We start from the raw sequence: 72,089 nt of genomic DNA on the forward strand, positions 1-72,089 counted from the left end.
TTTTCTGAAATGTCCTTGAATTTGATAAGTACAAGCAAAGAGGGAGATAGCCAGGAGTTTCTGAGAGGAGAATCTCTATCTTTTTAACTTTCTTCACTCACAAACCTAATTACTTTCTTTTAAAAGTGGAGATAGTTGTTCAATAATAATATCTGTTTCCATGTTTTAAATGTTATACTACTACATGAAAATGCCAACAACATGAAAATGACCGACTTAAACAACACAAGACGGTCACTACAAGTAAGTTACATAGCCGAGAATGATTCCATATTTCTTTTCAAAACAGCTGCTGCATTGTACTTTAATTATTGCACATTAAGTGCAGGTCATATTTCACTGTGAAAGTCACATGGGTATCAAAAATAACTACTCAGTTCTTTAAGTAAATTTTAAAAGACTTATTTTTTACTTTTACTAGAGTAGATTTATAGACCAGTACTTTTACTTCTACTCAAGTAAACAACAAGAGTAACTGTACTTTTACTTGTGTTCAATAGTCTGCTACTTCTTCCACCTCTGCCTCCACATTCAAAATAAAAGTGCTAGATGTCCATTTTTTTCCAAGTGGAACCTGAAATTCACAGGGTTAGAGAATGAAATATTTATCAGATGCTGTGTGAACAGAGCATGTGATACTGGGCCATAAAATCAATATCTGACAATTGCTGTCAGGACACAGTGTGATTCAAATGTCAAAAGTAATTGTTTTTGTTTTGTTTTGTTTTTTTTGTTTTTTTCTATTTTTGAATTATAACACAGATAGCATTGTTAAAACATGCTCTTCCTGATGAGTTCAGTTGTTAATAAAATGAACAGTGGTTAATAACCCTGGTGTGTTCTGTTCCTTCACAAACTAATTCAGACAACAACAATGAAGAGTGCAGGATCCTTTATAGTAATGTTATTTATCAGCTGGTTCATTCCAATATGAGATGTACAATTTTGGAAATATGAGTCTTTGTCAGAAATAAAAGTCATTTGGTTAAATCATTTAACATAGTATTTTAGCTACAGTATATCTGCCAAAACACTTACATTTATTGACCCTCTTGCAAAGTACGTGCATGCTCTCCAAGGCAGGGTCACTTTTTCTTGTCAATAGTTCTGGCAGCACACTGGAGATAAAGAAAGTTTGTGCTTTTAGCAAAGCATCCTGCAGAAACTCCTTATTTCTTGGGATACGCTGCACAGTGAACTCCTCCTTTGACCACAACACAAAGTAACAGAAGCTAATATCACATACAAACATAAGGAGCTGAGTTGGATAGTAGTATGGGTGTGAGTGCTTTAAGGTGAATGATTTGTCCAGACAAAACTGCTTGTCTTCTGTACATCCTTGAAGGCTTTCACAATATTTATAGGGACATTTCATCTCCAGTGCCCCTTTTCCACAGCAGCTACATGTCACGATTCCGTCAGGTGAAGCTCCAAAGTGTGGCTCAGAAGGCCGCACCACTAAGCCACAGGAACTGACCCTGAAGTCTTGATGACCTTGGACCATGAATGAAGTGTAGGCTTGTCTTGCCGTTTCTTCCATATTTTCACCCCAGAGCACAGGCGGGACATTTAACTGTGTTTTGTTATACTGCATTAAATCCATTAGCTGTGTTTTGCTGATTTTGTCAGCTGTAGTCGCATGGTGAAATCTGGTGCTCGTTATCCGACCAGCTCTATGAGCGTGCCACTCCTTTGACTTTGATTGTTGTTGTGTCACAAATTCTAGTTTCTCGCATTGCTGAGGTTGTAGTTTAGTTTTTAGTCTGTGAAATGTTTCTTTCCTCTTCACCTGAATTTCCTGAGGGGAGAGTTCCCTCAGTGTTTGGTTGAATAAGGCTGTCAAGGGCTCAGGTAAGTCCAGAGGATCCTCTGCGTCCGTCTCAGATGATGCAGTGTCCGTATCACTATTATCCAGACTCGTTAGCACAGCAGCACCTGGTTCCAAAACCTCCAGTTCCCAGATATCTTCATCTGTTAACTCTGATGACAAAGCAACATAAACACAATTATTTAATTGTATGTATAACATATACCTTTTAGGAATCTGAGGCAAATTCTGCAGAAGATGTTTCCAGAAAACATTAACCTATGCCTAATACTACAGTCCTGTGTCATTACCCCATTACTTTAACTTAAATAGGCAGAGTCAGGTGGAAGTTTCTTTGTTCATAAAACAGCTAAACAGTGTTACAGGATTCTAATACCTAGATTACTGAAGCAGATGAGAACCATCTTTAAGAAGTCACAGATAAAAAAAATGCTCCACACTGATCATCTTGCCTGATCAAATTCTGCACAGATTCAAAAATATAGGTCAAAAAGGAAGTTATTTAAACCCTTTTAATTGAGGTCTTTATGTAGATGCAAAAATAGTAGCATTCTTATCTATCAGAAATAATTTGACCTTAAAGAGGGTTTAATGTCTTCTCAATGCAATTTGTGGCAGCTTCTGCACAGACCGATTTGCAGAAATATTAGCTGGGAATCTTTATACGTGTCAGGAAAAATCTGCATCACTGTTTCACCCAAAAGCTCCAGAAAAGTTTTTCTGACTTTCTAAAGAATGAACTGTTCCTTTAAGCTGATTTAATTCTGGTGTACAATGATAAAGAAATCTTCAATCCTTGTGAAAATCCTGTGAAAGCAGCTGCACATGAATGACAATGCATGTACTGTGTTAATATATCTTTCTGAATTCATTACCATGAATTTGTTTCTTTTTTTCTGAAACAAAAATCTAAGTTATCAAGGAGAAATATTAAAAAAGAACGGTGCCAAAAGTTAACTTATCTACACTGTCAACTATTACATGCCTCTGGGAGTACCACTCTTGCTCGTAGCAGTTGTGGAAGCTGCCTGCCTAGCCTCTTTGGTTTGAGGAAGCTGATTTCCCTCAGTGGAGCTGGCTTAACACAGAGCTCAACTTTGAATAATATAGCAGCTGCATGGCTGCAGCATGACCCAAGCCTGAAATTTCAGAAAAAGAGGCACTATAACATACTTGCTAGTGTAGGCTTTTAATGCCATTACCAGGGCTTGGAATTAACCTGCTTTAGACATATCATGGCTGCAGTTACATCACTTTCACTTAGGATATTGTAAGAAAAGTCTATTTACATTTTATTATGAAGGTCTACGCTGCCACCGCCTTTGTTTATCCGGTCTGGTCCAGTGTCAGAGGCAAGAGAAATGTGCACTGAGACTTAATTAAAAGTTATAACAATACCAACTTTATTGAGATCACAAATTCAGTAAAAATATGGCCAAAAGACTCTGCATCAGACTTCACTGAGCATCAGCGCACTTGCAAAAGGGACAGCCCGTGCCCCTGGGAACACTACAAGTGAAAACACCCCACACAGGATACACTGCACACTAATACACAGCAATCAATGCACAGCACAATAATAAAAGTCAGTGAACTACATGCATCTCACACACGAAGGACCCCTACACACTAAGCAGGTCAGGACCACTACAACACTATAAACACCAAGGGGGGCAGGGAGCTACCCTAAAACATAGCGCCACCCCTCAGTGAAACCCGGACAGAGTGATAGCTCATATAGAATAATAAAATAGGCCTAAATAACTACACACACCACGGAAGTAACAAACATTGGCTAAATGTAGATAATTAACAATTCATCAAGCAACGGATAATCTTTTAAAATAACTTATCTCGCCCGGCTGGCGACAAAACACTCTAAACAGTCTGCTACAATATGTTTACATATCCAACCTCAGCTCCATCAGCTTTTCACTGTATATTTACATCGGAACTTCTTCAACTGGTTTCACTGTGTTATTAACAAACCGTTACTTTCAAACCCTGCTTATGACTAGTTGCAGGGACTAGACAATACTGACTTCACAGGGAGAGAAAAGTCATGTATGAAAGTAGAAAGTAAAGTCAAAGATACTCCATTTAAGAACTATCTGACGAAAAATTCATTTGCCAGCTAGCAAACCAATCACACAACATAATACTTACCCTGCAGTACAGGTGCAGTTCGTTGTCAGGACGTAGTTTTCTGTCTTGTTTATAAGTACCCAGGCCTCATACATCGTGGTCTTATGTCCTTGTCTCTGGCTTGGGAGGGCTTCAGACTTCAAACACAAAAATCATGGTCTACAACGTAGTCATATGCATCCAGTGACTTGTATGCTCCTAGTTTTTCTGGAGTGTAGACGCTAGGCTTCTCGATCAAATACGTGTATATATCAGGCCACTGTATATTTGGCCACTTGCCGATATCCTCCGTCCACTCACTGATCTTGTACGGATCTGGGATCCTTTTCTCATCCGTCAGTATAAGTTTTTGCAGATAAAACTGGCGATCTTTTGTAGGTAACCCCCTCACGTAGCTTGATAAACAAATGTACTCCGCCATATTGCCGTTGCCAAAATGCGCGCGCACCCATACATACGTCACCACTGTTTCCAAACTCTAAATGGGTATGATGAAAGCATCACAAATAATTAATTCTATCTTAAAACGACTCGCCAGTTCCCGCAGCATGCGAGCAAAAAAAAAAAAAAAAAAACGATAAAGCCCCCCTGATTTCCAGTATGTGTAGGCAGAGTGAGCATAGTGTAGTGGTGTCGGCGCTCGTCTTTGAAGTCGAAGGTTGGCAGTTCGCGTCCCGGTGGTGGCAGATGGGATCCCCATTCCAGGTTGAATGGGGAGCTGGGGCGTGATTTAAAACTCACTGAAAAGAGGGTCTTCTCTGTAAAGAAAGTCTCTCTGTCATAAACTCTCTCTCAAAAAAAAACCGTCTCTCGAGACAACCCCTGTTGATCTGGAATTTCTCTGGCTTGCCTGGTGCCCTGTGCTGTGCGCCACATCACTCTGCCTATTTTAACATTTACATTTGGTAGAAATTAATGTTTTGGAGTAATAATTTCTCATTATGTTGGGTAGTTTTCATAAAGCTGTGTTCTACATCAACTTCAATCATCCCCTTTTTCCATCACATACTTTAATCTTGAATATTACTGCCTCCTAATATAGTCTGATTTATTGGACTTCAAACCTCAATGAGTAAAAAGCGTGCTTTGAAAAATGACAAAATCTTTTATTGCCGTCACTTTACCATTCACCATAGAACCTCAAAAGGCTCTACACGCACATTATATATAGACTGTCACTACATTAGCGTCCTCACTCATGGTGCAAATGTGTCTAATGCCCAAAGGCATTCTGGGACAAAAAAAGAATTACAATGGCTGAGTACTGTTAACCTAAAACTTCAAATATGTTCAACAGCTCAGAAAAATAGAGCTTAAATAGCTATTTTGGATTTTTAGTTTTGAACAATCGATTTTTTTAACAACCTCCAGCTGGTCGGCCTTACAGCGTGCTTAGTTGTTGCTTCTGTAACTGCTGCTTTCTCTCGTTGTTTTATAACTGTGGCGGTGGTTGTTTTTATTTGGTCATCTACCCCCTCGTAAGCCTCCATGAGGATTTCTGCCTCTGACGGGGAAAGGACGCCGCTCTCGTTGCCATGGTTAATCGGTGAATCTGTGATCGATGGCGGGGTCTAGTTGAGGAAGCCGCATGAGCAAACTAATCCAGGATTGGTTTCACCTGGCTCGTGTCTGCTCATCTTGGCTTGGTCTTTGTGCAACCAATTAAGCCTGGACGCTCTTGTTTTGGATTCATTGAACCCAGCTCAGTCATTTCTCCTGGATGTCTGAATCCTAGTTTTGTGCAATGGGCCCCGGGTAGCGTCACAGCCAGATCATACGTTCTTTCACCACTCACAACCATGCACACAACTGTAACTTAATTCCAGCCATGATTTCATCCTGAGTCTTTCCCTTGTATTCTGATTTTTGCTTCACCTGTAACGCATGCCAGGACAGCCTGTTGATGAGAGACAGCAAGACGGTATCGACAGACATCCGTGTTTTTTTTTTCTGAAGTCACGTGATCACGCGAGCTCGTAGGCAGGTCGGCAGGTGTGTGGTCTTCAGTGACCTGACAGTCTAGCTGAGTCGTCTAGTGTGTTTGTTCAGAGGATTAAAGATGAAAAATCTTTGGAAATTGTCCTGAAGTCTGTGGTCTTCCACAGTTTAAAAATCAGATTAAAATAATCGTCTAGTGTGTGGCCAGCCTTAGTCAGATTACACACTACATGATATATCAAGGGAAATATTGTGGTCAAGTGTTTGGCATTCATATTCAAAATAGCTTATTTTGGTGTTGCTTTGTAAAGTAACCTTTTAACAGTGTTTGGATCATTTTTGTTTCTGTAAAGAAATTATTTTAATTTTTGAGGTGATTGAGCAGTCCTTTACTGGTGCAGAGCAGTTAAGCAGTAAGTTCAGGTTTGTGACATTGTGTGTCATATGGTACGTGCACTGCACATAAATTCCAGTTTGAGTACAAGTAGTCACTGTTGCTTTTTTATTAAAAAAAAAAAAAAAAAGGAGAAGAAGGGGTTAAGTCCTGAATATCAAAATTAATTTTGATGTGTGTGTGATTACTAAAAAATATAGAAATAATACATCAGCTTCTGGTTTGTCTGTAATTTCTGATGTATTCAGGACTATGCTTAAAATAATCACTTAGACCAGGGGTCATCAACTACATTTGAACAAGGGCCAGCTTCTTCTGTACAGGCACTTTGGGGGACGATCACTTAAAAAAAAAAACTTAAAGAAATTTAAAAAAGGTCTCATTAACATAATTATGTTTAAATATTTTGATTTTCTTTCAAATGTATGTAATATGTAGGCTCCAGGTCCATAAGCCAAAAGTTGACATAGAAAATGACAGTTTTTATCAGGATTGGACCAAAAATGTTGTGTTCAACACGCATCATATTTGCTAGTAATGGCTAACGGCTAAAAATGGCTGGTTTTCTGAAAAATGATGAAACTTTCAGTCTCAAGTGTTTTGGGACTTGTTTTAATAGCTGTTAGGAGCTTATTTAAAAAAATAACACAACCTATCATTTCCTCTGTACATAATCTGAATTTGGTGATGCCTGTAGTTTTGATCAGGACTGAAGTTGATGAAAAAAAATACAAAAAATTGAGAAAAATGGTTTTACATAATTTTGTAATTTAGGTGTTTTCACAGAGGAGCCTGAATGGCTTATTAGGGTGCAAAATTTGAATGATACTGGAGGGTTAAAAATACTTTTGTCCAAACCGAAGCAATCAAATCAGGCAATTTTCACTACTGCTATTACTGTTACTACTTTACTTTGCTCAGCAGCAGATGAATCTAGCTCCTTTTTTGCTTGTCATTTCTTAGTCCTCTCCCTGATTATGTAAGCTACAACTGAAGCATTAGCAATCAAAGACATAATTAAAAACAAAGTTCAGTGGTGCTGCAGACAGAAAATGTGAGATATTTGACTCATAGAGAGTATTTGTAATCGTATGCATTTTTTCTAGCCAATGAGCCTTGTGAATTCCTCTTCTCCTCCTCTTCCTCCCTCCTCCTCCTCCTCTTCTCTATCCTTCAAAGCATCTATAAGTCTGACCCAGAAGGCATCCCGCTCTTGTGGCTCCTCGGGCCACAGCAGGTAGGTCTTCTTCCGTACAATCTTGCGTAAGCGCGTGTAGGGAGACAGACAGTGCTCTGGGATCTCCTCCAGAAACACCAGCAGCAGGACGTCACTGCCGTCAAATAAAAGCCTCAGACTGGCCAGCTGAAACTCAATGGAGCACCACTCGCTCCGCAGGAAGTGTCGTGTCACCACGCAGATTGTGTGGCGAGAGCTGTAAATGGCAGCTTCGATGTTCTCGAGCACAGCGGCACCAGGACGGAAGTCTCTGTGGTGGAGGCACAGTCGGAGCCTCTTTTCCCCCATAGCTGGCCTCTCTAGATTGGGCACCAGCTGTCCCATCACCCAGGCCTCATCCTTGGAGCTGTAGGAGATGAAGGCATCATACTGGAATTTGGCCCCTGCTGCTCCCCTTCATCCACCAAGTTTTGCCCTGATGATGAGCAACAGGTAGCGCAGCGTAGGACCCTGTGTGTGCCAGGCCAGACACACAACCACAAACAACACATCAAAGACAGAGCAGAGGATGAAGAGAATGAAGGACACCTGGTTGTAGGAGCAGGCTTTATCATCAAACTGCCACAGGTAGGGAGATCTCCTGTTGTCATCGCATTGCATGTTGTACAGCTCGGACACCTGAAGAGATCATGAGAAATTTCAGTCTGATGCAGTTCATTTAATTCACAGTTGTTTGAACCTTCTATCCTTACTAGGAATGGGCAGTAATAGTGTATCCCAGGGTATTGAAAAATAGCCATGATATTGCTTTAATTACTGTTATGAAGATGGTACTGTGTGATGAGTGAATACCTATGATAAATTACACAGGTGTGTGACTGTTTCCATCAGCAGTACTACTGCCTGTCTGTGGGGATGCTTTAAATGTTTTCCAAAGAAAAACATTTTCATGAAGTTTTCAAACAGTTATCAACAACGGTCAGTCCTCTGCATCAGTCTTCTGGTATGGCTGCTAATCATCTTAATCATAATGCACAGCTAAAACTATTTTACTAATAAGGCAGCAAGAAGACTGGACACTGGAAGACTGGAAGAAGGTGTTGTGCATGGATGAGTCCAAGTTTGAGATCTTTGGATCAAACAAAAGAACATTTATGAGACACAGAACAAATGAGAAGAGGCAAGAACAGAGCATTAAACCATTAGTCAAGTGGCCAAAGGCATGCGACAAGAAACTGTGGAAGGAGGCCAACACTGATCTCTGCAACATCTTGGAAGGAATCAGAGGCACCACCATGAAGAAGTTGGAAATAATGGCTGATCTAATCTATGCCTGTGGAGTGGAATGGTCCGGAGTGGTTGAAGGCAAACAAGCTACCCCGTTAATCCCAGCTAAATCCAGAAGGAAGACAGAAATAGACTGCCTTGTCAAGGAGAGGAGGCAGCTGAAGAAGCAATGGAGGAAGGCCACAGAGGAGAAGGAGGGGATAAACCTGCTTCAGGAAGAGATTCAGAGCAGGCTTGCAACACTGAGGAGAGCTGAAAACCTTCTAAGGAAGTGCAGAAGGAAGGAGCAAACAAGATCATGCTTCAAATTCATGAAGGGTCTCTCCACCAAGGAGAAGAGTGGAAGTCTCTCAGGGTCAAAGGCCAACCTGGAAGAACACCTGAAAGAATCCTGCACGGATGACCGACGCCAGGAAGAAGTCACGCTTCCATCTGACATGCCACCAGTCAATCCACCAGAGCATGAAGTAGATATCAGTCCACCCAGGTGGAGTGAAGTAGACAAAACTGTGCGTAGAGCAAGGGCGGAATGAACCCTCTGGAGGTGTGGTGGGCCTATCAGCGAAACACCCAAGAAGGAGGGCGCCCACTTGACAACCCAAAGGATGCCATCACCCAATTGACCATCCCACAGAGTCTCATCCGTGCCTCAAGTATTCATCGAGGGATAGCAACATCTAGTCCTAAACAAAAGATCTGACAATGTCAGCATGTCCAGTTCATTTGCTGTATTTCCTATTCAGACTAATTTCATGAGTTTTTCCATGGAAAACAGGAAAAATGTTAAGTGATCCCAAACTTTTAAGCGGTACTGTATATGAAAAGTTTTATTCTGTGTTTACAAAAATTGAACAATTTTATGTATCATTATTATTAAACGCTAATTTAGATCAGACAACTGATGAATTTTATGTTCTAACTCTACTAAGTTTGCTTTACTAAATGCTACTAGGCTAAACAATGCACACTTGGCCTATGAAACGCCTGCAGAGGTGTGTGCTGTGCTTGTGCAGGCAAGTGCTTGTATAACATGTTTTTTTTTTACACCTGCTGTAATACATTAGACCGCCGTAAAATTTGCTGGAGGTTTGACAGTATTTAAAATAGATACCACCCAGGGGTGGGTAATAACGCATTACATTTACTCCTTTGCATGTACTTGAGTAGTTTTTTTTTTTAAATCCTACTTTGGAGAGTAGTTTTAGAGCAGAGTACTTTTTACTCCTACTCCGTTGCATTTGTGGTTAAAAAACGATACTTTTACTCCGTTACATTGGGCATGCACTGGTCGCTACTTGTACTTGTCTATAATTTATTTTCATGAAGTATTTTTACACTCAGCTGAGCTCTCACAGCAGCGTGAGGTGAAATCCTCAGCACCACAGAATAAACGGAGGAGTGACCCCTCCCCCTTAACTATCAACAGTTGGAGATAATGGCTGAAGCTGTAGTACCTGCGCCTCCTTCAGAGGAGCGTGTTTATCCTTGGACCAACATCAAGACTCTTTGCCTTTCAAACTACGAGGAACAACAGACACATAATGCGCTGCTTACTGTGTCTACCTAAAACGGTGGAAATGTCAAGCTTCAAAAATAGCACATCAAATCTAAGAAAGCACGTTATGGTAAGTAAGATAAACAAGCTAACGACTGCGCTGCTAGTTAGCTAAACATATAAGTTCAAATCTCTGTTTTAACCTACAGACTGCAAATACACAGTTGTGTCAGTGATAAATGACGTCACGTGTCCGACCACCTCTGCAACTCTGCCACAAATGTGATTTTACACGCCATTATTTAACATTACGTCGTAGGTGATACTATTATCACGTGTGTGGCATATCTCTGATTATACCTAACATGGTTATAACGTGGGGCCAGTGGGCCAAAGTTGGTTTTAGTTTTAATAAGTTTCAGTTTGGCTTTGAGTGATAATCAGGATAAAAATTCATAAATTGGAGCTTAACAATTAAATAAAAAGGGCAAAAAGTCAGTATTGAGGCCAGTTCATAAGATTAATTTCATAAATATGAGCCAAAAAATTATTAACACATGATAAAATGAACATAATGTGATTAAAAAGTAAGAACTGCAATGTATAAATTCATGTATGAGATTAAAATCATCATGTAGAAATAAGATAACTATAAGGAGAGAAAGAATCTGTTTTTTTCTCATTATATTGAATTTTTCATCCCATAATTTTGATTAACAAACATAATTTGACTGCTGCTTTATGTTAAATTTTTTATTTCTTTTACTTTGGGCAAGTTATGCTATTTTATTTATGACAAGTTTACATTACTACCCCTGAATAATATGTTGTAGAGCAATATGTGTTAATAAATTGCACAAAATGAAGTTACTCATAAAGTTACTCACTACTTGAGTAGTCTTTTAACAAGGTACTTATTTACTCTTACTCAAGTACTTATTTTTATGAGTACTTTTACTTCTACTTGAGTAATTATTATTGTTAAGTAACAGTACTTTTACTTGAGTACTGTAACTGTGTACTCTACCCACCACTGATACCACCCAATCCTAATCCTTACCTGTGTGTATTTGTTGTTGACAGCCCAAGTCTTGAACCAGGCGTTGCCACAGGTACAGGTAAGAGGGTTTTCTGTAACATCCAATAGACGCAATCTAGGAACAGGAAAAATATACAGAAGGGTGGTAAATGACCCATTACTTATTTATAAATGCTTCTTTTATTTTGAAGCTGATATTCTTTGTTTTTTATCATTTCCTTTTATTACGTTGGTAACGTGATGCTTTTATTCTGAAAAGTGACAAACGGGAAGTAAGGGGAAGAGACAATCTGAAAACGTGGAGAATGCTGCTTAAAATATGAGTCATTAAGACATAAATAATGGTGATTTATCTCTGGTAAAGTACCCTGCTGTTTGGGGAACAAGGTTAGTACTTTATTTGTTCTACATGTTCAACATTATAGAGATAGCCTACTTTTAAGTGCTGAATTGTAGTTTTGTTCACCTTTGGCATGTGTGTGGGCTAGGGAGTTTCTGCATTTCTCATCGCCATAGTCTAATGTGGTCCGGTTAAAAAGTGTGTGTATTGTAGGCTATTTGCAAAATACGAATGACAATGTGCATCAGTAAGGTTAAAGGTGCAGTGTGTAATATTTAGCCTAGTAGCATTTAGCTGAACAAACTTGAAAAATAAAGTAAAACATTTCTAAGATGGTCTATCTAAATAAGTGTTTAGTCATCTAAATTCAAAAGTAGCTATTTTGAAAAAAACAACTCAGAATAAACCTTTAATTCATACATAGGGAGGGTCCCCTCCATGGATGCCGCCATCTTGGATTTTTACATGTTTCCATGGAAACATAGAGGAAAAAGGAAAAAAGGATAAATAAAGTTATTGTATCGTATTGTATTCACATTTCAAATACACATTAAATTCAACTGGTTTCCACAGTTTCCAGCAGAGAAATGCAATCTAGAACCCACCTCTAGATGTTGATATTCAGTTTTATACATTGCACCTTTAATATGCATCACATAGTGATTTAGACTTGAAAGTGTCTAATATTTTATTTGAAGTTGTTTATGTTTACCCGGTGCATTCTAATGTGAAATTGTCATGTACAAAAAGGGAAAGGTAAAATTCATGTTGGAATAATAAGTTAATAACGTATTCGCTGTCAAGATTTACACATGTTAAATATTTACAGCTGCTAAAACGATATACTTTTCTATGGAAGCCCATTTCCGCCACTTAAAAGAAAAAAAAATGTGGAAGTTAGGCAATAAAAAAAACAAAACAATCCTAAGTCATATTTATGAGACAAAAAGTCGAAATTATGAGATAAAAAGTCACCATTATGAGATAAAAAGTCAAAATTATGAAATAAATGTCATCGTAATGAGAAAAAAAGTCACCATAATGAGATAAAAAGCTATCATTATGAGATAAAAAGTCAAAATTATGAAATACAAAGTCATCATTATGAGATAAAAAGTCATCATTATGAAATAAAAAGTCCAAGTTATGAAATAAAAAGTCATCACTATGAGATAAAAAGTCATCATAATGAGATAAAAAGCCATCATTATGAGATAAAAGTCAAAATTATGAAATGCAAAGTCATCATTATGAGATAAAAAGCCATCACTATGAGATAAAAAGTCCAAATTATGAAATACAAAATCATCATTATGAGATAAAAAGTCAGCATTATGAGATAAAAAATCGAAATTATGAAATAAATGTCATCGTAATGAGATAAGAAGTCATTATTTTGAGATAAAAAGCTATCATTATGAGATAAAAAGCCATCATTATGAGATAAAAAATCATCGTTATGAGATAAAAAGTCAAAATTATGAAATACAAAGTCATCATTATGAGATAAAAAGTCATTACTATGAGATAAAAAGTCATCATCATGAGATAAAAAGCCATCATCATGAGATAAAAAGCTATCATTATAAGATAAAAGGTCCAAATTATGAAATACAAAGTCATCATTATGAGATAAAAAGTCAGCATTATGAGATAAAAAATCGAAATTATGAAATAAATGTCATCGTAATGAGATAAGAAGTCATTATTTTGAGATAAAAAGCTATCATTATGAAATAAAAAGTCATCATTATGAGATAAAAAATCATCGTTATGAGATAAAAAGTCAAAATTATGAAATACAAAGTCATCATTATGAGATAAAAAGTCATTACTATGAGATAAAAAGTCATCATCATGAGATAAAAAGCCATCATCATGAGATAAAAAGCTATCATTATGAGATAAAAGGTCCAAATTATGAAATACAAAGTCATCATTATGAGATAAAAATCATCATTATGAGATAAAAAGTCATCATTATGACATATTAGTCATCATTATGAGATAGAAAGCCATCATTATGAGATAAAAAGTCTAAATTTTGAAATAAAAAGTCATCATTATGAGAAAAATGTCAGCATTATGAGATAGAAAGCCTTCACTATGAGATAAAAAGTCCAAATTATGAAATAAAAAGTCATCATTATGAGCCAAAAAGTCCAAATTATGAAATAAAAAGTCATTATTATGAGATAAAAAGTCCAAATTATCCAATTAAAAGTCATCATTATGAAATAAAAAGCCATCATTATGAGATACAAAGACAAAATTATTAGATAAAAAGTAGGCTAGGCTAATGATTATGAGCTAAGAAGTCATGATTATGAGATAAAAAGTCGAAATCTAAAAAAAAGTTAAAAGTTAAAAGTTAACAGGTTAAAAGGTTAAAAAAAGTCTAAAAGTTAAGGTTAAAAGTAAACAAGAATACAGGAAATAAAGGCTGTGACAAAGTTTTCTTGTGGAGATTAGTTTTAGTTAAAATCAGAGAAAAAAAAATCTTCATCATCAGGTCAGACAAGGAAAAAAAATGAAACTGTAATCAGCCACTCAAATTATAATCAGTACACTTCTGATTATATATTAATGATATTAATTCCTTCTTAACAGACTGATTGTAATTGTTATGAAGACAATATTATTTTACTTTGCTCTACCGTTTCGGCACAGCTGGCTGTAGAAAAAAATTCAACTTGCTTTTAACAGTTTTCAACATGCTTTATTGCCTTAATATTGTTCTTGATGAAGGCAACATTAAATTTCTGATCTCTTCTCAGGTTTTTGTACAGAAATAGATCTAATTTTCCACTGAACTGTAGAAAAATTTTCATTGAGGCTGTTATTCTGTCTGCGCTGTTGCATCCACGCTCAAATCTGTAGACTGTTTTTCTCTCTACGTTTATAACCGGGGATCCTTAACACTCATCACTCTGATCTGTATAACAAAGTTGGTTGATCTTCTCTGACACAGTGGTGTGTTAGACACTTGTATGTTTCTATCTTAAAGTCCCTGAGTGGACATTCAGCGTCTTTTATAACATCTGTGTTAAATTAGACAAGTGGACATTTCCAGACCCGCTCTACAGGCCGTCTAATGCTGCAGGTCCCGAGCGTTTTCTCTGAATTGGGGAAATCTATGTTTGATATGTTGTGATTTCAGCCTGTCTTTAGCATCATTAGTGTATTCTAAACCAAAAATCCTAGAATATTAGAAATTACCTTATTTGCTCCTCTTGATTTGTGCAGTTGTGCTTTCTCTCTGGAGTATTTTCAGCTTTTCTGATTTTGCGTCTTTTTCACTGAGCCATTTGAGGAAGAATGTCATAAATAGTTGTTCCTCTATGCGCAGACTTGCTTTTTTTTTTTCTCACTCCTCTTAAATCAGGAATTGACATTCTAAGGAACTTTTCTATTCGTGCCTTTGTAGTTTTTTTTTTTTTTTTTTTGCTTTTTGGTGCACTATGCAGTATATATATATATATCATATAACAAAATGTATTTCCATCTGAAAGCAGGACTTTGGACCACTGATCAGCGGTCTTGATCTTTTCCATTTCACTCAGCTGAGAATCTTATAACGTTGTCTGTGGTTCAGGAGAGACTCAACACTAGGAACACAAGTCTCGTAGCCCATTTCCTCAACCCATCTGTGTGTGGTGGCTCTTGATCCACTGCCTCCAGTCTCAGTCTACTCCTTGTGAAGCTCCCCTGAGTTCTTGAATCTGCGTTGTTCGACAATCCTGAAGGCTGAGCTCATCCCTGCTGCTTGTGCTCCTTCTCATATCACACTTTGCTCTCTTAGTCAATCTCATAAACATGCTTTGACACAGCCTCTGAGAACAGCCTGCCCTTTCAGCAGTGACCTTCTGTGGCTTTCCCTCCTTGAGGAGTGTGTCAGTGGTTGTCTCCTGGACATTTGTCAGGTCAGCAGTCTTTCCCATGATTGTGGTTGTGTGTGCTGAACTACAGTGAGATGAATAATGGACAAGAAATTAGACTATTGAACAATATTCTAATAGTTTGAGAGAGTGGATTTTTGACTTCCATGAAGCCATAATCATCAAGATTAAAACAAAAAGTCTTGAAATATCTCACAATGTTTAAGATGAATGTAGAATATATGGAAGTTTCAGTGTTAAATAAAATCACAGCAAAAAAAAAAGAACTTTTCATGATATTCTAAATTTTAAAGATGCACCTGTGAAGTTTTGACAGTCAGTGGCTCTGAAGCTTTTGCCCACATGAGGGAGCTCTCTGCTTGAATTCTGATGTCTGTGATGTTAAGGCGAAGCAGTACGAAATTTCTGAAGTTTATACCATTTAAACTGGTATTTATCATCAACAGCTCAATCGTTTAGAGACAGTAAGATTTCATTCTTTTCTCCCTGACTGAAAACTAACTGCAAAATTGTTGCTTTTAGACTTAAATCCTATGAAAATCAAAATAAAAGAAGAACGCTGCTCGAAATATGTTTTTCTAAAGCAAACCAAAAAAAGCATTTTTAAAAGCTTTACTAAAGTCTTCCTGGGGATGGTGTCATTAATTTTATTGATATTGATACCCCTATCAGTAAAGATTATAAATCTGAGTCCATTTCAATGCTGATGACACTGATGGTACTTTTCTATAGTTTGGTGGGAAGACTGGCTAAACATAACAGATTTGGTATAATCTGAGCAGAGTTTGACTGGAAAAGGTCAGAATTACATCGGTTATATCTATTATATACTGCTGAGAAAAATGCATTGTCCATGCAACTGCATTTTTTCCAGTTTCTCATCATTTCTTGATGTGACATGAACACATCATGAAACTGTATTTACATTCACCCAACAGTCATTTTACTGAGCTGACCTTGAACACATAATATCTGTCTGCTCCATGATTAACTCTTATTTTGCCAATGTTAAACATGCATTTCAACATTTGATTCATATACTTACCTTATGGGACACAAAGTTTGGATGTGTTTTTCCCAGCCGACCTGAGCAGAAGAGGATGATAACACTGGACTTATGAGTGTATGCTACTCCCAGCAGACTTTTTGTTTTTCAAGTCAACAATTGAAGTGTTGCACAATACTGATTTATTTTGAGCTTATGTTCCTCTTTGCAAGAACTGATGTGTGTTTTTGCACCAGTGATATGATCAAATCCATTCGTCCATCCATTTTCTACACCCCTCATCCTGTTTGGGGTCTCAGGAGGCTGGAGCCTATTCTATCTGTTATTATTCTATCTGGACTGGCTGCCAGCTAATCACAGGGCTAACTTATAGAGACAAACAATCAGGCACTCTCACAGTCACACCTATGGGCAATTTAGAGTCACCAGTTAACCTAGGGAGCATATTTAGGTGGTTGGAGGAAGCCGGAGAACCCGGAGAGATCATGCGTGCACGGAGAGAACATGCGAACACTGCACAGAGAGGTCCTGACCAGGAAGCGAACCAGGGACCTTGCTCTGAGGCAACAGCGCTAACCCCTATGAATGGTTTTGAAAAAGCCAGAAATGGGTCCTTATAAATCTGCCTTGATCTCCATCCCAACTGGGAATGCTTCTACATCTACCACTTGGAGTTGGGAAAACATTAAAGAGACACATTTGATTTGCCTCTGTGACCCCTGACAGGTTAATCAAAAGGAAATTGAGGAATGGATGAATTTTATTTATTTTTTTTAATGATAAAAAAAAAATTAACTCAAATTCAAAATGTCACCACCATTTGCTTCAACTGCTTTCTCTTGATTTAACACTTAAAAAATATCAAAATAATTAAGCAAGCCTTTCAAATGGAATCAAATTTAAATTTTCACAGACATTTGACCTTCCTGTCCAGACTCTACTTGTAAAGGCAGACGACCTTTGGAGTCTTTTTTGTTATTATGTGTAAGGGTGGTGAAAGCGCCAGACAACTCACGGCAGCCTAGTGCTAGGTGCCTGTCCTGGGGGCGACAGGTAGGCCTCCGTCTACTCTTTATTGAGGACCCTGATCTTTTCTGGGGAGGCTCCTGGATTCACAAGCAAAGGCAGGGATGACCCCACTGATGGCTGTTTACCTTAAGGTGCTGCTTCACCTTTAGCACAGCCACCTGACCATGTCAGGACAGATGCAGGAGAGTCAGATAGTGCTTGCCACACTGAATCTGTTTTTCTCTTGTGCTGACTCTCAGCGATACAGATGGCATTTCATTGCACAATTTGATCAAAAACTGTTATTATTTTTTGTGTATTTTTTCCATCTTTATGTAGCTTTTTCACCCTTCATCCCACGTCCACAGACAGATTGAAAGTATCTGTTTTTTACTGTTTATTCAAAGAAATACAGTGTGTATAATACATTTTGTCATCAAGTGCAATGTAGTCAACATGGCATCATCCATATAAAACCATTAACCCTTTAAATACTTACATTTATAATTACATATTAACAAATCCATTTTAAGTGTTGTGGATCAACATTATTTATAAGGATCTGATTGTTTAAATGGCCCTGATTCTAAGTGCTGATCTTAAGTTTTAAACTATTTTCATGAAAAATCTGATTGTAACAATCAATATCCATAGTGCAAGACTTTTTTCTTCAAATGTTTTCATTCTCTGGTTGTCCTTCAAGGTGCAAAATGTCTGAGGTTTGTCTCACCCACTGGGAACAGTTTTCCTCAAACCACTAATAAAGGCATGCCAGTAAAAGAAGACAACTGCATTTAAAGTATTTATAATAAATTGAAGAAGTTGTGTTTAAGCGTCTGTTGCTGTGAGAGGACTTGGAGGACATTGGGCTTCTAATCGTTGTATGGATGGGGGTCTCTTTGGTGTTTTGGCCGAGGCAGGGATGTCTGTGAACACTACTGAGCGACCGTCAGGGCAGACTAGGACGCTAGAGTCAGCCTCGCATTTTGTGGTTCTGCTCGGCCACAAGGCCTCAGTAGAACTGGGCCTTATTCCAAGACCACCTGGGGAAAGAACTTCTGTGTTCACCAACGACGCCTGACTCATTTTGATCAGCATGTCCAATGACTGCTTACGGCTCTCCAATGAGGCCTTCATCGCCTTCCTCTCGCTCTCGTTCTCTTCTTCCTCCTTTTTCTCCTCCACCTCCTCATCCTCATCCTCTGTCTCTGTCCCGTTGTCTTTGAGGTTAACATCCTCTCTGATGCCATGGTCAGCAGCAGAACCTGTCGAGCCCCTCTTGACTGACAGGTCAAGAGGCCCATCACTTTGGCGAGCAGTCCGCTCCAGTGCCTGGTGGATGTGGGAGAGCTCGCTGCGGATTTTGCTCAGGTGTTCCCAGAGGTGGCGCTGAGCTGGGAGGTCTTCCTTCTCAAGGTGGGAAATTTTGCGTTCAGCCTCCTGGTACTCCTGCAAAGCATTGGAAAGGTCACCAAGGAGAGTCGCCACTGACTGTGAAGACCCCTCCTCCATTGTTTGGATAGCAGTTGAGTCCTGGCCATTGGGGGCGGCGCTGGTAGACAGAGAGGACGTTTCATTGTTTAGACTGGTGAGAGCATCGTTGTACCACAGTTCAGTGGGCCGAGTCTGGAGCTGAGCATCCTGTAAACTAAAACCGAGAGAATTTTAGGGCTTTTCCAAGTGTTAATTTGGCAGATCAGGAACTATTAATCTATCACATCTTCATATAGCACCAAAAATAGTTATGATATGTCAAAATGGAAAAGGTTTTGTGATAGTATTTAAAGGGATTTTTAATTAAAGACCAATGACAAGATTACACTTCAGTTTGATTGGCAGAAGCTTGAAACACAGCTCACTGATGGAAAGCCATCTAATTAACCCTTATATTGTAAGTCTTCATTATAAAACTGTTATCCTTGATTATCCCAAACAATTACAGATGTGCACTAAGATAAGATAAGATGTTCCGTTATTAGTCCCACAAGGGGAAATTCCACTACCTGATGCTTGTATTACTTCAAAGAAATACAGTGTAATAATGAACTTAAATATGATTTTTTACCTTCCAGGAAAGAGAAGTTTGTCTGCTGTCATGTTCAGAGTGGATGCTGTCTGAATATTCTTCAAGAGGTCCAAAGGGAAGCCCAAAGCTTGCTTCTTCTCTGCAGGTGTCTCATGGTTGCCCAGCGGAGCCCCTGTCCTCTTCATGCCCCAGCTTGCTTTACCCTCCTTGGCTGTTGCCTGTGGTTTTTCCCCTGCCCTGTAAGCCTGGTCGGTGGGATCCCGTTGAGGTGAAACCCAGCCAGCTGGGTTGACTGCAGAGGTTCCTGGTCTTAAGGCGGGCACTTTCCACAGATTCACTTTAGGCTGGAAGTTAGATAGTGGGTTTACTTCAAGACTGTTTGTGGATGCCTTCAGGACTTTGCTGGCATCCCCCTGACTGGAGGCCGTCCCGAATGTATGCTCACATAGGAAGGGGTAGTAGAGGCGAGGGGTGATAAGAGTTCTGTCTGTGTGGGTGCCAGAGGCCGGATGCATCAGTTGAGCAGCTGATGCTAAGAAGGGAAGCTGGGCAAGCTGTGCATGTGTTTGTGCGGTGACACTCGTGGCTGCAGCAGGGATAGCCGAGTTCATATAGGAGAAGAGACTAGGACTGATGGGGTAGCCCACCCCGAGCATTGACAGGTTGAGTCCAGTGGGATCCTGGTAGTCCACCAGGTTTGGAGGAGGAGGGTAACAAGGTATTGAAGCACTCACTCGGGGCTGAGCACCCTCAGCTTTAGCCTTAGTGTGGCTGGATGCTAGTAGCCGCCACTGCTCGGACAGTAAACCAGGAGCAGTCAGACATGTCTTGGACAGCTTGTACTGCTTCAGCTGAGCCTCTACCTCTACTGAGCGTGCTCGTAACAGCTGATCCTCCAGGGAGAGCATGTCAGCCATCAAAAACTCAGATTCTGGTTGTTTAGTTTTCTTTGTAGCACATTCAGTAGGGTCTTCTTTGTGGTTGTCCCCAGTGCTCTCTTTTGTCAGCCCAGGGACCTCTTCTCCCTCTCCTCGTCCACCCTCCTCTTCATCTTCTGGTCCCTGGCTTACCCTATCCTCACCTTCGTCCTCCACGACCCTGCGCTGTCTTTGTCTCTCCTCAGTCCCCGTCACCTGCTCTAACCCATCTTTCCCATTAGCATGAATGCCATGTGCCTGCTGAAAGGGCCGTAGCTGCTCTGGGTGCAGAATGTTTCCTTTCTTGTATGGCCAGTCTGACTCTATGAGCAGAGAAAGGGAGTTTTTGCACAGGCTGTACTTCATATGGTTGTACAGGTGGGACTTCTCCATGCAGGTGAAGGGGCACTGGAAACACTTGTAGTTGTAGGGTTTGCCCCATGGTCGGGGAATATAATGAGGCTTTTTAGGCTTCCGTTCCTTGTGTTTGCTGGCAGATGTCACTTTACAGGTGTCATCCTTAGACATGATTGCTTCTTGGTGTTTGAGACTGTTTTAAAATGTTGGCAATAGAATTCTAGATTTTCCCTTTTTTCCTCGGGTACGTTTCATTGGATGCAGGTGTTTCCCTGATATTGTACGTAGATGAAATAGAGCATTTCTTGAACCTGTAAGAACAGAAAACAATATTGTATAAAGATCAGGTAAAAGATAAAAATTTCCACAAAATGACAAAAAAACAGAAAATTCATTTTAAACTACGAAACCACACATCGTTCCTCTCCTTGTATTGCCTGTGACATACTGCAAGGTTAGATTTTTGGTCCACTTTCTATTTATATGCTACCATAAGGTTCTATGATTCAGAGTCAAAATCTCTCTTTCTATATTTTTTGCTGATGACACACATATATACCTTCCCCTGAGACCTGATGATCCCCTTAGCCTAGCTGCTGTTTTTAGTTATCTCCGATCATAAATAATGGATGACCCAAAGTTTTAAATGAATCAAAGCTGTAGATCCTCAAGATGGGGAGCTCCTGGCTGTTCCAAAGTCAAGACTAAAATCTAAAATCTATCCTGGAAAAACTTATTCATTCATTAATCTTCTTTTGCCAGGACTAATTTCCCTATTTTCTGGTATCACAAACAAATCACTCTACTGCCTCCAACTGGCCCAGAACGCAGCAGCAAGGCTTTTAACTCGTTTTCACAGATGACATTACACCATGCCTTTTCTCGCTTCTCTTTACTGGCTCCCTGTCACTTTTAGAATTGATTTTAAGACTTTCACTTTTAAAGCTCATATGGGTCTAGCCTCAGGTTACATTTTTAAAATGTTGACCCCATATGAGCCAAAGTGCAACCTTAGCTCCTCGGTGTTTGTGCCCAGGTGAGCTAACATCATTGATATGTTTGTATTGTCTAGAAACTCCCTTTTTATTCGTTTTTCAGATATGTCCGCCTTTTTTCACAAAAAATGTTTTTTCATTGTGTTTTTCTACTCTGGGTTAAGCTGTTGGTCACATTGCTTGACACTTCCCCCACTGGTGTTGGTATTGCTATGTTTCGTCTGTATCTGTTGGCTTAGAGAGAACGGATGAAAAAACAGATGATATGAAGCTAGAGTATGGACAGAAAGTATATGTTCAAAGAAATGAGCCTTGAAGGTGATTGGTGGTTTCATTGCGTCTCGACTTTGGAACAACCTGACCTAGGAGATAATGACTTGCAGATTTAGTCATGTCATTTAAATCACTATTCAAAAGTCACTTTCATAGACTTGCTTTTATGTGTTTTCCCCTTTTAAATATTTCATTATCTCTATTACTCCTTTTTTATTCACTCTGTTGCTCTCAATGTATTCTATCTTTTAATACCCTTCTTTAGTATCCCATGTTTATTTACATTTTAATTCACTTACCTGTCCACTTTTCTCTTTATCTGTTCTCAATCCTTCTATTTTTGTTTCATCCCCACTGATCTGATATCAACCTATTCATCTTCATGTCTTTGTTTTAATATATATTCAATTCTCCCTCTCTTTCATATCTTATGATTATTATTATTAATAATAATCTTAATAATTATTCTTATTTCTCAATAAAAGACAGGCCTTGCACAGATGAACCCAGGCTCACTTGTGTTTGCACTGAAGGGTGCCGTATATCATTAAGCCCATATGTGTATCATAAGAGCACATTTGTTGTCTGCCTAAGTTGAGCATTGCCACTAACCTAACTGCAGGGAGGCCCACGCTGCTCCTTTCTCACTGTACCTGCCACTATTCATTAGTTCCAGTGCAGCACCAGGCGCTTGCAGGGTCCAGGGCTGGGGGGCAAACAGGGCCGTCATGGGGGACTCTGCACCTGTGCAGGGCGGCCTTAACAACACTTAAAGGCCTGCTTGAGTTCGGGACCGGACCCTCACAGGCGGGCTACAGGCACAACGAAGGCCAGGCTGAGGGTTGCATAGAAGAGTTGGGGGTTTGAGGCCTGGTTCTTAATGAGAGCCTGGCTTCATGCCTAAAGGGCGTCATTAGTGCCAGGACTGGGATCTGGGTCAGGACATGGTGCAGAAGTTCAGCTGAACTCTGTCTCGTCTCACAACCTCTGCATTAAGAGATTGCATGATAGGCAATCATTACATTTTGAGCACATAACTACATGTGTCGTATGAGACATACGGAGCTCAAATAATAACTTGAAATATTGTGATTCATGATTTTGCTGCATTTTTCTTTATCCCAAATCTGTCTGTGTAAATCTTTCATCAATTTCAACACTGTTTTGCTTCATGCATGATTTTGCAAACAACCATGGTTGTCAAAATGTTTGATTGTTTGATACTTGTAATAAACTTTAACATGATTCAATCTGTTTTTATTTTAAAAATCAATTAAAAAGTAACAAAGCGTTTTAGTACATTTATCATGAGTTGCAGTACGGAAAGGAATAAATTGATAGAAAATTGCAAAAAAAAAAAAAATCATGCACAAGTTGAAATTGCAATTTCTAGCTAAAGAGAAGTGACCCAATTTTTTGCTGTTTGATTTTGAAATGTGTAATACCAAAGTTTTCAGATTGATCTTGACAACCCTAGAGTTTCAAGTTGACTGTTTTTTCACATTCTATTTATTGTAAACCGCCTGAAAAGATCTGTCTCCTGTGTTTTTATCGGCCCATTATTGATTGCATTAATTTAACAAAACTCTCTTCTCTAATACCCTCAGATAAATCGAAGCATCGTGCAAGTAGGAGTTTTAGTTCTTTTGTTCAATTACAGAAACTTTCTGATCTTCTAAGACTTGCAGCCAGGCCGACGGCTGAACCCCGCAGTGAAAGAAGATGTGAGGAGAAGTGCGCTCCTCAATTTGAAACACTCTGCTTTGAGGGCTTTTATTTTGTCTTTTTCCCCAGGTTATTCACAGATGAAAGTCTGTGTGATGTTCCGGGCTCTACGCTGAAGTGAAAAAGATACATCTCAACCTCAGACCGCTCCTGACAAAGTTTGGAGATGATGGCCGGTGAAGCAAACACAGGTGATGGATGGACGTTAACACCGAGGGACAGCAGACAACCTCATCTATAAAAGCCACAGCATGAACAGTGACGATGAAAGACGCAGTGAGACTAACACACACTGGCAGGCTGTTGCCAACCGCTCTCCCAATTGGACCCTCCGAATTTGCTCGTTTAGCAGCCATCCATTTGATTGGTTCACTTGTCCGCCTCAGGGCTCTGACCTGATCTTTGAGCTCATAATGGAGCCTAACAGCTGCTGCTACGATCCAATCAATAAAAATCATTTTTACAGTAGTGTTTTTTTCCTCTCCTGGCCACTGCTATCTGCTCTGCTCTCCACTGACTCTGCACTGTGGCCCCCCTGTTGCCCCATATCCAAACCCTGCGGTCTTGTTTGAAGCTTTTAGGGCTGCTGATCAAACAAGCCAAACCGCTTGAACATCTATTGTTGCAATTAAGGAGGTTCACCACACTAAAAGCTCTGACAAGTTACATGCAATAGCAACCGCACCACTGACAGCTCCACGGGACGGGCTGTTTGAACGCTAGGCAAATGCACATAGAGGGGAAAGGATTTTTAAGCGGACAGGATATTTGAATAAAAACTTAAATTTAAGAGTTCTACCTTTGAGCTGTTGTCTGGGCGATATGCAGGTTTTCTGAAAAGAAGATAGAGAACAAGATTCAAATGTTTTTGCTTTCAGGGTTTTTTTTACATTTGAAGTATGAGATGGAAACATGTCTTTCAAATTTGTTACACTTAAAAATTAGCTTGAAAAATAAAATAAAAAAAGATCTTTAATTTAAATGACACTTTAGAAACAATATTGCATTTTGAATGCAGTTATGCTGCTTCAGATGAGGGATACAGTTATGAAAGAAATTTACTTTTGATTGCAAAAAAATGCATTTAAGCCCACTTTTAGTTCTACACTGCAAATGTGGAATAATGGTAATGTAAGATATAAAATTATACATTGGATTGGAAATAAAAGAAAATGAAGCTGAGGAACACTTAGCTTTTTATTTTAAATGATTTGTTAGGTAATACAAACTAAAATATTTAGTTAGTATTCAAATGTAATTGTAATAAACTAACCATCTTTGATGTAATTAGTTAAGTTAAAGATAGAAATGTCTTCCTCCTTACCTCTGAGTGTCCCGCTGTGTCTGTCACTCTCTCTGCAGCCACTCTGAGGTTCAGCGCGTCCCGCTCAAACAGGAGCGCAGCAGCGACTGTGCACATATATATTGACTGGGAGCTCTGCCCCCAGGCGCTACAATACAGCAGCACCCCCTCCCCTCTCCCTCTCTTCCCCCGCTGGATTGTCAAACGGGGTCTCCACCTTGCAGCCAGGATGCAGCAGAACAACTTACACAACACTGGAAAGGTTAGTACGGTTAGGGCTTCATAGGGCACATTTCTTCAGGGATAGTTCTGCTGTTATGAGGTCAGTTTTTTCAGGTACAACCATTTTCTGTTTGTAGAGAGAGACAGACATATTTGATTCTGTTTGTCTGCAGCATCAAGGTGAGAAACTGAGAACATTTACTTTGACTTTTTTCAGTGTTTTATCTTAAATATAGCACATAGCTGCATCTCTACTCTGATTTATAGTTTTGTTTGAGTTTTTGACAAAACATCAAACATGATCAGAGGAAGCAGATAAAACATTAAAGGTTCATTGCAAAAAATCATGTGGTACCTATTAAGTTTTTAAAAATCTAAAAGAAAATGCATAATAAAACTGTTTAAATATTTTTTTTTAACCCTGAGAGCCAATTTAATTTTATGTCTTGTTTGAAATCAATTTTGATTAGGGAAAGTAACAGCTTTTAAAATAAGAAATTTAGGAATATGGATAAAATGCTTTCATCACACTAAAACGTGACATTTTACTATTTGAGTTTCAGTCGACATTTACTCAACACTTTGTTTTTGATATATCCATCAATCTATCCATCGGTGTCTCAGCTTTAATCCAAAAAAGGCCTTTAAGTTAGTTCTATATTTTTAAACCCTGGAAAAATTAAAACGCACCACTGCGCAGGATTTCTTCTCATGTCCTCAGGTTTTTTAAAGATTTCCACAGCTTTTTTTTCACTCTATCGCTGTAGATAGAGGAATATTAAGCATTTAAGCACAATTTATAGTCACAATTTTCATCACCCTTTCTTGATTTTTTTTTTTTTTTTTGCAATGCATTTTATGAATGACACATTAGAAATGTATTTTCTTACAGTGAGGATTCTGTCATCAGGCATTAACAGCACAGTGTATTTCTTTATAGCACCACTATGTTCTTGAAATGTTCGTACACTTTTGCATGCTCTCTATGGTTCCCTCTGTTAGCCGAGCAGGCTGGGTATCTCTCTTCTTATGTGTAGCTACATGAGGTGAAGTTTATCTGGTTTTTGTGTTAGGAGCATCTCCTAAATGATAGTATGTTTTACGGGACACTGGATGGGTTACTGCATGAGCTGTAATCTAACCTCCACAGGCAATGACTGACATATTGTTTCCTGACAGTTATTTACTTTCCCTTCTCTTGCACTTGACCTTTCATTATCCCCCCTTTGTCTCTCACTCACATCTGACTCCTTCATTTTGTCTTCTTCTCCAATTTCTCAATCTCCAGTACTTTCTTTCCCCCTTCCCTCTTGCTCCATCTCTGACTCTCCTCGCCAGTAGCCAGCTCTGGGTCATCTTCAGGTTCTTCGTTACCCTCCTCTGGCTGGGTGGGAGGCGCGCATGTGAGCCCCTTTGAGAAATGTCAGTGTCCGTGTGCTGGGAAAGTCGGGGGCCCTTCACGAGCCATCAGAGCCGCTGTCACGTCGAGGCGGCCAAATGGAGAGTGACAGGCCGCTCCAACGAGCCTAACCATCTGTACCAAATGTGACAGCAGGGGAAAGAGGATGTCTGGTAAATCAGGAGGAACGACAGGAGCACTGTGACATGGAGGAGGAAGAGGAGGAGATGCAGGAGAAAGATCCTGCTCTTCTTTGAGCACAGGCTCACGGGAGATGGTGTCAGTTGTTTTTCCAAGAGAGTAAAAAGCTGTTTCTGTCCGACTGCAGATACAGTGTCACTTTCTACTGACAGCAGAGAGTGTGTGAAGTAATGACTGATTTCTTAACCTCTCAATAGCTTCTTTATTGGATTCACAGATCTTTCATGGTTTGAGGAGAGATTGTTAGTTTTAGATTCCTGTTCTTTAAGGCTGCATGAGGTCTGAGCTTATTCACTGTTCCTAACACTTGCCCCTACTTCCTCAAACTCTTACAAATGTAATTTATATCCTAAAAGAAATGTTTAAGCTTCCCTACATTAAAAAGAAAAGATGATGTGGACATACAAGATCACTAAGGGGACAAACTTATATCAAAAGTACAAATTAATCAATATGACAGATGTAGTTGCTCTGTTCAGCTCTGCCCAGATTCACTGCTTATGTCTTCTTTTGAATGGAGGACTCAAAGGGTCCTTTGTAGATGACGTCACACAGCATCAGAAAACACTCCTTCAGGTAAAAAAAGAAATGGCAGCAGGCAGGAATTAAAAAAGCTTCCATCTAAAGCTTGGACGAGTGGTTTCACATAACACTCATGTATGGCCTGCTTGCACAAAGCAGTTCAGTCCAGTTTTGTCATGGTTTAGCACATTAAACTCTGATCTTGCCATGTGTCCTCAGCTGATGTCCGTCTAACTAACCTCCACCCTCGCTCGATGTAACAGAAAATCCTTGTCTTTTAGGAGATCCCGATCATTTGGCTGAGCTCAGCAGAGCTGGTTGTTTGGCTCCCAAATGACTCTTCATCTGGTACCAGTTTGGCTTTTTAGATGAGAATCAAGTACCAACAAATGATGTAGGAAAGGAAACTGGCACTCAAACAGGAGCTAGCTACCATTGCCAAACTGAAAGAGCTGTTTTGTAGCACAGGCTTGTTCATGAACGGCTCATCATCTCTCAGTGGCTTACCCCACAAAGTTTATTAGGTTGATAGTACATCACCATTTCAATCAAAGCATGTTTGTGACAAAATTAGGATTTTTTGATACGCTAAAGGGGCTCAGCTAGCCTCTTAGCTCTGTACAAGACTCTTCTAGACTCTTGTCTCCCTTCATCTGACTTAGCAACGCTAGACACTAGGAGGCCTGCAAGGATTGAGTATTTGTGATATTGATCGCTTCCATGCAAAGTTAGTCTGTGGTTAAAACAACACTTTTTTTGAAGTGTAGGAATCGTATTCAATTTGTGTAGAAATATTCTAATAATTGCAGAGTAGGGCTCCATTTGGAGCTGTAAAGTACTAAGTTTCCCATTCATTCCTAATTGCTGTCCACCACTTTCTGACCCCTAACAGACATTCAGAGTCACGTGATTGCGAACTTCCTATATGGTGGATTTTCCTAACAGTAACCCTAACCCTAACTGTGTTTATTTCAAGGATGAATTTCACATAATGAAGGAGAAAAGCTGTTAAACAGCCTCTGTGTATCCAGGACTCCATTACAAATCACCTGGACCTGCTCTTACATGTAAATAGTCTCTAAATTTGACCTTGTATTGTTCAGAAAGTGTCATATCTGTAAAAGGTTATGAATCACATAAGCCTTTCAAGAAAAAACATCTTCCAGTTGTTGTGAATGAAGTGGATATCACTCAAGGCCTTGCTGCCCTGCCCTACCTGGTTTCAGTCTTCAGTCAAACTGTCTTTTGCCCACTTACTATGTTTACTTTGAGCAGGGAAAGTATGAAAATGAAGATGCAGAGTCTTGCAGTGTGAGCACAGAACTCTCCTGGCGAGTTTGGAGTGTTGCGGGTCCTTCTGGAGCAGCATCTGGGGCGGCTGACAGGAGCACTCTATTACCACTCAGAGAAAGGAACCTGAGGGCTGCAACAACACTGCTACCAGGGAGATCCAGCTGTGCACATGCCTCTAAACACCCACACAAAGACACATCCAAACTCAAGCAAATTAAGGAGGAATCTTTGACACATGCAAACGACATCAACTAAGACGGACTTTGTGGTTTAATAACAATACGCTCAGACAGGAATATGCACGAGTTTAAAAGCGACTTCTAACCCAGGGTGAATCTTCTTTCCACTGCCTGACTTTTAGGCCTGAGGTGGAATAGCTAACTGCTCCTCTCTTAGCCTGTGCTGCTGGGCACATTAACTAAACTCATATCGCTCTCAGCAACTATCAATTATTCACTAGCCCCTTCCTCTCTTTCCCGTCTTTTCTCCCATTTTCAAAGGAGTACAACTCCAACAGCCATTTCCAGCTTCAACATGCTCTCTCTAGGTGTGTTTTATAACTTTAGATTGTCATTAGAATCTTAAAAATATTCTTTTACATGCTAATAGCCGTCTTACATCATTGTTGCAATAATACAGTTTATTCACTCTGAGGCATCTCTATATATAATTGAACTACTTTCCCAAACTTTGGAGAAGAAGAGACAATCAAGTGTTTTTTTGTGTTTTTCTTACAGGCACGTTATCAGTCCTGGAATACATGGAGCTTCAGTGTTTTGCATAAGGATGCTTCTGCTGGAGTTAACCTTTAAACAGCAGCCTAAACCAAGGATCTCTAAGCAGATGCAGTTTCTGGCTTGGTCTTTGCATCTTGACTGGTCATGGTTTTGATTATAATTCCTCTTCAGAGTGAGTTGTGCAAAATGTAGAGAGGTCTATGTCACTTATGGACAATGGAAAACATTTTTTTTTTTTTTTTGCTGCAATTTGACCAAAGAATTCTTTTTCTTAATCCCAGGTATGAGACCGCTCCACAAGGCCTTGCATGTTTTCCTGAAGCACAGTACAGGTATTATTAAGCAGTCTCATAAGATTTGTTTGCTTTTTTCTCTGCCTAGTGTAAGAGAGAATTGACACCACTCACATGTTTACTGAGTTTTCACAATCCTGAAAATTTTCCAACATTTTTGAGGTGGGCTGCATGTGGGAACACAAATTGATGTATTCACCGAAACGTTTTTCCTTGTGAAATGTTTAAACATGAAGCTGAAGCGAGCTGATGTGTGGATGCAGCAGGAAATATTCAGGAAGATTCAGGGTCTGAAAGTGTGCATGGGTGATGACCTCACTTCTCCAGCATGATAGTCATGTAATGAAATGGTAGTGAAGTATATTCTCTTCCACTCGTTGGAGGGTACTGTGAATATGTCCAATTAGATGGCATGAAGGGCAAACTGTCAACATGGTGTCAGCACCGTTGCCTGCTCTGCTATTTTAATGTCAGCCTTTGTGTGTCATGTCAGGGGAAAAAAAATCTCTACAGTTTGGGAAGGCTGCACCCACACCTGAAATCTTCCTGAGTTTCTTGTTCACATGCACCTCACAGTGGGAGACTGGCTCTGTCAGACCAGGAACTGGAGGTCCCAGGCAGCAAGACACAAAAAGAAGGATTCAGGAATGGCAAACAGAGCAGCAGAGTTTGACGCTATGCCAACTTTTTTGCAGTCTTTAGCAATGAGACATGTACAACCCCAATTCAACTGAAGTAGCATCCCCTCTTTTAACAACAGTCTGTAAACTTGAGAAAGTGAGGACACCAGTTGCTGAAGTTTTGGGAGAGGAATGTTGTCCCATTCTTGTCTGATGTAGAATTCTAGCTGCTCAACAGTCCTGGATTTTCTTTGCCTGATTTTTCCTTTAAAGGGATACTTCAACATTTTGGCAAATTCGTCCATTGCCATAATTCCTATGGTCTTAGTAATAGGTTCGTTACCTTCAGTTGTCGGTGCAAGCTATTTTTAGATCGCTGCTGCCGAGTTTGGACCTGCTGTGCCAACTCAATGTAAGCAGACGGTATTCTTGCTTTCCCTCATCAAACTCATCAAATACACAATCCAACAACTCCAAAACGCTCTCCTGGACAAGTTGTGACCTGCACATTCACCACGCTATGAAATAATAATGTATACTTATTAGGGCTGTCAAAGTTAACGTATTAATATTGCGTTAACTCAAATTACTTTTAACGCCGCTAAACTTTTTTGTCGCACGATTAACGCATGCGCGTTCTGTATGACCCTCGACCCATCCTGTAGTTTGGAAGACCAGGAAGTGGCGCTGTTGTGATGCGGTACAAGCGAGCAGAAATGGATAAAGGACGGAGACTTCTGAATGACAGGTTCAGCTTTCAGATCATGTCAGATAAGACTTAAGTTATTTTCTCCTACTGTTGACATGAACGGAGTTACAGGAAGTTCGTAGAGTCTTATAAAGCCCGCACCACTCGCTGGCCATGCACGCCGCTAATGCAGAGAGCCGCCCCCCCTCGCCATGCTGGATTTGTTTACAATGGAGACACTCAGACGACTCTGCAGGGATGGACTCGCAATCTGGCATACCGGACATTTCCCGGTGTGCCGACGCACTTTTGGGCCAGTATGATTTATTCATTTATTTAGGCTATTATATCTGCCATGAACCGGCACCACAGCTGCGCTATTGACTGTTGACTGGTCCGATCACGTCTCCTTAAGGTCCGCTCTCATCCCCACGCAGCTACTGCTTGAAAGTGAAAGTATTCGGAAAAAACCGACACTTACTAAAACGATCGACTGGAACTGAAAATAAACGCCAAATTTAAAAAACAGTCAATCAAGATGCTGCAAAACTGTCAAAGACTCTGCAGTCCCTATAGGAGATTGTCTGATGCATGGTGAATGTACAGCTGCATCATGAGGAGAAGGAGAGCAGAGGTTAGTGAATGAGCTCTGTAGAGTATCATAATATAAGCTGAAAGCATTATTAGACTGTGGGTCTCCTTTATTTAGGAAGAAAAAAATGGTTTTAGATTAAATCTGTAGCTCTTCTATGATCTGAAGAATGAAGAGATGGTTAAGTCCTCTTACTACACCTTAAAAGGTCTCCACTGAGACTTCTTTTACTTTGTGTGTTCATGAGTTTTGAAAAGAGGCTTCACATGTGTGTTTATTGACATCATTCCAGTAAATCTACTGGACTGATGACAGTCATTTCTTACTGTCAGCATTTGTTTTACATTTGGACTACATTTTTTAGTTTGAAAGTAAAAATATGATAAATAATAGCAGACATTTTTAAGTAATTACTTGCTTTTTCTCTTGAGCAGGGCAGATGTGTCCACCTTACTCACATCAGAACAGTGAAACACCATTAGATGTGTCTGTGCCTTACTGCTGAGCTCTCAGCAGAGACTTGACTTCCTTGTCCATGTGTGATAATGAGATCTGTTGTTCGGTGTTCAGCTGCTGAGAACAGAGAAGTAACTTCTAGAAGTCTAAAGTTTGACTCTACATTGTGGTATTATTCAGTAATGTTACATTAAGGTCAGTATCTCCATCTGTTGTGGCTTGCTGGGCTTGAGTTTACCATGTTATGCTCTCAGCATATTTTTGCAGCGTTCAGTATCTTTGAGCTCAGACTAGAGAATTTTCTGGACTTTATCTGTTGTTTTGGGTTGTTGACATGAACAAACATTTGCATAGAGAAATAATTTTTGTCCACTTGTGTTGATAAAGCTTGAGAAATAGTACTGTGAGGTAAATTTAGAATAGACAAAAAAAGTGTGATTAATTTGCAATTAATAATGAGTTAACTATGGAGTTTGTGAGATTAATCGCAATTAAAAATTTTAATCTATTGACAGCCCTAATACTTATGTAACATTACAACACATGAAGCAAATACTTGGAACTATTCCTTGAGTGAACCACTGGGCGGAGTGACACAGTGCAGCAGCCATGAGTGTAGTTCCGGCTTTGCATTTAGCTTTAAAACATCTCCGTCTCGTAATGTTCCATGAATATTTCATAGCTTGGTGAATGTGCAGGTCACAACTTGTCCACAAGAGCGTTTTGGAGTTGTTGGATTGTGTATTTGATGAGTTTGATGAGGGAAAGCCCGAATACCGTCTGCTTGCATTGAGTTGGTACAGCAGGTCCGAACTCGGCAGCAGCGATCTAAAAACAGCTTGTACCAACAACTGAAGGCAACGAACCTATTACTAAGACTATAGGGATTATGGCAATAGGCGAATTTGCCAGAATGTTGAAGTATCCTTTTAAGACGTGGCAAATGTTTTCTATTGGTGAAAGGCCTGGACTTAAAGTTGGCCACTTTAGCGTCTGGACTCTTCTACTGTGAAACAATGCTGCTGTGATGGATGTGGTATGTAGTTTAGCATTTTCTTGCTGAAATATGCAAGGCCTTCCCTGAAAGAGAAATTATCTGGAAGGGAGCATGTGTTGGTCTAAAACCTCTGTATACTTTGCAGGATTGGTAGTTCGGTTCCAGATGTGTAAGCTGCCCACGCCATGCAACTAATGCAACATCAGACCATCAGAGATGGAGGCTTTTTACCAGTGCACTGTTAGCAAGCTGGATCGTCCCTCCCCTCTTAAGTATGCAGGAATTTAAAGTTTTTTAAATTTTGATTTATCTGACCAGAGAACAGTTTTCCATGCTGCCTCAGTCCATTTTAATGGACCTTGGCCCAGAGACAGCTGCTTTTCTGGGTCATGTTCAAATGTAGGTTCTTCTTTGCAGAATACAGCTTTAAAGGTCACATATTTTACCTTTTTGAGACAAGTTTATATTGGTGTCAGAGGTCCCCAAAACATTCATGTAAAGGTTGTTGCTGACAAAATACTCCTTTATTGGATTTTTGCATGTCTGGAAAACCCTCTATTTCAGCCCTTCTCAAAACGAGCTGTGTTTGTGAATTTAAATGTTAATGTCTGACTCTGCCCCTGACTACACCCCTCTCAGGAAATGGATTAGGCTCTTCTGATCCTCCTCTCAGCTGCCAGCTGAGAGGAGGATCAGGAGAGGAGAGCTGAAAGGAGGATCAGGAGAGCAGGGTGGAACTTTCCTCCAAGCAGGGAGGGCCAGCCAAACCTGGGGGTGGTGCTAACTCCCCACATGACATCATGGGGGGAAAATCTGAGAACGGCTTTTTTCAGCACACATTTTCTCAAAGCTGGAGAAAGAGACAGGGAGAGTGGATGGATTTTTCTGATTCTTGGGGGGATTGTAGACAGGCAAGGGGTACATATTTTTGTTAGAAAAGCCTGAAAAAGTCTATTTTGCATAATATGTGACCTTTAACTTGCCTTTGTGGATGGCAGGGTGAACTGTGTTGACACACAATGATTTCAACCACAGAATCATCCTTGAGCACAGAGATTTCTCCAGATTCTCTGAATCTTTTGATTATATTTCATACTCTAGATGGAGGGATATTCAAGGTCTTTGGGTTATATGTTGATAAACATTTTTCGGAAATTGTTCCACATTTGTTAGACGTAGTATTTTGCAGATTCGTGACCCTCTGCCCATCTTTAACAACTGAGAGACTCTGCCTCTCTAAAGTGCTCCATTTATATGCAGTAATTTTACTGACCGATTGCCAACTAACCTGATGAGTTGCAAAATGCTCCTCCAGCTGTTTGTCATTAGTCCCACTTACTTTTTCAGCCCTTTGTTGTCCAGTCCCTACTTTTTGAAATGTGTTGCTGCCATCAATCTCAGTTTTTTTGAGCATGGCAATATAATCTGTCAAACCATCAGATAGTTGGGCCTTTGGTCAGATTTTGGTCAGGAGCAAGTTTGGGCGTGCATATCTTGTATTGTCTTAAGGTCACATGAAAAATGGTTGCATTCAAACTCACAACTCACCTCAGTAACTTAGAAAGATTCTACTTAAGTTATTTTAGTTTTGTGTGCAAGTACCAAAAGAATGCTGTCTTTCTATTATTTTGACGAACAGACACAATAGGTATACTGATCTTTTCAACACATAAGCATCTTTGCAACAGCTATTACTTTCATGCCATGAAAGTCTTTTAAGGCATCAGACCCACTTTCCACATCCAAAAGTCTTGGCAAAACAGACGAGTGTCCTTTTCAGAGGTGAACTGCCCCCACAGTATGTCAATGAACAGCGCTGGGAGCACACCATGAGACATTTTCATCTTCACGTTTAAATGAACACACACAATTATACAGAAGAGGGCTAGATATACACTGGCTGTATTCCAAAGTGAAAATACAGCCTTCAATGTGAGCTGGGATGATATCTGAAAAGGGCAGATGTGAACATTCAGTCATCACTGGAGCAATGACTCGTCAGATTTTTCTCTGCAGATATCTACGCCCTTCTCTGTGTCTTAACACGAAATGAGGATGTGGCTTTGCAGTAGAATCAGAAGGTTAGAGGGTTTAATATAATCCTGTCAGAAGCATTCATTTGTAAAGTGATGCAGCTGATACCTCACATCAACTGTTTATCATTCATATCTGTGAGTGTGACGAGAGGTGGAGTTCACACCCGCCACTCTGCTCTGGGTCACTGACAGGAACCAGCTGGTGCCTCGGTCGCCTGCGTTTTCGATCATCATCTCAGTCTCTGCCCTCTGGTTTCCACCAGCTGCCCCCAAACAGACCCGCAGGAGGCGGGGTCTCTATGCCAAGGCACCTGTGGGTGTCACCTGATGGGGGAAAAGCAAGTGGAAATGAAAGGAAGCAGCAGAGTCTGTCAGAGCGCATCAGGACTGCTGTCCATCACAATGCTGACCTTCAGGGTGTGTGCAGGGCTTGTGCATGTGTAAGTCTATCAGCAACTGAGCCAGTGTGTGTTAGTGTGTGCATATTAAGTCACTGACCCACAGGGAGGCTATGTGAGTGTGTGCATATGTTTGTTTATCAATGCAGGGTGTGTGAGAGCATGTGTGTGTGTTAGCGCCTTGATCCCAGAGAGTGAGCGTGTCCATAAACACACAGACCTTCAGGGTGTGTGACAGTCTATCTCAGTGCAGTGATCTGTAGATGATCGCTGCAGTAGCTGGCAGGTCATTGACAACCCTCAGCTCTGAAAGATCCTGTCCTTAACATGTTCTGTCTCTTTAAACTTTCCAACCTTACCCTCAGCCCGCCCACACTAAGTTATGACTTTAACCAGTGATGTGTTTCTGGCCCTCTTTCTTTTTGATTCTGCAACATTGCCATAATGAATTAACCTTGTGAAGCTGATGGTTTGGCCAGATTCCATGTCTGTCATCAGGGAGATCCATCTTGAAATGTTTGTGCTTGGTCCGAGAATGGACCTGACCAATCAGGGTTACTTGTGGAGAACTTGGTAGTAGCTGCAAGGTATGGTTGTTTTACTAGAAGCTGATAGCAATAGCTGCTGCAGGCGTAGCATTGAGCTCAGATGTAGCCATGGTTTCATCAGAACTGGGCCACATTTCTTATTAAAATGAGAGCAAGAACAGCACTGCAGGCTTTTCTTGATGGAGAGATGTTTTTGCTTTTCTCCCGACTTGCTTCAGCATGAGTTTGCTATAGTTACAGGCAGTATAAACAAGACCAAAGATCCATACTGCTTCTCTTGGCACAGAAGGTGTTTTTTTTTTTGGATTTCTCTAACACCCTGCATGGATATTAAAGACATTTCTATATCTCTCTGTAATATTTATGTCTCCACAGATATTTCTGAGGATGGTTGTTACTTCCTCAGGTCAAGCTGTGAGGTCAGGACTGGGGACTCTAGGAGTCTCTCCTCTCTCCCTGGGCTGATAAACTCAATTGTTTGGGTTGGATAAGAGGCTGTTCATTTTTACAGTCAAGGCTGGTTCTTCACAGCATTTGTGTCTGTGAACCTTTCATAGAGACAGTCCAACTCAAGAAGGTTAATACTTGACTTCAGAGAGTGGTGTCTGTGTTTTCATATTTTGGGTTTATGATCAAGCCTACCCACAATTTCCACATTTGTTGACTGCTCCACGCACTGGAGCGCCGCAGGTTTGCTTCGACTGAAGGCGAGCGACCTCACCCACTGGAAGCGTGTGTAGAGATGAATGTGAAATATATCCATGCAGTGGATATATGAAACAGTCTATCTGGCTTGAATCTCCTCTATCTGCATGCCTGTGTAATTTTACACTGAATTCGCAGTGGTGTAATACAGATGTCCTATAGTCACATTACACATAAGTCCACATTCACCAGATATGTCAAGATATATATATCCTTTTTCAAGTTGTAAATAGCACAATTGAATTGCTTTTAATATCTGCCAACAAGATAAGCATGGTTTTACTTTTTGAGTATCTTGAATTGAAGTCTACTAACTAATTTACATAGTATGTCTGATTTCCGGACACTTTACAAGAAAAAAATGTGTGTGTCACTGGTGAATTTGTGGGGGTTGGGCATGATGGAGTACCTTCCAGGGAAATACAGAAAAAAACATTGTCAGATATCTAAAAAGGTGCCCTTCCTGTGGTTACAACTTGGTAAAGTGCCCCCTAAGTTAGACAAAATGTGGTTAAGTGCCCTTTTGGGTGTCCTTCCAATGGTAAAACATGATAAAATTCTCTCAAGGGTACCTTCCTCCTGACTAAACATGACAAAGTGCCATCTAGGGTGCCCTACCAGTGGACAAAATGTGATCAAGCACCTCCTGGGATTCACTCCTACTATAGAAAACTGTAAAGTGCCCTTTAGGAGGCTCTCTCATGGGACACAATGTGAAAAAGGACTCTTTAATACAATCAGATATGCACACTTATTGCTGTGCTACTTTGCTGGCCCCACTGATCCTGTTTTTCACCTCACCTTCTCTTTAAGCCTCTGAAGTGGGCTACTGTCTGTCATGTCACTTGTGTGCCTGTGTGTAGGCAGAAGGGACAAGGGGAGGTGTGGGGGAACCATGGGAATGGGTTTGTGGCCGGATTCTGCAACAGGACAAGCTGTTGTGTTTTGCATTGTTGCAGGGATTTGGAAGAGAACAGGGGGTTCATACAGAAAGCTCGGCAGGCCCAAATACACCCAAAACCCAACAGCAAACACTGCAACCCATAACTAAGAATATTTATAAGGGACCTTACAGAAAAAAGGCCCAGAGTCACCAAAAAGTGAACTTGGCAGCACTTCTGATGCCAGCTCAGCAGCAGGACAACTTCATGCCACCATTACACTTCCATTGTCTGCACGTTCAAAGTACAACAAAGGCTTTCAAGTGCTGCTTTGAGTTGCATCTTATCTGGTCCTGTTTCTTAAACTCCGTATTATAAAGTGTCTATTTAGGTTCTGACTCTTAACCTGACACACCAGCTTGACTGTTTAATACTTAGGATTTTTTTCACGTTCATCAGGGAAACCTCCAGTACAAAGCATTTGGGAAGGGCAGGACTTTTCAAAACATTCTCAGGTGATTGGATGAATGTTCTGTCTGTCACATTTATTATGGGCCAATCAGAGTGACAAAAGAAAATAGCCATAGTTCATGACAGTGGAGCTTGTTTGTGGATAAAATTTATGTCGGGGCTGGTCATGAGTTCAAAAACATCATCACTCCCAAGAGAAGCCTGTGGCTCTTTGCTGTCGTATTAATAAAGAAATGTGGCCTAGTCTTGATAAAACTGCCGCCAACCAAAGCCATTGTATAAACCAGCTTGCTGTACGACTTCCTGTCTGTAACTATAGCAAACCCATGCGAAAGCAGGTTGAGAAAGGGGCAAAAACATCTTTTCAGTCCTGAAAGGCTTTCATTGTTGTTTATTGCTCTTTATTTAACAAAGAAATGTGGTCCAGTTCTGTTAAAGTTAACTGTCACTATACTAGAGCTACATCTGAGCTAACTAAAGCTGATCGGTCAGGTCTGTTTTCAGACCTGGTACAGTCGTATCACAATGAAGACTTGAAGATTGACTTGCCTGATGACGGACTGATGAATCTGGCCAGTCCATCAGCTTTACAAGGTTATCTGACTCTCCAATGTGTTCTTTCTTTAAGTTTTGACTTGACTGTGACTTGACTCTCTCTTAAGTTCTGATTTTACCGAGTATTGCCTCTTGTAGTTTGATCTTACTTATTACTGTCACTCCAAGCTCTGACTTCTTCTGTTTAATAAGAACATAAAAGTCTCACTCTAAAGCTGAGCGTACACTGTGTGAATTTCATCCGATTCAGCCACAAATTTTGAGTCGCACAACTCACTTGGAAGTTGCACCGACTTTCAGTCAGATCATGCATTGTTTGACGGCTGACCATGACCCAATTACCGCCTGACCAGCCTCTTCTTCTGGATTACTGACATGTTTGATATTTTGGTTGTATGACTCCAGACAACTCCCACGGTGGGAGCAGAACCACCAGCAGAATCCTCAACTTGAGGATTTTTTTCCTTTCTAAACTGTCCAGCTGACACGGATGGCAATTCTGTTTGTGTTTGGGAATAGAGAGAGAGAAAGAGAGAGGATATGACTGGATAGGATATCCACCTCAGTGTGGGAGTTTTTCAAAGGAAACTCCATTGATATTTGTCACTTGTAAAGTGTGAGCACATAAATTGTGTAAGATGGTTGTTTGTCGTGTGCAATTAAGTCGCACAGTGTGAGCCGACAGTCCACCACGACTGTCAGAGAGTTGGCTTGAAATCGTACAGCCTGCTTTAGTGTTAGGATTGGTTAAAATTGACAGCTGTGCTGCAGACTGGCCCTTTTAAATGCAACCTGCACCCTAAGGGTTTGTTGAGAAGTTTTAGCCTTTGTGCTTTTTCTTGAAATGCTGTTCCACACTGCCCATCTGCAGTAAGTCCAGATTTGCGTTGCTGATGACATAGATGGACTGAGCATTTGAGAGAACAAAACAATTACCTGTCTTCCCCTTCTGGGTCAAAATGGCATATTTTTGCTATTATATTTACTTCCAATTTTGTGTTTTGAAAGTGTTGATAAGTAGCTGGAGTATATTTGACAGGACATGATTGGAAAGAGTTTGTCCAGGGGTCCATAATGCTGTTAACATTTATAAAATTACTCATACCCTTTTGGTAACCTCTTGCAAGAGACCAGGAATCAGTTGTGGTTGACCGTGTTGCTGTTTTCTTGCTTTTTGATACATTCCCAGAGAAGAGGGTATCTGTTACTTGACAAATGTGTCTGCAGTCCGACAGCTAATGCACGGCAAATGTCCATATGTGTTAGGACTGTAGTACCAGCACATCGTCTTGCAGGGATGGGAGCTCTTATTCCCTCAGCAACAGGACTCGGCACACTCTGGGGACCAGGGACACAGGGATGGTGTCAGTCAGTTCCCCAGCTGCAACCAGGGCCCCTTCCCCTAAGCCTCACCTCCCCCCATCTTCACCATCTCTAGGTTTGACCGAGGATGGGTGTGGGGGTGCGGGCAGCAGCGGAGGGAGAGAGAGAGGCTGCACTGTGCTGCGAACTCTGGGAGGACGGCTGTTCAGCTCTGGCTGTCCAAGCGGGAGATATTGAGGGAGACAGGGACCAAAGCCCGTCAGCTCCATCCCTTAGGGTGCCTCGACCTCCCAACTACAAGTCCATGTTTTAGCAAACCATATGTTCACCCTCTCCCCAGCTCCCCTCCTCCCTCCCCATCACCCAGTTAGCAAATAAACAAGTCAGGAAGCCATAGCTAGAGGGAAGTCTTGTTTCCCTCTCACTGGCTGTCGTTCTCGTGATCCTCACTGCTGCTTGCAGACTCCTTCCTCTCACATCCGACGATTCAGAGCTGTGATTCACAGTAGATGGGTGATGGATGTTGTGTGATGCATTTTTGGTCTCTGTATGTTTACTTTATCCTGAATCCATCCCCTTCATGTGGATTTGAACATTTTTGACCAAGACTTAGTAAGACTTATTTTTAAGTCCATTTTTGATTGTCCCTTACCTCATGATGTCAGTAGAGTGACTTTTTAGGGAAAGGAGAAGAATAAATGAGTGAAAGCCAAAGTAAAGAATGGTCCTGCAGAGAGCTAAAAGTCAAACAAAATTCATATACTGTCAGAAAATTGGTTCAAATATTTGCTGTTTCATCATCCAGACTACTGATTCAGTCACCTTACTCTGACTATTAATGACAAAAAGAAAACAGCATAGCTTTTTGCACATGTTTTTTTTTTAGCTTTGCTCATTGCAAATATAAATCACATCTGATCCACAGAACACATGCAAAAGGGAAATCCACACTAACTGCACACACATATGCAAGCAAATTACCCTGCCCAGCTTACAGGGCTCTGTCCCATTTACATGTATGTAGATTAGGAGTAGGAGGAGGAGGAGTATTCCAAAAATTTAGTGCAAATCAAATCAGCCTCATTACCAATACCGACTAATCCACAAAGGTCAGCACCAACTGCCACTGGCAGTAAAAAGGGTGCAGTCTAAAACCAAATGAAACCAGGTACTATATCAGCGCTATTTCCCTCTTCTCCTCTTGCTTCTCCTAAAACACTGTAGTGTCTGAAAACAGACTGGTGCTGTTTCATATGTTTTCAGCTGTTATGTATGCAGTGGTCAGTAATACATGTGCATCCTCTCAATCAAATAAATGTCTCCTTACTAGTCTGTTTATTATAGTAATAAATTGTGTCTATGTCAATGTGTGGTGTGAAGTTCATAGTCTGTTGCTGTGTCAACTGCTTTTAATTCTCACGGTAAGAAAACCTTAACGTTGAACTACCCAGCATGAAGTTTTACCCCACATAAAATAACTTCTCTTAGCTCTTAGCTGATGTGTTTATGTAATTTTATAACATCAGCAGTGGCACCAGTGTATGGTCAGTGTTTTTCCTCTGTTTCTAGTCTTCAGTTATACATAATTCTCTAAGGTGCTGACACAGGTGCGCTTTGTTGCATGTCTTCACACCAACTAGTTCTCTCTCTAAAAATTCTGTTGTTCTTTTTTCCTCTTACTCTGGCATCATGGTGTTAATGGTATTAGTGCAAAGCCACTCGTGTGCCACTCGGCCTGTGGCAGCTGTGGCGTTTTAACATTTGTATCTCAGCACAAATTGTTTAGTGGAATTGTTGCAAAAGAGGTGTTACATGTTGTCGCAAATCTTGTTCTGATGTCTGCACAATTAGCGCATACCATTAATTCTGGTCCCCACTTATGATGTTCAATTGTTCAGCTGACTAACAGCACACACTTCATGGATATAACCAAAGTAAAAGACAATCTGAAAAGTCCATCCATCCATCCATCCATCCATCCATCCATCCACTCATCCATCCATCTATCCATCCATCCAGCTACTCATCCATCCACCCATCCATCCATCACAGGGCTGACATGCAGAGACAAATTTCCACTCACACATTCGGACAATTCAGAGACACCAGCTAGCCTTGGACTGTGGGAGGAAGCTGGAGAACATACAAACTCCTCACAGAAGGACCATGTCCAAAAAGCAAAAGTCAGTATCTCTTCACCATTTTTATCCACAAAATGCATGGATTTGTGAAGTATTGGTGAGGTATTTCAGTCTTGAGCAAAGATGTTGACCAACTGTCCAACCATCATTGCCATCTTTAATGCAACACTGCTAGTGTATGTACAAATACAGACCTAATTCAGTTCTATGTCAGACATTTAAGGCCAAAGATATTTAATATAAATTAGTGCTATAAATTGATTAAAAATTAATCAAGTTAATCACATCCCTATGCTGTGATTAATTAATTGTAGTTTTAGTAATTTTTAGATTTTTAAATGTTCTTATTATCAAGTGATTATTTTCATTATTTTAACTTTGTGTACAGCCCTTTGAAAGTGCTTTTTACTAAAAAAAAATGTATTTTTATTTTTATTATTATTATCTATAAATTAACATTTAAAATACTACCATTTACTTGCATTTTTGTTTGAGATAAATTAATGCATGTATGGTGTTTAAATGAAGAAATAATAAACAAACTAGAGTTTTTAAACTTATTTGTGATTTGTAAATCAGAGTGTCTTAATTCACTGAGCAATAATATTTATAAACTGCAAACAAGCCCAGAAGACAAACACATCAGGCACAAAACAGCTTCTGTTGTAAAGTGAATGATCAGGTGTGCTGTTACCCTGAGGTAGCTGAAGTTGCTGATTGATGTCCAGTGGTCTCTCGTCAGTATAATAAATGTAGCTCGGGCCAGCTGCTCCACTTTAGCTGCCTTTTTAGCTGTCATACAGTTTCACGGATTCTTGTGACAGTAGTTCTCGTAGGTGCTCTGTGGTATGGTCATCCGAGGTGACCCGGATGATGTCTTGAAGCCCCTTGTTGTCAGTGATGTCAATGGTCTGCAGTCTGTGGCGACCCATTAGCGATTGCATTAGTTAGCTTAGATGTTGACCCCATGTTGTTAGCGTCTTTGCTAACATTAGCAACATTAGCTATCATGGCTTGATCCCGTGTTGTTGTTAGCGTCTTTGCTAACATTAGAAAAGATGCGTTTTGCCCGCAGGTGGTACTTCATACTTGTTGTACTTCGGAGTAAAGACGGTTCATCACCGCAGTATGTACACGCAACTTTTGTTTCATCCAGACTTCCATTAGGTTTAAATCAAAATTTGCCGTGAAGCAGACCTGGGTCTGGCTCCTCACTCATCACTGCTGGCTGCGTTTGACCCGCCTTTAACCTTTTCACCCCAGGGATGTAAATATCTGCACAGGAGGACTGCGGGAGGAAGTTGGGGTCAAACTTAGTCATATGATTAAACTGTGTTTTTTTTGTTTTTTTTTACATGTTGAGCTTTCTGGATTAATCATGAGCGTTAACATGTTTATATTAACAGGCCTAATATAAATGCATCTGCCTTTATATTTAATGTGGTGTCATTTTGATTAGGAGTTGTCTGCTTGAGTTTTCCAGGGGGTGAATGAAAGACGGTCCCAAACAGATGGGCAGCTTGTGTACAAGGTCCATGGAGCCAGTCGGTCCTCCCTTTGGGCAGAGAAATTTTCCAGAGATGGACAGCTGTGCCCAGGGCAGGGCATCCAGGAAGTGAAATCACACACAGTATTTATGGCTCCCTCAGGGTGTAGAGACTCAGTGACCTGACCATCCAGAGGCAGACAGGCAGACAGTTGGCTGTCCAAACTTTTTCACAAGGTCAGACTGCATCCACCATCCATCAGAGCTTGAGGTAGCAGAATGAAATAGGGCTACAAGAACTGTTTTGATTGAACTCAGAAGCTTATTTCTTTATTACCCATGTTCAATTTAATGTCACATCTTTGACTGTGAAATGTCAAGCTAAAGCAAAAATTGATCTTCCATTTCACTTTGGGACACATATGTTGGACAGATGGCAAGGCAGATGCAGACAGTAACAGAGGTTTTCTGATCAGAATTTCAACTACTCCATTTTAGTTACATAGTTTGTATTTACAAAACTATGTCATGTATTGCATATTACATTAAAGAAATTCTTCACAAGACCATAAAGCCCTGACTTGTGGAATTCTCCAAGCAGATGGCCACAGAAAGAAAGGACAAGAAGAGAAAACTATTAAAAGCAAAAAGATAAACTAGAAAGTCTTAATAGAATATTGATAAATATGAATGTACGCGTCTATGATAATATCTTGTCCTGTACTGATACAGTATGATTATGCATGCCTCTGGAAAATTAGAAACAGTCCATGAATTCCAAAAATTTGTTTTTAATCCAGAACACTTTGGAGGCTGTTGTGGGCATGGTTGCTCAAAAATAATCCAACTGGATTGTAGATATCGGTTAGGACTAAAACTTTAAATCATGTACTTCAGCAGAAAAAGATTAGATTGAATTCTGAATTATAAAAATAACAATTCCAGTTTGTGTTAAAATGTTTGAGTAGCTTTTCAAAAGTATAATAAGTACACCAATATTTAATCGAGTCAAAGCACAATTACTCTGAATTGAATTTACTTAAGTAGAAGGAAGGAAAATACTGAGTACTTTATTTTGGAAAATAAATCGTGATTTTTCTCTTAAAAAAACAAAAGAATAGGAAACTCCAACAACGTTTAACTAAAGGCACATATTTTAAATAAACTGCTGTGCATTTGCACATTTTGGATGTAATATGAAAACTTTGGTTAAGTCCCATTTCAAAATTTTAACCCTTACCCTGGTTTTCCAGCACCTTCTTGCCTCTTGAAACACAACTACAAGTAATAGTGGGGAAATTTTCACCTGCAGTACAAAATGGTACGACCCTTGAAGTTCCTGACACATCATCAGTATTTACTGATGACATTTACATAAACAGAGGCAACGACAGTACCGGACATTTCTACTACAATGTGATTTTTGAAATTGCTTGTTGGAAATCAAAAGAATCAAAATGATTTAAAAAAAACTGAATCATTATGTTAGATTGTAGCTGTAATTTTCTGACCGTGAGGTTGATTCTCAACGTATTACAGGAGATTTCCCACAGAATTTGGAGTAGGCGTATGCCACAAGAAAATCTCTGTTTGAAGGGCCATGAAGCCCTAACACTTCACCTTACCCCCCCATTCCAACAAGAATCAGGACACCTTTACCCTGAAGTTCCACCAGATACCTGTTTGGACTGTTGCAGCGACGGAGCAGTTAGGTTTCAGTTTTAATCAGTGAGAGTGCTTCGACTAGCTCCGCTGCAGTGCGTCTCCGCTCTTTTACAGTCTGGCAGTTTGGAGCCCTCCATATCATAGCAGGACTTCTATGTCTGCTGGATGCTGGGGCCTGCGCATCATTTCAGGGGCAAGAAGTTTGGCTGAAACCAAATTAAAATATCTATTTGTATTTTAGAATAAAATACTCTCTGATGACATGAGACAGATGCCAACTGACAAAATGTCATAGTGAGCCTGGAGTCAACAGGTCAAAGGAAAAAGAGGAAGCTCATTTTTTTATAAAAGGGGTTACTTACCAATGTAAGAAGCACCAAAATCCACAAGAAAGGACAAAAAAGAGACAAATCAGGGCCATGCAGATGGTTGAGTGGTTTGGGGCAAGCCATGTGCGCAGGAGGCCTGGGTTCCAGTCCAGCCTGTGGCCCTTTGCTGCATATCTCTCCCCACTCTCTTCCCTGTTTCTGAGTTTATCCTCCTCTGTCTAGTAAAGGAAAAAAAAGGCCCAAAAATAAATCTTTAAAAAAAAGAGAGAGACAAATCCAGGAAAGTCCACCTTCTTCCAACTCCTGCAGCTTGAAACAATAGCTTTACGTGTGTTATATTTTTATAGCACTTCCGTAGTATCTTCTCACATGGCTGGGCATATACCGCTTGAGCCCCTCAGTCTTGCAGGGGGTGCTTCTGAACCCTATGTGGTTCCCTTAAATGTAGCTGTCCCAGATTGGGCATTGCTGGGAGGGATGCTAGAGTGCATGGATGCCTCATGCACAACCAGAAGAGTCCTTTTTTCATTGCATTTCTTCCTCGTGAAAACAAAACGCAAAGAAGAGAAGTAAACAGCAGAGATGAGCAGCGCTGGTCTGTGCTGAGCATACTGCATTTGTTTAGATTGTTTTGCTTGAGAGCCCCCTGGTGGCAGAATTTTACATACTCTGTTTAAAAGATGAATGAGGAAAAACCTCCATATTCAAAAATATCCGCCCGTGTGTGGACTAGGTCGTAAGCCCAGAACACACCTCAACATGCGAAGCATGTCCAAATGATCACCCCCTTTATCTTCTATGAACAAACCCACACCAGTGGTGGCCAGACACTCCTGGATGTAACGTGCCGTGCAACTGATGTATTCCCAGTACAGCTGGCTGCAGCAGACTAAGTATTTTCCTGAGAGAACAGTTGTTTATCTTGCCTGTGAAGTAGCAGCTCTGTTTTACAGCAGAGAAGAAGAAAATTAACACCACCATCCATCTGAGGTATAGAATAATGAGAGGCCACAGACGCCGCTGACATACCACTCCTCTTGTCTTTTATTTTCCTCTTACCCAGTAAGGCAGGAAGGTGAGGCCTAAGCGGGCTTCCAACTGTGATATCAGAGCAATGGCTGGTGGGGAATTCGACCATTAACACGTCACTGCCAGTGTGTGCTAGGCACTACAATTGAGGTGCGTTATATGACGCCATTGTGATGCTGCAGCCCTCTGGATCGGGTTCATCTTATCCAGTTTTTTTAAGGCGTCTTACTTAATGTGGATCGTTGTTGAACAACTGGACCGTAGAATTTCTGATGTCATGATCACATTTTTATCGATTTTGTCCTCATTGATTTTTTCAGCAGCTTGGTATCAGCAATACACCCAAACACTGACACACACATAGTGACATGACAGCCTGCCTCTCTGACTGGTCCATTGAGTCATCAATGACCTTCCGTGGAATTGGAGTTGCCAGGCCAATTGACCAAATCACTGATCTTTAAAAGCAGCTCTGCGGGCAGGACGGGAGTGGAGTATGAACCCCCTCCTCTACTAAACACTCCATCCACCTCACTCTCTAATCAAGGAGCAGGCAGGCAGGACTCTGGGTCGTCGCAGCGACACTAACAAGAGGCGACAGCTCCTCAGCGCTCGGGGCAACGACCAGCTCGGCTGTCGAGACCGCGGAGAGAGTCCGCCAGGCACGCACTGAGGCAAGGTTTGCTGTTTTGGGAGGAGGAGAGATAGAAGGGGTGGGGGGGTGGGTGCATGGAGCGAGCTGGTGGTGTAGCTGCTTGTGGAGTTAATGAGGAAGCACGAAACCTGGGAAATGATAGACTTCCTGATTTTGATCTGCCTACTCACTCTTCAGATCCACATCTTCACTTCTTTTTGAGTAGAAAACGCACAAACACAAGCAGGAGAAGCAACGCACATGCAATCTGAACTGACGCACACCCTCACTATGCCATCCAGCCCTGGGGCCTACTTGCAGAGTGCTGTTGCCCCCCCCCCTTTCTCCCCTGCTCCACACACACCTCCCCCTCCTCCTCCCCCATCTCCTCTGGAACACAGTTTAACTTCTGTCATTAAGATGAAGCCAGCGAGTGAGCGGAGGAGCGGCGAGAGGATGTGACAGGCTGGTAATGGACAGGACAAAGAGGAGATTTATGAAGTATTAGTAAACCTTAATAATTCACTAAACGAAAGACCCCCGGAGTCCCCCCAACCGACCCCCTGTCTCTGGCTCTCATCCCAGCATGTATGTCCCCTGGATCTCTCTCTCTGTGTCACAGTGCCTGTTCACAGTCAATATGAAAGACATAAGATGGCAGAAAATGACCATTTTTTGCTCTGTAATATCAGCCCCAGGAAGTCTAACTAGATACAAATAATACTCCAAAAACTGGAATTATAAATATTATAAATCTAATTGTAAAGATGTCTTGAATCATGCTTCTTCAAAACAGTTGTGATGGTAGTAGAAATTAATCACAAAGTGCATTCACTGATTAGATTTTAAGGTTTTGGACTTTTTCCTGATATCAAAATTTCATGGCATTTTTGAAAAGTGGTCTATTCAATTTTAGTTTTCTCTTAAATATAATCCATAAAACTGCAGCAATTTTAGTATGAAATGATCCCACAAACCTTATACATTTCACACGAATCTAATAACAGTTGCCAGCAACAAATGTTACATATTATTTTCTACAAATGTAATGGCTGTTACTTAGGCAGTAATCTATTACATTTGTTTGAAATATTCATATGCAATATAAAATGAACATGAAAAATTTGAATTTGATTCATTTTTATGTATGTTCAATTTATGAGATGGTGCAGAAAATACAAATAGACTAATAATGCCTTCCTTTTACAAAAAGTATACATAAACATAGGTACCATTTATAGAACAGGTGCACAAATATTAAGTGTTTGAGTGTTTAAAATAAATGAAACTGTACTGCACTGATGTCACCTCCAGGACTCTGTAGGACAAGATTGAATGAGACTTTTTTTATTTGTCTGGAAATTTTTTGTTGTTTTGTAGAGGTTTAACATTACCCTTCAAATATGTTATTTGTCACGTTATTTGTCACATGTATGTTGTGTTTGTTGTTGGTAACTGCTAGAATGTCAGCGGGAAAATCACTATTTTAGTGGGATTCCTACATTAAAAGCTAAAGATCTTGCTGTCTGGGTGCATCCTCATATCAGATGTGAGGAGGGATTATTGCTGAAAGTCTAGCTCTGCCTCACAGTTATATTTGACAATCCTACATTAATCATTGTGACAGAAATAAAAAATATGAGACATATTTGTCCAAACTTCCCATAGTGTGGGGAGAATAAATAACAGTCCGTCCATTTTTGATGAAAAAACTTTTTTGTCCTCTTTATTTCCTTCCTTAATTCCTTTCTGTGCATTTTCATTTGGAAATATTGTTCTCTGCCTTGGTTTATAAGAAGTTAGTTTTAAAACACTGGAAAAACCAGGCTCCTTCTCTATATGCTTGGAAAGGATTGATAAGATATTACTTGACAATAGAAAAGACACTAGCTGAAGATAGCAATAAGGTGAAACAGTTTAATGATGTATAGAAACAGATTAATGAAGCATTATGAAATGCGAAATATTAAAACATTAAATTTCGCAGCTATGAGGTAAATGGGGGATTCAGAGAGAACACAGGACAGGGACCAATGTCAAGTGCTTGTGTGTATGAATATGTACAGGCAACCTGACAGAGCTTGAGCAGTTTTGCAGAGAGGAATGTAGTAAAACTGGAGTGTCCAGTCTGACTGAGACCTATATGCATGCGTGGTATATGGATTTAAATGTTGTAATTGTTTAGTGTGTTTTTTGTGTTGGGTTATAAATGTTTCATGCCATTCCGACACCACTATGGAAGAGTGTAGATAGTGTTATATTGTTATGTTATTGTACTGTTCAGAAAAAAGGCTATGTACCCTGTGGTGGGAAGCATGAAAGATAATAAAAAATAATTGTAAAAAAAAAAAATGCACAGCAATTCACATATTCACCCTTGATAATACCCCAGCCTATAAAATTGTGCTGGTCTTTATTTGTTCATGCAGATCATGACCCCGGATGTAATACAGGGCCTGGACCCAAATTGACTACCAGCCTTTACTTGAGGATTGGCTTTATGTTGGCAGTTTTTACAGATGCTTTCACATGAGTCCTGAAAAGTTCAGAAAGCCTCATTTAAATATCCAAGTGAAAAGAATGAAAGACTCTCCATACTAGAACTTTAACAGGTAAATAAATATCAACAGCAAAGTGTGATATTGTCATAAATGTCCTTCTTGCATGTTTATACCATCAAAACTATTACTAATGAACTTCTGGGACTCATGAACGATTCTAAAAGAGTATTTCTGCAAATCCATCAGCCAATTAGTCTTTAGCAGCAAAAATAACTTACTGTTTACCAATGGAGTTTTTTTATACCTTTGTTTAAAAAAGAAAGCTTAAGAGAGACAGGAAATATTGAGAGAGAAAAGAGATTTTTTGAGGGGTTGACATGCATTAATCTGCATCAGGATCAGGAGTGAAACCTGTGGCTTGCAGGGTAGTACTGCTGCCTTTGTACATGGGATGCCTAATGTCGTCCACCATCCCGCTAGACCAACGTTTTTTGTGGTTTATCAGTGGAGTCCCAGCATTAATTGGCTTTAAGCAAGCTTTTGGCAACTGAAGTAGGAAATCGTATTTTAACAGGTGGAGGACAGACTCAATAGTCCCTTTTACACTGCCTGTTTAAGACAGGACTTTTACAGCTCCCCATCACTGTGAACAGGATCGATAGGCCATTTGCATTTGCAAAAATGTTTTGCACAAGGCACACCTAAGAAAAAATCTCAAAGCACACCTTCTCTATATCCATGCAACATTTTCTAATTATTTGTCTTAATTTCCTTTATTTGATGTGAAGTTGTAGTAATAATGCTTAGCTGTTCAAATCCACAACACACAGCTAGACCATTTGGGAACAACTTGAGTACATAAATGCACTCTAAAATCGATGTTTTTGAAGCATACATTTTAGCTATATATGCCATATGCACAGTTGTTGAATAAAGCAATTTTCTGCTGCAAATTCAACACTTTATGCATCTTTGATTAGGCATGTTTACACCTAATTATCCAAAATATGTTTATATAAAATAAAGGCAAAGCTAGAAAATACCAGAAATGCCACATAAGTATTTTAGTTTTCTAAGAGGAGAAATACTTTATGATATTAGAAGTTTTAAAATAATATTATTGGAACAGTGGTTACCTTAATCAGCGATAGAATTTGAAAAATTATATCTGTGCAAACACGTGAAAGTATCTTAAGTTGCTGTACAAAGTATTCATGAATAGTTGTAAATATTTCTAAGGCACACCTAGACTTTCCTCAAGGCCCACCAGTGCCTTGCCAAACCATGTGCCAGCAACAGAGATAGTAATAGAAGAGTCACTTTAAATGTGAGTCTGAATCTATAATGCTCTAACGCCTTGTAAAATCACAAATTAGGACATCAATAATATTTTTGAGTTTAATCCACTGAGGCCAATGTTGTCATATACAAAAAAGTTAAATAACTTTAAATTTTAGCCACTTTTTACCTCTGGAAGCCCTCTATTGTGCTATTCTAATGATGCTATCTAAGTGTTTGTGGCCCTTATGGAGGCTTTTTTAAAAATTTTGAAAATTGGGTGAGCCTCTGGGGTCTATAAAGAATACATTCATGCCAGTAACTTCAACACTGAATGTCTTTTTATCCATTTTTTAATCAATTTTTGTTCATTACTGCCCCTAGATTAGCATTAGCCACCGTATTGTTTTCTCACAATGGATGTCACATGGGCTGTGACTGGCCCGGCAGAGAGGGGCCAGCAGAAAGAGAGATCTGGATGAAGGCAAAGAAGCAATGAAAAGAGCAGGAATACAGAGAGATATACAGCAAGCAAAAAAGTAGCAACAGATAACAGAGACTTGCTTGAATAGGCCAGAAAAAAATGCATAAGGAGATTTTATACAGGATAGGGGAAGGCTAATTGTCTGAATGTCTCAGACATAGAAGTTTGTAAAAAAAAGTTTTGATCAATCCTTCCAACTGTAGGCTAGTTGAAAAAAAATTAAAACTGAATATGTCAACCTCATGGTGGTGATGGTGTTCCTACTTTTGGCTCCATAAATGTCTGTAAATTGTGAGAGCAGTCTGTATAACTGTTTCCCCTTTGCTAACTGCTTGTTTGACTCCACCCCTCACCTATTTTCAAAAGCAAACAAAAGAAGACATGCCACCGTCGCAAATTTAGGGTCCCTTTTTCTTTTCCACCAGCCTCCAATTACCTTTGATCAGAGTTTACAGGTCACCACCAGTCCGACAGGCGGCCTAAAGGGGAATAAACACAGAATGGCCTCTTCTGTCCCAGCTGCTCCACCACGGGTCCATCATCAAACAAACAGCGTGGCGGTAATCCTTCTCTGTGACAACCGCAGTCATGGCTGTGAGTGGCAGGCGCAGTCATTAGATCCCTCCATACCCCCACTGGCTGCTCTTTTTGCCCACTTTTGTGTGTGCTTGGTGGCTGTGGAGCAGTGACAAGTGTCAGTACTGAGGCCTGGTCCAGTCTGCCGTGGCCCTAGTGTGACAGCACGGCAACCCCTGACCCCCTCTCTCCTGCCTGTATCGCCCCGAGAGACATGGAGTGTGATGGGGACTGGCACCGCGGGGGCCTCCCTAGCTGGTGCCTTTGCTGGTGGTCTCCGTGGCCTATTAGTGTCTCGCTATGGGCCTGTCAGACTGACAAAACAGGGGCCTGTCAAATTAAGTAGGGGCTGAATATCGGAGATATGTATTCAAACGCACCGAGGGGAGATGGAGGCGAGGGAGGGGTGAAGAGAACCAGGATGAGGAAAACACCGGTGCTAATGTCGATGCTAAGTGAGAGTGACAGGTGGAGAGCTGATCGGAGGGAGAGAGAGAGAGGAAGAGTAACAGTAGTTGATAATGGTCGCGTGGTTGTCCTGAGGAGACTTGTTAAGGGCCGGTGTAGACAGAGGCAGACAGTCACCGTGCTCAGGGATCTGAAGGCAGGTAAACCGCTCCAAGTTTGTCCCAAACAGCTTGGAGTTACAGCACTTTACATTTAATGAGATCCCACTGATGAGGTGTGTGTGCGCTCCAATGAAGCGTCCAAACCACAAAAGTATTTACTGGAACAATAACTATTTCCTGCCTGCATCGATGTGTACCTAGGGCTCTGCAGACTTTTTGTGTAAGACATGAACATAGAAAATACAAACATTTATTGAGGCACTGAAGGCATCCTGCCCAACTTTTTCCCTCCATCTTGTTTGTTACTTCACCTCTGGAGACACGTCGGTTATACTTTTGCTTTAGGCAGGAACTCTATGAAGCCATACACAGATTTCCTTCTCTGAGAAAGAGATATTACTGGAAAAGAAGTGCATTATCAGGAATTAATGAACAACACAGTTTCTATTTATTGCTCATGATGGACGCCATAAGTGCATTATTCTCTTTCTACCCTGAACGCTTGCCAAAATAAGAAGAAAAAAAGGAAAATAAGACCATCATCTTTATTTTAAAAACTTTTTTATTTAATTTCTTAAATGTCCACGTGAAAACAGATTTCTACTAAGTAATGTCAAATAAAAATATGTTGTGTAAAATAAGTGACTGCATAAATATTCACCCCCTTCAAGTCAGTATTTAGTAGATTCACCTTTGGCTGCAATCAAAACCCTGAGTCTTTGTGAATAGGTCTCAGTCAGGCTGGACACTCCAGTTTTACTACATTCCTCTCTGCAAAACTGCTCAAGCTCTGTCAGGTTGCACAGGGATCAGGTGTGAGCAGCCCTTTTCAAGTCCAGCCACAATGTCTATTGGCTTGGCCTCTCCAGAACATTCCCCTTGTTGTCTCTAAACCATTTCTGTGCAGCTTTTGCTGTATGCTTCAGGTCGTTGTTTTGCAGGAAAATAAATCTTCTCCCAAGCCGTACTTCTCTTACAGACTGAATAAGGATTTTCCTGTATTTTGCTGCATTCATTTTACTCTCAACATTCCCACAGCATGATGCTGCCACCACCATGCCTCACAGTGGGGATGGTTTGTTTGTAGTGTTTGGGGTCCACCAAACATAGTGTTCAGGTGTAAAAACTGTGGAAAACGTCTTCACACACTGGGTCTGGCTTTTTTTTTAAGATGTGTTTTTTAGGGCTGGGAAAATAATTGCAAATTAGATTAATTTGCAACATTTCCTGCTGCAATTTTCAAATCACAGAAGGTGCGATATTTCTTGACCTGACCTGAAATTTGTCAAAATACAATTTTAAAGCCTTTTTTTGCGGCAGGGATGTTACTCATTATATATCATGCAATCATTCAAGTGCCATTGTTTTAGAATAGTCTACAGAAAAATCATACTTTCTATATTTTTGGTACTTTGTTATCATTAAATATGAGAGTGACATAAAAATGATCACTCCCTTCTGTACAACAGTTTATATCCATTTTGCAATATGAGTCAAAATCATTAAGATTAGATATTTTTTCTAGATTGTTCAGCCCTAGGTTAATCTAATATTGTGCTGGTTATGGTATAAAATGACTTATTTCTTGTGTTTTTGGAAGCTACATAAGATGAGGAACTAAAGAAATAACCGCATATCAAATCGCAATATTAGGGGAAAAAAATCACAATTAGATTGTTTTCCCAAATCTTCTGCTCCATAACCGAAAAAAAAAATAAATAAATGCATGGACTTAAACCTTGCACGGTGAGTCCATTGCTTTTATTTGTATTCACCGCAAAAATGTGTAGAATATGGCAAATTGTTACATACTGTGAGCCTGTGGCTCTGTCACGTCTGAAAAATCCCTCTGGATCCATCCAACCTGACAGAAAGCTTCATACAGCATCCACTCATGTCATTGCACTGTGCCAAAACAGAGAGATGGAAAGCAGCTTTTCAGTTCAATATCTGTTAGGTGGCTCTCTGGTATCTGTTAAATAATATAGTTATGAATATAATACACAGACAACTCCCAGTGTAAAGCGAGGATTCACTGCCAAAGAGGGATAGAGAGAATTCTGAATCATCCATCACCCATCTAAATGACTTATACTGTTAAAATAAAAACAATGACAGATGAAAGTTTCAGTGTTAGTGAAAACATGACAAGCACTACATGAGCTTGATATTCGAAAAATTCTGGCAGAAACTGTGGACTCAATGCGCAAAGACCTTAAAGAGGGGGACATGTCCATCTACAGTCTGGATGAGGAGTTACTCATTCCTAGAGAGGAACCAATCAGAAAAAAAATAAATGGGAAAAATCTAACATACTATGTGGCCAGGTGGCCATAAAATGCCTGTATAACAAGCAGCTATGAGGAATATGAAGGCATCACTAAGGAGTCAGTCTAGTTTTTCTAACTGTGGGACTACTAACACTAATTGGCTGGCCCTCTGTTGAATTAGGTCAATCACTTTTAAGGAGGTGAATATTTATGCAGTAAAATATTTTATCTCACACATGGGACATTTCTTTGTAGACATCTGGTTTTACTTGGACATTAAAGAATGTTTTTTTCCATTTTTTTTTTTTTACAAAAAACCCAAATTATATTGACCATGATTGATTTATAACATCAATAAAAGGGTAAAACATCCAAGGAGGTGAACAGTTTTTATAGGCACTGTATAAATTGTGTATAGTTATTCAGCTAAAGACAGTTATGGAGGTCTGATTTTTGGTCCATATTTAATTAGTTCTGTGGTTGTGTACCACAGTGATGCCAGGTGACCAAAGGGAGCACTGACATTTTTTTTTCCACCTTTAAGCACTGATCAGATGAACTGGACTTTGGGGTCAAGTAGATCTGGACCTGTGTCCCTGATGTGAAACCATCCTTCATGCTTTGAATAAAGTCATGAAAACTGTCTGATTATCCAGATGAGTTTAAAGAAATATTCAAGTTCCTCATTGTTGTGGTTTTAATTGATATTAGGCACTGAGTAAGTGGTCAACATGTTAGTTTAGATCAGTGGACACAGGGTTTAATCAGAGCTGATCTATAGGTGGTCCATTATAGTTCTTTTCCTTTAGCCAATTTTACTAAGATCATGGTCTTCCTCTCAATATGGTCCTAATCCAGTCACAGCACACGGGGCTACTGAACTTCCCTGAGAGTTTTCATCCCTCAGTTGTGAGCGTAATCATGTGTTCAGCTTTAGAAGAAGACTCAGAGACACAGGCGCAGGTGAAAGATCTGCGGTGTGTTCAAGTGTCATGGCAGTCGTATGACAAAGCCCTGTGCGAGCATACATGTGTGTCAGTGAGTGTGTGTTTGAGTGCGGGCTGCGACTCTCCCTCTCATGTCGCTGCGCGTTGCTGAGACTGAGAGGCTGATGCACAGTGGCAGCTCCCCCCTCGCAGCCACAGGCCTGCCCAGAGCCACTGCAGATGATAGTTTTAATTGCTTTCAATCTTTCAGGCTAGTCCCTGCCCAGTGGCGCAGAGTGCTTGTGTGGTTGTGGATGAGTGTGTGTGCAGTCGTCATTGTCTGTGGATGCTGTACACATATGTGTTGTGTGTTTGATGGATGTGTTTGTCCGTTATGCAAGGGAAATGAACAGAATTGAGGCCTTGCAGTGATACATCTGATGCACATTTCTGCAGAAGAAGAAGACATATGTTTATTAGATTCTAGCTCAGTTCAGTAAAGGTGAAGTTCTACAACGGATGATTAAATAGATTCTTCCTTCCATAAAGGTTATGTGTGTTTATAAATAATAAAGTTCAAGGTTTTCATGCAAAGACCTCAAAACACGCACTCACATCCTTAAAAGCATTTTAAACGAGGTGAACTACAAAACCAAGCGATCAATAATTCACAGCGGATGTCGAGATGGCATAACAGAGCACAGAAAACAGCCTGCTATTTAAATGACACTCATTCATTCCTCATGTGTCATTTTAATCCCCTATACTTTTTCACATCTATAGACACGAGATGTTTTTTTTTTTTGAAAATGTGGTGGAAAGAAGCCTGAACTGCAAAAAAGAAGTTGGTCTTAAAACACTTAAAACACAAAATATTGCAACACACATCAACAATGATGTAGTTCCTAATAGCAAAAAAACAAACCAAAAAAAAAGAGAGTATCTTACGTGGTATTTTTTTTTCTTAGAATTTATTTAGTTATAGTTTGGTTAAAAAAGTGCACTGTCATTCCAGATTAAAAGATTCATTTGAAATAGCTGGAAACAGAAAATATTTTCTAATATACAGCCTTGGTATAACCTGACTAAAAAAGTCCTGCTCTTCCCAAACGCTTGGAATGGGAGGTCTCCCAGATTAATGTGAAATATTTCCCTTGAAATGGAAATAAAATATATATATATAAAAAATCATCTGGCGTGTCAGATTGCCATTTTCCAGCCATTATTTTAAATAAAGCATATTAATAATCATCAAAAGGTCTACTATTCCAAACGTAGATGCCATGCATTATGCGTGGAGAAAAAAAACAAATGAAAAAAAAAAATGTGACCACAGGTTAACAGCCACAAGCATTAATTATTTGAAGAATATAACATGAAAGGTTATAAGCTGAACATCAAACACCAGATAAAGACATTAGCTTTCCTGAATTCAGTTGGTTTAACACTCTAACTCATTAGCTAACCTCAGTTAGCTTTTCATAATGTAGCATCTAGATTAGCTAGGATTGATAAGAGCTGAGTGAATGTGAAATGTGGATGTACCTGGTCAATGTAATGTCAAAACAACTGTTTATAATCTCTTAGGTACCTACAGCCAGGTCAAAACATTTGTAGTTCGAATTCAGTCAATTTCTAACTACACTACTGTTAGCAGGTTAGCATAATTGTGGCTAGCAAATGTTATTAGGTTTAATCTCAAGTAAGGTAATAGGGTAAATGTTTGTATTTAGTCTATATAGTGTATTTATAAGCTAAAGGCCAGGGGAATTTACATATTTCTGTGATGTCTGAATGAGAAATTTTGTTTTTCTTGTCGTGAACAAAAATAGGAAGCAAAATCAGCTACAGGCTGTGCAGTCCTATGATAACAGCTAGCTACACTTGGCTTGTTTTCTCTTAATGTGGTTTGACACTGTATGAACAAAACTCGTCCAGGTTTTAAAAATCTTTTAGTGTACCAGGCTTTAATTTGCATATGTCTCTTTAAACGTACAGAAATGAGAGTGCGCAGTTTCAAACACCTGCAAAATAATCTCTTCTTACTTGCTAGCTTTACTAAAATACATTCAATTTGAAGTTATGAAAGCGCACATTTTTTTATCAGCTGAACAGAACAGAGTCTGTGAGGCCACTCGCACCTCTGAGCTGCTGCAGAAACATTCACTTCATAAAACCGCAGCTCGTCCTCTGCTGACCTATTGCTGGAAACATGCATCCATTTACACTGAAGAACATGTACAGCAACCCCTCCCTTTCATATCTACGCACACACTCATAGCCGGGGGGTAAATTAAGCCCTAACATTCCCACAGAGGCTAATCTCCATCCATTTAGAGGCCTGTAATATTTAATCAGGAGGCTGTGGAGCGTCTCGCAGCACCACACGCTGTGGCATGGTTCATATGTTCACAGGAGAGGCCAGCCCAGAGGCGACGGAGGGGAATTTGCTGCTAAAAGCCACAATGCACTCAACCACAGAGCCGCCCGCTCACTTTTTCTCCCTGTGTTTCTAATGGGAGGAGAGCAATGAGACAGAGGGTTACAGGGAGGATGTAAAGAGCTTGTGCTAACATTTTTTATGCCTAATATTTGGCTTAAAATTCATTACTCATGGATGAATTTTACTCATCATTCATTACAGTGCAGTAATGATTGGTCAAACAATCAACTCCTGAATGGATTAAATGCTCACTGTGGCATCTGTCCTATGAATTAAACATGACCTGTTTCAGCCTTTTAACATGAATTAATCAAATATACCAGAAACATTACATTCAAAGTTTGATGTATTTATTGAGTCATTTGACAATAATACTATTTTTTTATATAGATAGATAGATAGATAGATAGATAGATAGATAGATGTTTATTCTTATTGCATTGTAAAAATGCAATAAAATTACATTTGGCAGTCTCCCCTGTAACAGCAAACGCAGTAGTCCAAGTGGTGGTTAGAAATCCGCAGCCTCACGTCATCCATCCTGCTGGTGAGGGAGTGGGCATCCGGGAGAAAGATGCTCAGTACGACAGGTTTGTGTGGGGCTGCTCTTAGCCTAGTCTGCAGCCCGGCTTGTTTGCCCAGCTTTTGCCTTCTCGTACAATGTCATCGCTGCCTCCTCTCCACTGACTGTAGGTGTCGTGCTGCTTCGCTCCTCTGAGCGCCCCGTTCTGCGGATAATCTCCATCAGGAAAGATGTAAACTCCGTGGGCATGCTGTCAGTTCTGGTGTAAGTGTAGGGCTTTGTTTTGCTGCTGGTGATGGAGTGCCGGCCCGCTGGGTTTGTACGCGCTGCCCCATGCTACCTCAGTAGGAAGCATTCAGTAGTCTCCTGTTGATCAGTCAGTGTTCTGTTGCAGTTTCTGGCAGTTGTTATTAGTTTTTAAGCTAGCCAGCTAGCTGTAGTTGAGACTGAGGTCTTCTTTTCACCTATTTTGTTTTTGTTTTGTTTTGTTTTTTTGATGGGAAATTGATGGAAATTTCCCATTCTTTCTCTCAAAGGTGTCCTGGACCATCCATCGCCTTAGTTTTCACAGGTTTCAAAGTATGTTGTCAACTTTATTGTGAAAAATACTAAAAGTCCAAGATATCACTTAAGAGTGCATCTTTCCTGCTGCCAACTGCTCTGGTTGCCCGGCAACAAAACCCATATACATTTATATACAGTATTTAGTTTACACTGAATACTAGAATTTAGAGGAAACAAAGAAAAGGGGGCTGGGGGTGGGAAGAGATCTTATCTGGGATTAAATTCTGTGTAGACTTGTTTTATAAGTAGTTACGTGAGCAGTGGATTGCTTTAGCTTCACTAGCTTTAGCTAAGGCTACCGTACTTACACTTGCTATGTAGTTAATGTTACTACGTAAGCCAATGTACATATGTTAGCTTTAGCAGAGAACATGAGTTTCAGCAAATGCAGTTAAAGTTAATGTAGCTAATGAGGCTACATAGGTAGCATAAGCTAATGTAGCTTCATTAGCTTTAGCTATGTGGTTATGTTACTCCTAGACATTATATACATAGACACCTCATTGACTGTCTTTGCCCGCTGCTGCTATACGTCAACGTGTCCGCCAGGCAAGACCGTTCCATAAACAAATGCAAGTTTATAGGGGATGAAGAGTTTTGTTATTGTTTAAAATGTTATTCCACGCAATCTTGTCAGCTCCACGCAGCACAGGAGTGAGGCATCTTGCCCAGGAATGCCTCTGGCAATGGACACCAAATGTTAAAAGTTAAAAACCTGACCTAAATCCTGATTAAAACCATTTAATAAAGCAGAGAAAACAGTCTGCTTACAGGAAAAAAATCAACCTCTATGAAAACCCTCTTACGCAGCAAACACAGCTTACCATTTTTTTCCCAATTCTCCTTGTCTTATTATTCTGTAAAAGTCACCAGGTCTGATTTTAGACCTTTGAATGTTTGATTTAAGTCCTGCAGAACCACATCAATGTTTCTGTTCTTATCCCTGTGTAGTAAAAGCAAAGGTTACATGTAAACTTTGTGTAATGTCCCTTTAATGTTCACTGAATGTAGTACTGCTACACCTCTATAGAGTTAAAGTGTTTTAAACGTACACCTCTTTGACACAACCAGACCTTAACATTTGATCTTCTGTAAAACTATTGGTTATTCCAGGACTTTAGTCTCTTCGTGTTGTGCCTCTTATCCTCTCCTCTTCTTCCTCAGTGTTTCCATGTCCTCCCTTTAGAAGAGTGGCAGGTTGCTCTGAGGTACACGGTGCGGTGTCGGCCATCCTGCCTGGAGGTGTTGTCGCACCATAAAGAGCCAAGCACTCTCACCCTCTCACAGTAAAGGTCAGCTCTCGCACCGTCAGTGTGAAAAGCTGCTCTGAAAAGGGTAAAGTCCATCTATTTTGAACTCTGCAGGACCACTGCTGCTTGTAAATGTACATCTGTGCGTTCAACGTGGACTTGGCCTGATGTGAAGAAAAACACAAGGGGGGTGGGGGGATCTGCTGTGATTTGGTGTTTGGTAAACACAACATTTGCATTGTTAAGTGTGGATTGATAAATGTGTTGGTGTGTGTGGCCGTTCTAACGCCTGCGCTCTGATTCAGACTGACTCTAATGGGACGGCCTGGTGAATTTTTCATACAGCCCAGAGGGGGAGGACGAGCGAGCATACTGGCACATTATAACCTCTGAAAGAGAGAGAGAGAGTGCGCTGTAGAGTGAAGGAGGAAAGTGGCAACCAGGTTGCAGCTTCATTTTTCATCAGTGAATGTTTGCTTAGAAAGAATGGGCTTGATTTTTAAAGAAGTGACCAGATTTTTTTGTCATATCCTTCTAAATTTCAACACTTCTCTCTTCTTTTCCCAACAACCAAAAACAAACATAAAAAAGCAAAAAAAATACTTGGATAAGGATGAATCATTTTGTTCTTTAAGGTGGCTTATAGCCAACAAAAGGTGATGATAAAACGGCATCACACGTTATAAATCTATGGAAGCCCTGACCTGACATAATACATTTTATTTTTTTTTTTTTTGGAGTTTGGTTTGAAAGAAAACAAGATAAATAGTGGAGGTCTTGAGAAACACCAAAAAAAATGTATCAGTGTAGGGAAATGGAGTATTAGTATTTGCCCCTCTCCTGGTTTCTTATTTTTTTTGCATATTTGTCACACTTAAATGTTTTAGGTCATCAAACAAATTTTGATACTAGACAAAAACTAGAGTAAATACAAAATTCAGTCAGGATTTTCTGGTAGGGAGCAGGGTTCATGGTTCCATCAATTACAATAAGTTGTCCAGGTCCTGAAGAAGCCCCAGATCATCACACTACCACCGCCATGTCTGACTGCAGGTATGATCTTTTTATGAAATGCTGTGTTAGTTTTACGCCGGAAGTGACGGTGAACACACCTTAAAAAAAATTGAACTTTTGTCTCATCAGGCCTCAATATATTTTCCTAAAAGTCTTGGGGATCATCAAGATGTTTTGGTAAATGTGTTTTTTTTTGTGGTCAGCAGTGGTTTTGGCCTTGAAACTCTCCATGTATGCCGTTTTAACACAGTCGATTTCAATTCAGTTGAACAAGCTTTATTGGCATGGAAAACATTATCAGGTCACATTGCCAAGGCAGTGTACAAATTAATAAAAAATTGCAGCTCTGGTTCCATCTGTTGTTGGCTGCAGTTTCCTCTTTAGGGATGCAGCTTCATCTGTGGCGTCCAGCAAGGTTGCGCTCATTGAATCCGGACATAGTTAAACATTTTTTCAGCCGTGGATCAGTCAAAGTGTTTGAGTATTCTGCATCAGAATATTCCCTCTTAAGGGACAAAGAGCATTCCAGGTTGCTTTGTTTTTGGTTGATTCTTGCCATTGAGTTAAATCTTTTGCTTGTTAACTTTATTTTGTTGAATGGTTTGGTTTAAGCTGGCTGTTTTTTTTGTCTGAGGACTCTGTAGGTGAACAGAGTCTCTGTATCAGCTGTCTGAGGGGAGGAGTCAGTCTCTTTCTTGTTGTTGAGTCATGAACACTGACCTTAACTGAGTCAAGTGAGGCCTGCAGGTCTTTAGATGTTGCTCTGGGTTCTTTTTTGACCTCCTGGATGAGTCATCAATGCATCCTTGAAGTATTTTTGGTGGGCCGGCCACTCCTGAGAAGGTTTACCACAGTTCCAAGTTTTCCCCCTTTGTAGCTAATGGCTCTCGCCTTAGTTTGCTGGTCCCAAAGCTTTAGAGATGGCTTTTTAACGCTCTCCAGACTGAGAGATGTCAATGACGTTGTTTATCATCTCTTTGTGACTTTTCTTAGATCGATTTGTTGCTTTTGGAGATCTTTAAGTCTACCTTACTTTGTCACACAGGTTCTAATTCAGGGATTTCTTGATTGAACAGATCTGGCAGTAATCTGGCCTGGGTGCGGTTAGTGAAATTGAACTCAGCTTTACAGAAAAATGTGGATAATCACTGTTTAATTCATGACTTAACAAGAAGGGGCAGTTATCTTTTTTTACACAGGGCCAGTTAGATTGTTTTTTTTTTTTCCTTGATAATTTAAGAACTGCATTTTGTGGTGCAGATGCTCTAGTGATTAGGTCGCATCTCATGTACATGGGCAGTCTGAGTTCAAGTCCCGCCTGTGGTTCCTTTCCTGCATGTCTCACCCTCACTCTCTAATCCCTATTTCTGATGCTATCCACTTTCTCCTCTCTAATTAAAGGCATGAAAAGCTAAAACAATTTTTCAAAAGATTATAAGATGGGATTTTTGCCATTTTTGTGCATTTAAGTCCCTTGACCTTCTAAATCCACAGTGGCTTCATTGTGGCACATGAATAACTTGAAGTTGCTGTTTAAAATAAACAAGTTTTCAGATGAATGTATGATCTACATTGTGTTAAATCAAGAGCAACTTGATCCTGATTTTTCTTTACAAGCTTCATGAAGAAAAAAGCCGGCTGAATAATGCCCAAGATCTCGATTTAATGGGCTGAAATTTCTGCAAGAAAGCTCTAAAAAAATTATCCATCTGTTCAATGCACACATGCCGCGGCTCACTCAGATAGCTCGTAGCACTGTCTTAGCGTATGCAAATATGTTTTGCCTGGAAATCTATTTGGAGTTGCTCGAAGGAATCCAGAACGGCCCTCCTTCTGTCTCCCCCTCGCCCCAGCTCACGCGGGGCCCTCCCTCACGCCGTCTATCTCCTCTCGCGTGGAAAACGCACTCACCAGCTCCACACGCACGGACACACAGTGAGCACTCACAGTGGCACCGCCTCGCACTCCAGGCCAATATGCAGATCTCACAGGCCCACACCGGCGGGGCCCCTCTGTCCGCGAGCAGGACAAGGAGCCCTGCAACTGCTTGCTCGCCTGGATAAAACATGCAATAAAGAAAGACAGAGGGAATAATTATCCAGTCTGTGAAGAGGCCTGGGCACTCATTTTGTCCTTATTTTTCAGTTTACAGAGCTTTTCAAAGAGCAGAATCAGAAACACTTGGCCCTTGAATACGAGCCTGTCTGCAAAAATGGAAGAAAATTCACCAAGCTATGAAAAAAAAGGCTTTTCTACATTTGATTTGCAAGAAAACCTTTGAACATTTTAGGTTTTATTCAAATTCTGAGTTTAACCCTGATATGTTTTGACATTTTATGGATACTTTAAGAAAACCATAAGAATTAAGAGAATCTGGTTAGGTTTAAGTAGGAGTTGCATGCAAAGAATTAGTTCCCCTCTTGGGCAGAGATGCAAAAAGAAGGAAATAACAGACCTTGTGTGTGCGTGTTTTCTTTGTGTGAGTACCAGAGGGCTGAGAGAAGCCAGGCCTGGGCAGATGGTCTACAAAGGTGTTACCTCACAGTGAGTGGGCACTGCGATTGATGCATTGCAACATCCAAGAAGGTGGAACATTTGGCTGCTGACCCGCAGTCAGAACTCGTCGGCCCTGCCTTCTCCTTATTTAGCTGCTCCAGAGAGCCGACGGCTGATTTGGTCCGGATAAACACATGAGAAAGAAAAAAATGCAGCACTTTCCCACCCTGAAGGAAGCCTGCACAGGCTGTGTACTGGAAACTTCCTCTTCCTCGTTTCTGCAAGGAGGTCATGATGGTGGTGTTAGGAGAGAGAGAGGGCACAGAGGAAAGTAGGGTTACTGTGACACTCGGACAGACAAGATCTGACCTTGACCTTTTGTGTCTCTAAATTCAAACATCGGTTTGCCTTTCATAATCAGATCAGCTTGGGGGGCCTTCAGATCCTTCATTTGGAGAAGAAAAATCCCAGCTTATAAAACCCTGAAACCAGGAGAAATTTTTTAAAAATTAGGGAATGAAAGGAGGAACAAAGGGGAAAGGAATATGCATATTTACAGCATTTACAAACAACAAGGAAGGTCCGTGTCTCTTTTGATAGCTGGTGTATAAAAAAAGAAGAGGAAAACAGGGGATGACAGGATTTTTATTTCAAAGAGGAAAAAAGAAAAGAATTTCCAGACCGGAAAAAAAAAATCCCAAGGCAATTTTTTTGTCTTTTTCCGTGACTGTATGTTGTCACTAAAAGGGAAGGAGCCAATGAAGAAGGTGCAAAGTAGAACAAAAAAATAGAATAACATACAGTGCCTATCAAGAGTTTTACCCCTCTTTGGCCCTTTTATTGATTTTATAAATCGATCATATAATTTGTCTTTCTACATGGAAACATTTTTAAAAAAACTCTTTATTGTCAAAGTAGTGTCAACTAAATACAAGTATATAATGTAAAAATAAGTTATTGCATAAATATTCACCTTTAGAGTGACTGACCTAATTCAGCAGAGATCCAGTATAATGACACCTGTGTCTGGAGGGTCCTGTCACTGGTTAATGAGTTTTCCTGGCTACCATTACACCATGGATATAAAAGAACACTCCAAGCAACTCAGAAAAAAAAGGTTATTGAAAACTATAAGTCAGGGGACAAATACAAAAAAATCCAAAGCACTGAACTTCCCCTGTAGTTAAATCCATCATCCAGAAAGGGATGGAATATGGCACATGTGTAAATCTTCCTAGATTAGGCCGTCCTCACAAACTGAGTGACCGTGCAAGAAGGAGACTAGCGAGAGAGAACACCAAGACACCTATGACTACTCTGATGAGGTAAAAGCTTCAGCGGCTGAGATGGGACTCTGCGTACAATAACTTTCCCGGGTTCTTCACCAGGCAAAGCTTTATGGGAAAGTGGTGAAGAGAAAGCCACTGTTGAAGAAAACTCAGATTGAGTCTCAGCTAGAGCTCTACAGGGCACACAGAAGACTCCATGGTCGAGTGGGAGTAAGTTCTCAAGACCAAAATGGTGCTTTTTTGTCATCAGACAAGATGATATGTTGGACAACACCACACACTGCCCATCACCACAAACACACCATCCACACTGTGAATCACAGTGGTGGCAACTATTTTAAATCTTTTTATCAGTCAACCTGAGTTTATGCTTTCTCAGGGAAGAGAAATGGAATAAAGGGATCAGTGTAGAAGTCAGTGGGCCTCAACTCAATGTTGTTCTTAAAGTCTTTAAGAGAAATCTACATGAGATTTATATGTTTCTAAACTAGTTAGTTTAATTAGTTTAAATAACGTAAACTACATTGGTTGCACCTTTGTTCTTGTGCAATGCAAGGTGTTCGGAAGCTGGAAGCACGTGCACATTTCCTCTAATTGAGAGACTGTAGGGTAGTGTGCAAACACAGAGGGCACACAGGAGTGTGAGGAGAAGAAGCTAGATGTCAGTGTCACTCAAATTAGAATATAAAGAAAATCACAGTGCTTCCAAACACTTTTATATTGCTAAAGTGAATAGTGCTGCTCCAAAAGAGGAAGATTTAATGATATTTTAGCATCAGTGATTATCACTGGTTCAGGCGGTGCTTTCATCAGAAGGTAAAGGATGAATTCCAGATCAATTTTTAAAAAATGATGTAGGTTGTCATGTTTTTAAAGTGAGTTGTATAATATTGTTTTCATTGTTTTAGAAATTAAACCCCTACATGTGTGTTTCATATATATGAATAAATCAGCATTTTGCAGCCAAGATCAAACACTGTGTGCTTGACAATACTTGAGTCATGTATTTGTTCATATTACTTGATAAATGAATGTGTGAAACTGATAAAAAACGCAGTAAACATTCATTTCATTGCCATTTTAAATCTAGCACATTTGCATGCTGATAAATGAAAAATTTCATGTCAGCATTCAAATCTACGGAAAAGGATTAGTCAGAATTCTGAGTTTAATCTCAGAATTCTGACTTTTTTGACAAGTAATGAAAAAATAATTGCACCTCAATTTTTTTTCTCAGTGGACCTAATCCTCTTTTGTGCAAATGTTCTTGTTCCTAGCTAAGAACAAATCACAGATAAGAAGACTTTGGTGACTCAGAATCTTCTTAAAAGAGCATAAAAGATTAAATTTGCCGACAAAGCTCTGCTCATTCAGCTTAGTGTCCCTTCCCTCTTCCAACCAAAAGTGCAAATTTCCCAAAAGTTTCAGAATTGTAAAAGCTTGTAATAAATGTCAGATTTCCCCTATTGTTTGGATCCAGTGAACTCTTTTTTTCTGTCAAAATGTCCTAAAAAAGATGGTTTAAAGTAAGACTCAGCCAGAGTTCAAAGGAGAAATGTTCTCTTTAATTACAAACATTATTAGTGATGCACATCATGGCATGATTTTTATTTCAGAGCCAACAGCGATCTTACATCAGTGGAAACATGGAAAATTCATGAGTGAGTCCTTTAACCAAAGGCAACATCACAGCGCTGGATATTAAACATGATAATTACTGTTTGTCTCACAGTGCCGTTAAATCATCACGTCTACATGAAGGAATAATGCACTTTGTTGTTTTAAGACTGCCTTCACTATTCACCGTTAGTGCCAGTGGACAAACAAGCATGGAGGGAATTAAAGCAGATGACTGAAACACTCTCTACATGTTTGTTCTCATTTTAATCACTAATGATTGAATTTTTAATTACATTTAGTTTTAGTTGAACTACAAATTTTGTTTTTTAACATTTTAGTAGTGTTTAATACATCTTATCTAAGCTTGTTAAAATTTACTTCATAACAATGTGATCACATATCTAGCTCAGGCTTTTCCTTTATCATCTTGCAAATCTCAAAGCCTTGCAAAATGAAAAAATATAAAAGCCTTTAAATTGGAATAAATTATCATTTTTTAAAATTATGATCTAATCCAATATCTCTGCTCCTAATCCTCCATCTACAGAGCGAAGCCAAATCACCAGAGTGACAGGAAGCATGTTAAGGCTTCATTTCGTGAACGTGTGTTTGATGTGAATTAGGAGTACAGCACCACCCTGTGGACATTATTGGTAACATTTCTGCCTAATCCACTGTGTACCACCCAAACAAAGACAAAACTATGGGGTGAAAAACATGAAGAAATTGTGATCAAAACAGCTGATTCATGTATGAGCAGTACATTTAGAGGTGGAATCACAGTTTCAATAAGACAGTAAAACCTAGTTTAAGAGGCTTCTTCCTTCTTATACTATTTTATTCACATCTCTTATGAAGAGTTTTTATCATGTGCAGTAGACTGAAATTAATCTGCCGTCTTTTTTCCAGTTACAAAAGCAGATCAGATCATCAGGGTTTTCGTTAAAATGTTTATAATGTTTTAACTGTGTAAAGGTTAAATTAGCTGACTAACAGCATGCTGGCTTTCTTACATTTTCCACATTAAAGCATTGTGATAGATCAGCGATTCTCAGCCCAGAAGTGGGTCACAAAGCTTATTTCAGTGAGTGGTGAAGGTTTGTTGGGGGATAGCATAGATTTTCAGGGATGATGACTTTTGGGCATTTTCTCAAGATTTCAACTTATTCATCTCCTTTTCCTGAGATAAAAAGTTTTCCCAAGATAATGAGGAAATTACTTAACTTGTTTGTTGTCTTATGAAAATTGAGCAAAATGAAATATTTGCATGCAGGTCCTTCTGCAATGATTTACTCTGTAAAGGTATTTGATTCATCCTGCCTCTTTGTGTGTTAATGATTTGTTCTATTTAGGATCCAAACTGCAAGTTTTTTATTGAATAGATCTATTTTTCTTTTCTTTTTTCTTATTTGGGTCCAAATTTCTCAAAAGGAGCTGGCAGTGCCTCCTGATGCCCATCCAGTTCAGATCCAGTGTGGGCCAGTTAGATCAGGGGTGTCAAACTCAAGGCCCGGGGGCCTAAACCGGCCCTCCACATCATTTATGTGTTCTATGAAAGCTTCCAAATATAATTTTATTTTATGACAATGAGTTTATACTAACTAAATGCCCTAAAATCCATTGTGCAGGTTATTTCTTAATTTCATGCTAATTGTCATAATTTTGTAAAATGACAGGATTTTCACTTTTGCATTAACACGGTGTACAATAGTTTTGTCAGCTGCAGACAGTTATCAGTGCATAAATAGTGCCTGATCATTTTTTATAGTGGCACAAAATGATTTCTAATAACTTCTTTTTTAAAAAAAACTATAAGGGTAACATAAGTTTTAGCATCAAAAATAGTCCTAGGATTTATGTAATAACAACATAGAAACATGTAGGTGTGCCCACATGTGTTAGCATTTCACCACATAAATACAAAGATTTGTTTCATGATTTATCTCAATTTTAAATAAATTGTTCTGGGGTTGCAAACTCAATATCTATTTTTTTCATTGTTTCCAAGACTTCTGATTTCAGTTATTAAAAGTTAATAAATTACTACAACTGGTGATAATCAAACATAGAGTCAAACATGTTGTTAATTTTAAAATCAATAGATGCTGATGTGTGATGCTGAAACTGAGTCTGACACTGGTTTAGAGTTACTAATACATCAATAAAGCATTTATAGCTGTTTAGAAATGATCTAAGAATGAATAAAAAATGGTTTGTAGGTGATGACTTAAGCTTGACTGATGCTTTCATAAAGAATTTTATGCTTAGTTTATAAATGACATAGAGTTCTGTTGATAATGCTTTATTTATGAGATCAGTTAAAAATGTAGCTGTTATGAAATATTACCAAACATTTTCTTCATACACCTTTTGTGAGTAAAGCAGTGTGTTTTTTTCTTTTTGCTCTCTTTAACAGTCAAACGATGACCCATGAGGATTATTGCTGTGAAAATGTCAATCAGGCTGTTTCTGTAGCATAGTTTATCATCTGACACCTGCACAGCGAGAGAAAAGAAAGGTGCATTAAATAACAATAAGTAAATAACAAATCAGGCTACTGATGGTGTTGTTTGCTCTTGTCAACCATTTAAGTTAGTGGTTCTTAATCAGTCTGGCCTCTAGACCCACCACAAACTCCTTCACGAGAAGTCTAGACCCAAATGTATGATTTTTTTTTTTTTTCAACCAATCGCACCTATCAATGGAAGACAGTGATGTTTGGACCTCAGGTGAATTATCCCAGAAGTTTAACTGCAGTTTCTGGGGAAAAAAATCCAGATACGACTCCCTAACCTTTCTTGAAACAATGCAAAAAAAAAAAAAAAAAAAAAAAAAATCCTGAAATAATGTTGGATAAGATTGCTGCAAGTTTCTATGAAAAACTAATTAATGTACAGGTTAAATTCCTGAAAGTCCCTAGGTCCTTGTGAAATTTTCATTGGCTTACAGGAAGAGTCCTAAAAAAAATGTAAAAAAAATCTGTAAAGCACTTTTTACATTTCAGTCAAAAATGTTAGAGAACAAACATGTTTCAATAGAGATTCATTCAGACAATATATGTTCTGGGCAAAATTTTGTGACTCAAAGGAAACAACTCCATGGCCTATTTTTGGGTCCTGACCCACCAGTTGAGAACCACTGACTCAGAGTGTGTTTATCACAACTAGTGAAAAACTCCTCACAGGAGCTTTAATTCATGTCTACTTTTTATTCTATTTTAAGCATATATTTGAATATTATTGTATATTTTTTTGACTTTTGTATCATCTTACAACCCCAATTCCAAAAATGTTGGAGCGCTGTAAAAAAAAAAATTACAACAATGCAATAATTTTCAAATATCACAAAGCCATGTTTTACTCACAGTAGAACATAAACAGCACATCTGATGCTGAAACTGAGACATTTTACCATTTAGTGAAAAATATGATCTCATTTAGAATTTGATGGCAGCATCACACATCAAAAGTGTCAGAAAAAGGCAACAAAAGGTTGGAATAGTTCTAATGAGGAGCGTTTTGGAACTAATTAGGTTAACTGACAACAGGTCAGTAACATGACTGGTTATAAAAGTTGCATTTTAGAGAGGCAGTCTCTCAGAAGTAAAGATTGGCAGAGGTTTACCAATGGGGAACAATTTCAAAAAAAGTTTCTCAACAAAAAAAATTGTGAAGACTTTGAATATCTGACCATCAACAGTACACAATATCATGGAAAATTTTAGAGAATCAGAAGAGATAACAGACAAGGCTCTGCATTAAAAAACAGGCATGATTCTATACTGGAAATCATTGCATGGGCTCAGGAACACTTCCAGAAATCATCATCTGCCAACACAGTTTGCAGTGCCGTACACAAATGCAACTTAAAGCTGTATCATGGGTAGAAAAGCCATGTTTGACCCTGATTCAGAAATGCTGCTGTCTTCTCAGAGCCAGAGCCCATTTAAAAATGGACTGAGGCAAATGGAAAACTGTTCTGTGGTCGGATGAATCAAAATGGCAAATTTCTTTTGAATACCAGGGACACCGTGTCCTGCAGACTAAAGAGGAGTGGGACCATCAGGCTTATTATCCGTACGGAGTTCAAAAGCCTGCATCTCTGGTGGTGTGGGGTTGCATTAGTGACTGTGGGCAGCTCCTGGAAAGGCTGAAAATATCCTGAAAAGTATAAAGAGGCCAACATATGCTCCCATCTAGACAATGTATCTTTCAGGGAAGCCCTTCATCACAACGGCATGGCTTCACATAGAGGAGTCCAGGTGCTGAACTGGCCCACCTGGATTCCAGGACATTTGAAACATTGTGAAACAAAAAATCCGGCAGAGAAGACCCAGGACTGTTGAGCTAGTATCCTACATCAGACAAGAATGGGACAGCATTCCACTCCCTAACCTCAAGCAACATGTCTCCTCACTTCCCAGATGTTTACAGACTGATGTTCAAAGAAGAGAGGATGTTTCACAATGATAAACATGCCCCAACTTTTTGAGATGTTTTACTGCCATCAAATTCCAAATGAGCTAATATTTTCATGAAATAATAAAATGTTTCAGTTCTTACACCTGATATGTTGTTTATGTTCTATTGTGAATAAAATTTGAGTTTATGAGATTTGAAAATCATTACATTATGTTTTTATATTTTACACAGTGTCCAAACTTTTTTGGAATTGGGGTTGCATTCCTAAAATGTCTTTAGTGTTGTGTTGTAGCCCTGTGAAGCACTTTGAGTTGCTCTGTCTATGAATGGTTCTGTCTAATTAGACTTGCCTTGTTGCCTCTATGGTCACTCTGTTGAAGGCTCCTAATATAAAACACAGAATCTAAGAAGGACCATCACACAGATGAGTATCAGTCCAACACAGAGCTCTAAATCCTGGTCTGTCTTTCCATTCGACTCCTCCTCCTCCAG

The 72,089-nt window shown here is 39.8% G+C and overlaps 3 protein-coding genes across 3 annotated transcripts in view; all 3 read right to left on the bottom strand.

The window, feature by feature from the left end:
• Nucleotides 1-7,407: 7,407 nt before the first annotated feature.
• On the bottom strand, nt 7,408-17,035 carry LOC121528580 (toll-like receptor 13). The gene is made up of 5 exons (XM_041816095.1): nt 16,946-17,035; nt 16,588-16,628; nt 11,325-11,463; nt 8,027-8,160; nt 7,408-7,936 (listed from the first exon to the last, which is right to left on the bottom strand). Exons 1-5 carry the CDS (start codon nt 17,033-17,035, stop codon nt 7,408-7,410), a joined length of 933 nt encoding a protein of 310 aa, XP_041672029.1.
• A 1,349-nt stretch (nt 17,036-18,384) lies between these two features.
• prr35 (proline rich 35) lies at nt 18,385-21,027 on the bottom strand. Its single transcript, XM_041816096.1, has 3 exons — nt 19,622-21,027; nt 18,742-19,204; nt 18,385-18,633 (listed from the first exon to the last, which is right to left on the bottom strand). The coding sequence occupies exons 1-3, from the start codon at nt 21,025-21,027 to the stop codon at nt 18,385-18,387; spliced, it is 2,118 nt and encodes a 705-aa protein (XP_041672030.1).
• A 50,745-nt stretch (nt 21,028-71,772) lies between these two features.
• crp1 (C-reactive protein 1) overlaps nt 71,773-72,089 on the bottom strand; it is a 1,327-nt gene continuing 1,010 nt past the window's right edge. Inside the window, exon 3 of the mRNA XM_041816112.1 lies at nt 71,773-72,089. This exon is cut by the window's right edge and continues 611 nt beyond it. The gene's annotated coding sequence lies outside the window, so the exon portion shown is untranslated.

The sequence above is a fragment of the Cheilinus undulatus genome, linkage group 20 (assembly GCF_018320785.1).
Source record: "Cheilinus undulatus linkage group 20, ASM1832078v1, whole genome shotgun sequence".
In the NCBI taxonomy this organism is placed as follows: Eukaryota; Metazoa; Chordata; class Actinopteri; order Labriformes; family Labridae; genus Cheilinus; species Cheilinus undulatus.

Coding starts and splice junctions, on each gene's coding strand:
- LOC121528580 (XM_041816095.1), bottom strand. CDS start 17,035: ATGATCTCTCCGGGTTCTCCGGCTTCCTCCAACCACCTAAATATGCTC. Junction 16,629..16,945: donor AATTGCCCATAGGTGTGACT/GTGAGAGTGCCT, acceptor TCTTCTGCTCAG/GTCGGCTGGGAAAAACACAT. Junction 11,464..16,587: donor CAAACTTTGTGTCCCATAAG/GTAAGTATATGA, acceptor TTTATAAATAAG/TAATGGGTCATTTACCACCC.
- prr35 (XM_041816096.1), bottom strand. CDS start 21,027: ATGTCTAAGGATGACACCTGTAAAGTGACATCTGCCAGCAAACACAAG. Junction 19,205..19,621: donor AAACTTCTCTTTCCTGGAAG/GTAAAAAATCAT, acceptor TCTCGGTTTTAG/TTTACAGGATGCTCAGCTCC. Junction 18,634..18,741: donor CAGAGGATGAGGATGAGGAG/GTGGAGGAGAAA, acceptor AAAATGAGTCAG/GCGTCGTTGGTGAACACAGA.